Source organism: Pinus tabuliformis, chromosome 1_2 (genome assembly GCF_031772625.1).
Source record: "Pinus tabuliformis cultivar Carrire ecotype Pingquan chromosome 1_2, CPIR1, whole genome shotgun sequence".
Classification (NCBI taxonomy): Eukaryota; Viridiplantae; Streptophyta; class Pinopsida; order Pinales; family Pinaceae; genus Pinus; species Pinus tabuliformis.
Genome location: NC_142298.1, coordinates 1,010,866,700 through 1,010,938,788, shown reverse-complemented (window position 1 = coordinate 1,010,938,788; position 72,089 = coordinate 1,010,866,700). Strand labels below are relative to the sequence as shown.

The following is a 72,089-nucleotide window of genomic DNA, read 5'->3' as shown; positions in this document are numbered from 1 at the left end:
TCAAGAATTTTTCCTGCATTGCAAAGTAAAAAGCACACATCAACATACATGTCCTGATAATGAGATTCCTCAAACTGTGAACCCAAAGAAGAAAAACAATCTGACCTGGTGTTCGTGAAAATGAGTCCCAGATGCTTGGGCCTTTTCCACCTTCGTTGGCAGCTCCTTCACACTACATTAATCATAAATGCAGACAACAATGTTACGCGTTGATTTGGCATGGCAGGACCTTTACACATTGCATTTTCTTGACTGTAATTTAAATACCTTGAGAAGCAGAGAGAATATAGACTGCAACTAAGAATTACCAGTACCTGATAAGCAGAAGTTGCTATCCCAAACATGAAACCTGGAGGAAAGTAGCTCCTCCTTACTGTGTTATCACCATTAATCTCTTCCATTCTCAGCTTGGATGTATCACCAATTATAATCTTCTATAATTGCCTGCAATGGATTTACACCATTTATATATCAATGCTCAGGGTTCTGATGCAGCTTAGAGTCGCTTTAGGAAGGGTACGTGTCCTGGTGTCCATGTGAAAAAGACTGGAAGGTTTGACATCTAACTCCTCACCCATGTTGATAGCAGTTGGCAGTTAGGGAGGGTAAAGCTCACCGCGGGATCAAAATAAGCGGCATTATTAAACATTATTATTTTAACTGTTTGGATAGTCAAATGTAAGGAAGAACAACAACAACAACTCGCATGGATGTCTATAGAAGGATGTCTCTAGAGGGGCTCAGCACTCTGTTACATTGTTACATTCCAAGCATATGTAATTATTCAGCTTCAGCTTCAAAAGGCTTATTGTAGTGTAACTACCAGGTAATTTGTCAGAATTACGCCCAAGTTTTACTACTTCAAATGGGAGTTAGAAGTTTGGATTTAAGATGCTACCTTAGCTTTGATAAGCGTTCCATCTCCCAGTTTTACTATAGTTAAAGAAGAATCTGTAGACTGTTGAATGGAAACAACTTTAGCATTGAATCTGATCGTTCCTGGAGCCAATTCTTTTGCAAGGGTATCCAGAAGCATACTCCTTTGCACGCATCGAACTTCATGATTTCTACTAATAGATAGGAAAAGTACTTAGTATTACAAAGCATGCGGAAAAAAAGATGACCAAAATAGTTAATGGGATAGAAAGTAAATCATGTCATAAATCACATCATATCTATTTCATGCCCTACAAAAACTTGTAAACTCAACCACTGAGATAAAATACTGAAATTAAATAGCATTTTGAACTGTTAAAACTAGAAGGAATGAAGGCCAAGTACTATGTAATCCACACAGTCCACCAAGTGAAAAGGCTAGCTGGCCTTGAGCTGCATCTGTGGCTCCAGGAATATCAGTCACTATCCTGAGTGAGATCACCAATACAAAAACAAAAATTATTATTTATTCAACTTATTGACCATTATCTTAAAACAACTGTAAATAACCCAGTAGAATCCAACATAGTTCCATTTAATCTAACATAAGAATGTACAAATCTATCTAATCCGTAAGAATATCAGTTCTATTTAATATAACCTAAAGATAGTATAAATCTATCTAAACCTCGAAAATATCACACCTCAATGCTTAAAAGTCAATATTTAAAAAAACTGGCAAAAAAAATCTCGGTTCAATAGTTTATCACCTTAGGTAAAAACAACTAAAAAAGTAAAACAATTAAAACTAGAAATTGTCCCAAAAGGTACAAAGAGAGGCCGATAGGATTATTAAATCAGAATTGTTGAATTTTTCTAGAAGAGTTAATTGGTCTGTGGAAAACTTTGTTTTCTTGGACTGGATCATTGTGCAATTACTTTTCTTTAGATATTTTGTTTATATCTATATTACAAGGAACACACTAAATGTCTTATTTCATTTCTGCTATCCTTACTAATATCCTTTCTATGCTTTCCTTAGCAATCTCATGTAGGGAAGCCCCCCTTGAGTTGGAGTAGAGCCAACCAGAAGTTTGGATTGACTACCTTCTCTCTCCTACGTAATCTCGCGGTCTGCCTTCTACTTAAACGATTAGAGGAGATGGGTGAAAAAGTAACAAGAGAAGACAATTTCCTGGCATTTTTGTCAGATACTGCACCAAACTTCCTCTTCTTTCCAATGTTACCCAATGAGGCAAAGTGGCAACTGTTGTCATACTACCTATAGCATATGCCATCTTCCCTTATTCGGAATAGAGAATTACAATATCTTCATATTAGCTATCTCACAAACATGAATTCCATCTAGATTTAATTCATATTAGCTATCCAATTGGCCATCTAGATTTAATTCACCACTGTTGTGCATAAACAATACTTCATATGTGAGCACCAGATATTGAAGGATCTGTTAGGACATACAATTTTTTTCTTGAGCCCTCACTAATTTGATAGTTTTTCTAGAGTGAGCGTTGCCTTTTGATTTGGTAGTGCCTTTAGTTTGGATATTTTTGGCATTCACATGGAAACTTAGGAGCCTAAGTTGTGTTCCTAGATGACCCAACATGCTTCTGGAACCCTTGGAATTCACCCAGCTTCACGAAAAATGTTTAAGGCAAATCTGCCCAAATTGACAAAACTGTTTTTAATACTTTTTTCCATAAAAGACTAACTTTGGGAGCAATTTAAGAGAAGGTCGTGATGAATTTTGAAAAAATAAAACATGAATTTTTTGGGAACATGCTGATTTACAAAAACCTCTTTCATCTTTTCAACAAGTGTCATGTTTTGGAAGATTCGAATGGCTCTCTGAAGCCTATTTTTCATAAAATCCCCAGATTTAATTTTTTCTATTTTTATAAAAACACCTAACCGTGAACTGATGGTTATGGAAATATCCAAGTTTCAAAAAGCATTGGCTCTATAGCATCTACGTCAATGATAATTATTGACAAATTTCACCCATAACGTCCTAGTTTCTATATCATCAAAAGTCGTTGTTGATATCAATCAAATTTTTTTATTGACAATAATACTATGACACTAGAGCATTGCTTATGCTATAGGAATAAATTGTTGCATTCATGGACATCTGAATTGGATTGTTTAGTGATCCTGGTGGATCTTAACTGCAAACAAAAAAACATCAAACAAAGACCATCTCGAAGCCAAAGGATTTATTTTCAAGGGAATTTGTATTAGGTGTTTCAATTTGTATTTTTCAATTCATTTGGATAGGACGGTACACAATGGATAAATGTACTGCAGAAACAAATGGAAAGGTTGTCAGTTATAGCAAATTTTTTCAAAGACCCTAGTCATCGTTTATGGCTAAAGATAGTCCATAATTTATTAAGTACACTCTCCATTTTGCAAGTAGAGCCTACTATCAAATAATTGTGAGACAACATGATCATTTTCTTTTAAAACCCATTACCGTTAAATGGGAAAAACATTGTAATTATCTAACAAGTAAGAAAGTTAAGGTCAACAAGATTGTAAAGTTCATTCCTGTGTTATGGTTTTCGAGGATGGAACCTGAAGAAATTAAGTTCTCTTCTACTATTTATAATTTCACTTGATAGTGGTGATAACAGATTTTTGTTATGCCTGTCACTACTAGTCATGCTTTCAAACTATAAGTTGGAGATTTTAGGCAACTTGTATCCAATGCAAGGGATTATTAGAAAATCTCGATGATGTTTCACATACTGCTATCATAATGGTTTACATAATGAACTACAGAGAATTTCCTCAGAAGAATTGGAACGAAATAATGATAGGAATAGAGAAAGTGAGGCCTTCTTAGATAATGAATCTACAAAGGAATATAATCTCATTCCAGAAAAGTTTGCGGTTACTATTAATGATGAACGCCTATAAACATCTCGTAAGCATCATTATGAAAAATTACTCACCATCCTTGAGACTTATGTTATATATGATTCAGAAATTGGAGACTGCCAACAAACGAGTGATTTTTTGTCTCCTTTTATTGCATTAATAGGTGATGACAATGAAGCATTTTTGTGCTCTATCTACTCTATATACATGGCATGTGATGATTTTAGTTTGAATGAGGTGGCAAAGTATTCTAAGGCAGGGATCAACCAATTTTGGGGCTATTGTAGATATTCAAGAAGTAAATTTGACTATTTCAGAGGTAAATGGCAGAGTAGTCAAATAATAAGAGATTAATAATAACTGGAAGAGGTTTTGAAAGAAAGGAAACAACAATTAAAAATCAGATCCAAATTTAGTGGCATCAATCTGGTTCTTTAAGGCATTAAATCAACAGTTCCAGATTTCAATAGCATTTGAGATTGCATAAAGTCTAGTGGTTCCTGCATACTATGGTAATCACACTAGTGGTGACTACTGTATACAACCACAATCGCACTAGCGGTGCCTATTGTATACTATTTTGTTTGAAGTCTATATTTAGGTCAAAAAGCATTACAACTGGCCCAAAAATGTCAGGGACTGGGTGGGGTAAAAAAGACCCGTAGGTCAGTTAAACAACTGACCACGAACAAAAGTTCAATTACTTGACAACAAATGAATTCCATTTGGCTGACTTGCCGCACCAAGGGGTGCTCTTTCATCAAAATCAACCAAAATTTGCACCATAATATTGGCCCTAACAACTAATTCGCACCTCCAAGAGAAGTGAATCCTCGGGGTAGCCTAGCATGGGAACGTCATCATCCTTGAACCACAACCCCATTCGCATGTCTCAACTAGTGCTATCACGAGCACCTACGTCATCCCTACCGATAAACAAATGAGATCAACAACAAAAAGAGGTTCCAACAAAAATAAAATAAACCCTATTTTCTCTTTCTTCCTAGTTCCATATTTCCCTTCACTACCACTGAGCCTCCATTTCCTTGATTTCAATGTAAAAGCCAAATGCAACTGGACAATCATAGCTAAATAAACCTGATCTTAAACAAATTGAGAATAAAACTTTTGCATCCAACAAAATCTCACAAAGAAAACAAGCCTGCAAACCTTAACGAAGCTACCAAAACTTCGGCTAAAGCCAAATCAAAGGCGTTCATAATGCTCTACAGGATATAAACATTATTCTCCAAAATTACCACCAAAACCATAAACCCTCACTAAAAAACCTAGAGCTTGTAAAATTACATTCACAATCAGCTGGACAAAATCATGTCGATCATGAAAAGAAATAAACTTTCACAATACAAGCATAAATTCTTTAAAATTTCTTCTTTGAACAACTTCCAGCAACATTATAGAATCAAGCTCCGACAAGGAAGTGGAGGATAATTTTGATTCAAAGAATTCTTACCTTGAACTGAGGTAATGGGATTCGATCCCTCTGAAGTCTGCGCGCTATTGGAGTGTGGTAATGGGATTTGATCCCTCCGAAGTCTGCTCACTATTGGAGTGCGCAGAATGCTCTGGAAGAAAGAGATTTGTTCTTGAAACTGAAAAGGTAGGGTAGGATGGGAGGCATAAGACCCCCTCGGCGGAATGTGGCTCTATCTAGAACCTACGCTAAAACTTACGCTAATATAATTATGTAAGTCTTTAACCATAAAATTCATTGATATTATGTTAAGTGTGTTCTCATCGGTATGAGTGTCTTTTACATTTATTGCTTCTTTACACCTTGAGTACTATTATTTCTGATATATTTTTTTTGTTTGTTTTTCTGGTTGTTGGAGGAGTTTGGTAATACAAATTTTTTAATTTTAAGTTAATAAAAGTTTTATTTTAATGCAAAAATGAGTTTGATATAAATATTTCATTTATAATGCTAGTAATTTTATAAATTTAAAATTATTTTTCTCAAATTTCAAAGTGAATGGTAAAAATACATAGTCTTAAGGGTCAACCTAGTTAGTTGAGTTCCCATTGTTAAATTTTTTTTTCTATTAAAAGGTCACTTGTTTAATTATCTTGACGTTATTGGAGTAAGACTTCATGGTCGAGCTTATAGATTGTGATCCTTTCAAGTAGATTTGCCTGGTACAAATTGATACATATTTTATATGTTTTATAACATTGATAATATAATTATGTTGGAGTGGAAGAACATGAAGAATTGTCCATGTTCTCTTGATGGTTTCAGTGAACTCGTGGTTTTTCTACAAACAGCAAATGGATCATAGATTCAAATTCGGCTGCCATAGTTAACCCTGAGATTAGATCAGCTAAATCAATAAATCGAGTTGTCACAGCTAGCCATGAGACAAAGGATCGATACATCAGCTCAATTAATCAAGGTATCAGTCACATTAGAGATTCGGGGCACTAAGCTAGGATTTTGGATAACAGATCCTACTTTCTTTTACCAACTCGATATTTCCAGTGGTTTTTCCGACTCGAGAAGGAATCGAAAACTTAGACTTGGAGTAAATTCTATTAAATCTCAATACCATTTATGTGGGTAGTTTACTATTGAGCATATTTTGTTTTGTTCAAAGTGAAATTCGACGATTTTTACAGATGAACGAGGGATTGTTCTTTTAGGGCTTCATCAAGGTTCATGCGTTATTTTCATTGAGGATATTTAGTGAGTGGCCTCATCCCAAAATGGAAAAAAATCAATAGTAAATGTTAAAAATGGCAAGGAAATATCATATTTTGTGGAAACAAATCATTTGGGCCAAGTAAAAATTGCCTCAGAAAACACAACAGGGAAGTGGATTTGCGTAACTGCAAAACAATATCAGGGCATTTTAAGCAGAGACTTGCCCACTTTAAATGGGAACAAGGAAGAAGAAAAAATTCCTAGAGAAACTAGTAGACATATAATAAAAGTAAACAAAATCTTTGAAATGCAAATTTCATCCATGGAACAATGCCTCCCTGAAGATAACATCAAACAACTTCAAAAAATCTACAAAGTAGAGGAAGAATTTTGAAGAGAAGTGTCTCCCCTCCTCCATGATGGCACAAGTGTTGAAGATATAGTTGATGGTTTGATATTGAAGTCAAAATCCTTCCTGAACCCTTCAGCCAAAGAGGTCTCTCCTCGAGTATCTCTAAAAATATCCTATGAAGAGTCATAGAATTTAGCTTAGAAAGTATGACCCACCATGATCATATTAATAAATGACAACCACTAAACTAATGTGATAATGTATTAGAATTTCCTTGCAAAAAAAATTAACTTCTTGTTTGCCCCTTTTTTGTAGTGAAAGTAGATTTCCTGATTGTCTCCATCATATTATGCCCCAACACTAGCTAACCAACATGACAACCCATTCACAATAAATGTCATCGACAATGATGTCAAAATGCGCAAATGAATTTGTTAGTTACCCCTTGTTATGTATATCTCTTGCCAAAGAAGAGGAGTCTAATCTACTCTTCCTTGGCAAAGAACAATTGCCATTGTCCTTTCCACCTGCCAGAACGAACCTTGCAACCTTTAGCATCTTCATGACATCCAAACATACAATTGAATCCACCTCCTCTGATCACATTGCATTGAATAAATCGTCCTCATTCCACCATTTTGATCAACTATCAAAGCCTAGAAACCCTTGACCCTTGCAAAAAAACCTTTGCAAAGTCCTCTCCATTCACATCTGATTTGGAACATTGCAAAAAAGTACTACTAGCGTATAATCTTCTCCCTCATGTGGTTCATTGAACTCATAACATCCTTTCAAGTGGTGAGATAAACAACCATTAGTGTGTTCACGATTTAGAATACCCTTTTCTTTCTATTACTAAATAGTCAATACTACTTCATGCCTAGTTTAGTACATATCCCCTAGTTTTACCAAATACTTATTTTAATACCTCCAAAACCTATAACCCTCTACCCAAAATCCCCACCCTTTACAACAACATTGCTTCACGAAAGGCATTTTACATTGCTTCGTAATTTTTCCTTTGTATATGAGAAAGAAACTAAATGTTACTTCTCCCTTATCCAAGATAATGCTCTTGATTACAAATTGAACAATGTATCATGATATTTCCTTTCTCTCTTCATGTGAACTTGCTCAATTAGCGTCTAAATACCTTGTGAGATAAAAATCAATGCATGTATTGTATTTGGTATTGTGTAAATTATTCATTTTTAATGTCTTAATAATGTGTTAATTGCCTTCCAATGCATGGTCAGTCTCGAATTAAAATTTTGACATGGAAAATCCCAATTTTGCAATTTTGGGAATCAGAGGCACATTGCAGGGACAAGGTGTATCGATCTTGGTGGATAGTGGGGCAACCCAAAATTTTATTGATGCACAATTGGTGGAGTGTAGAGGCATTCATAGATTTATATATATCCTGAACAACGCGGGCGATAGAGGATTCCCATGCTTCACCTCAGTTATCTTCTTGGTTGTTGGTTCGATATGTTGAGGATATGGTTGATGGGAAAAATGATGAGTATATGGTTGATGGTTCGATATTGAAGTCAAAATCCTTACCCTTTAGCCAAAGAGGTGTCTCCTCAAGTATCTCCAATAATATCCTATGAAGAGTCATAACATTTAACTTGGAATTATGGCCCACCATGATCATCTAATAATTAATTGAAATAGCACTAGACCCCAATTTAGGGACTGGGTGGATCATATTTTGAGACTATGCTAGTGGAAACCCTAAAAAAATGACTTGAAAACCCCTTGATTTTCTATCTTGATGGAATTCATATCCCAAATTTCTTGTTGGATATGCAAGTCCTAGAAAACGTGACAAGGAAGATGAGAGGGAGTTGACAAGGACATTAGGTTGTCCTAGAACATCATGCTTGTGAGAAGAGCATCGGGGGGATTTCATCTGTGACTAATCTCGTGGTAGGGAGGAAACCACATTTCTTTCTAGAAGGTGGAGAAAATGTTTGTGCAGACTCGCAAGGCTTCAGATAAGTATTCTATGGCTCAAATGTATAACTTATAACCAGATACAAATCAAATTAGTGTTCTATGAGGATAACTGAAAGGAAACTCTAAGTGTAGATATTTATTATATAAATTTGCAGAAACTAAATCTCCTTTTATGATTGTTATTAATGCTCTATGAAATAAATTAAACTCACATTTTCTATGATGACAAACCAAATAAAGGATCTTGATAATGACTCCGATAGGAATTAAGCTATCTTCACTGATAATGAAATAGAAAAACAAAAAGGACAATAGAATTGCAGGAAAAATTAACAAGGAAGACCAGTAGGGAAACTTGGTTAGTCTTCTGGCATAGCCTGGCAGCAGCCTAGCCAGAAGACACTCCCAAAGTCTTGAATGTTAGATGGAGGGTGTGGTTGGGTATAAACCTCAGAAAAATAAATAATGTAGGCAGCATATAGTATAAGCTAGAAGAAAATACATAATAACATAGCTTGACGAACTTGTTGGAGCTGTGTTTTTCTTTTCTGTTGTTCCTTTTCTACTGTTCCTTTTTTGTTGTTCAGTTGTTTCTGCTATTCCTTTTTTGGTGTTTCTTTTCTGTTGTTCCTTTTCTGCTGTATTTTCTGTTGTATTTTCTGTTGTTTGTTTCCTGCTGTTCGTTTTTTCTACTGTTCCTTTTCTGTTGTTCCATTTTTTCTGTTGTTCCTTTTCTGTTGTTCCTTTTCTGCTGTTCCATTTTTTCTGTTGTTCCTTCGGGAAAACAAAACAGCAGAAACCAAAGGTATATTAGATGAGCTGAGATGTTGTTTAGATCCAGGAGGTCTCTTCATTATGGTATATGCTAAAATGATTCCACGCCATTGTAGATAGAGCAGCCTAGTGATCTGGCACAAGCTTTGTTGGCTTGACTATCCGCAATTTTATTACGCGATTGCAAAACATGATAGTAGCACACATCTTTCATGGTGTGTCCTAAAATTTGGCACCATCTGATAATCTGCTGAAGGAGAGCATTGGGCAGATCCCTGTTCTAAACCATTGCACTGACGACTATCGCCAAGTCTCCCAATATCATGACTATGTCTATACCAAGCTTCCCAAGTTGGATAAGACCTTGGTAAAGGGCCAAGGCTTCTGCTCTGTTATTGGAAGTGTGGCCAAGACCCCACTCGTATGAGAGTATGTTATCCCCATTAGCATTAAAAATAACTCCTCCTGCCCCTGCTGCCCCAGAATTCGACTTTGAGGCCCCATCGAAACATAGATAATGCCTATTGTTGTTTTTAAGCCAACCTGCAAATTCTTCCTCTTTTAGCCTGATCTTCCAGTTAGGGGAAACATTGTTGTTTCTATTGCTAGCAGCGTTGCCCTTCTGATTGCTGGTGTTTTGGTCTAACAAGTGTCCAATGAAAATGCGTTCTTCTATGCTGAATTCACTAACATTTATACTTCTTGGATTCTTAACTGAGATGATCTCAAGGGCAAGACTCCTTGCCTTGGTGCAAAGGCTTCTAGCAGTCAAGTCCTTATCCTTAAAAACCTTATGATTTCGTGCCAGCCAAATATTCCATAGCATATTGTGAGGAAGAATGTCCCAGAATCTCTTCACTGTGTTATTTTTCCTGTGCTGCCAGGGGTAGTTTTTTTTCCATTTGTAAAGAATTTCTCTTATGGTGTTTTAGGTGTTCAATGGGATTTGATTGTTATGAGACAAGTTCCTCCAGCAGTTGATGGAAAAAGGGCATTCAATAAAGAGATGATGCATTGATTCTTTAGCAGATAAGTAGTTAGGACAACGAGAGGGGCCATTAATTCCCCTCTTTTGAAAATTTTCAGCCATGAGGGTTTTCCCTTTGAGGAGGTTCCAGAGAAAAAACTTGATTTTTGGAAGTGCCTCAGATTTCCAAACCAATTTCCAGTGGTGCCAACTTGGCATGGAGTAGCTGATGTTGCAAATATAATGGTGAGCAGCTTGGATGGTGTAAGAGGATCCAGATGGGTCCCAACAAAACACATCAAGATCATTCTTTTTGACAGGGGCTATACTGTGCAAAAGGGATTGAAGGACAGAAAGACTTGCGTTAAGACTATTGGGTATGGCTGGGAATGCCCAACCTGACCAAAGAAGGGTGTGAGGACCCCATTGGCAGATCTGGTCCAGGTAATGAATGCCTGTTCTTTCAAAAAAGGAAAGGATAGGGTGGACTCCCCCATGTCTGTTTATTGGCTGCTGACCCATGATTATGTTTGCTCCAATATTGATGCTTGCACCTCCCTTGGGGATTTTTGAAGTATTTTGAGAAATTAGTGGAATTTCTCTCTTGCATAATTGCCAAATTTTAGAGGATTCTCTATTGGGAATATCTCGATCAAGAAGCTGCTGTCTAGGGAAATTGAGGTATTTAATTTCCAGAACATTTTCCCACCATGCTGGGAGTCCAGTAATGAGTCTCCAGAAAATTTTTCCTCCAAAGGCTAAATTGAGAAATTTAGGAGATCTAATTCCAATACCTCCTTGGTCTTGGGGCTAGATCACCTGCTTCCAATTAATCAAGTTGAATTTCTTTTTATCATTCCCCCCCCTGCCATAGGAATTGGCGAAGGACGATTTCCATTTTGTTGTGGAAGGAGGCCAGAGCTTGAAGAAGAGAAAAATGATATAGGGGGAGAGAAGATATACCTGACTTAAGAAAAGTGAGGCAACCAACTGGGTTGAGCCAAATAGATCCCCACTGCTACACTTTTCTTTTCATTTTGTCAACTACTGTGTCCCAGACTTCTGCTCTCAAAGGTCCAGCACTTACAGGCATGCCCAAGTAAGAGACGTGAGTCCAATCATACTTGCATGTGACGCCAAAGATGATGACGATATTGTGAAGCACCTGTGTTGTTGTGTTCCGGCCATATATGCAGCTTTTCAAATTATTTACCATTCCGTCAGAGTAGCTCATGTATTTGTCAAGGAGAGATTTGAAGCACTTGGGTATTGTGGTGGAGTCCCCTCCAATCAGCAGGGTGTCATCGGTAAATTGTGAATGATTTATGTTCTTGACCCCGTCCCCAAATTTTATTTCTGTGATTAAGCCAACCCTCTGGCTGAATTCGAACGCTCTACTAAAGGATTCAACCATTAGAATGAAGAGATAAGGTGAGAAGGGGCAACCTTGTCGGAGGCCTCTAGAGGATTGGAAAACTTCTCCAGGTCTGCCATTTACAAGAGGGGAGATCCATGGCCCCGAAATGCAGGCTCGAATGAGGTTGAGAAAGTGGTCATCAAATCCCATCTTCTTTAAAGCTGCCAAGAGGAAGGAGTGTCTCACTCTGTCAAATGCATTGGCCAGATCAAGCTTGAGGATAAACCCTTTCTCATTTCTGGTTTGACTCGAATGGATGGCTTCTTGCACAAGTAAAATGGAATCAGTTATTTGTCTGTTGGCTAAGAATCCCCCTTGATTTTCGGAAATGAGAGAAGGGAGCAAAGGCTTTAGGTGGGTAGCAATGATTTTTGTCAAGATTTTATAGGAGGAGTTACAGAGTGATATGGGCCTGAAATGAGCAAAGGAAGATGGCCTATTTTCTTTGGGGATGAGTGCTAGATGAGTAGCATTGGTATATCCTCCTATTTTGCCTTTTCGTTGGATCCAATTGAGCATTTTTGTCAAGTCCTTTTTAATAATTCCCCAGAATGCTCGATAAAAGAAGATGGGAAAGCCATCCGGTCCCAGGGCTTTATCAGGTTGAAGAGTCCAGATTGATCTCCTGATTTCCTCCTCATCTATCTCCTTGCTTAAAATGTCATTCATTTCCCTACTTATCCCTGTTGGTAGATGCTGCAATAAATCTGTATAATCCTCTTCTTCCTTTGTTTCAGTTAGCAGGTCCCGATAGTGATCTATAGCAGCTCTTCGAATGGCTTCCTCAATGTTTTGTCTATCACCTTCTACATCTAGGATGGAGCTAACATTATTCCTTATCTTTGTAGCTATCGTTTGCTTGTGAAAAAAAACTGAGTTCTTGTCACCCCCTTGTAACCATAATTGTCTCGACTTGAGTCTCCATTTTGTTTCCTCTTCGCTGTTAACTCGGTATAGCTGTAAGTAGAGTTCATTTTCCTGCTATTTGTTCTCTTGGGAAAGGCCATTATCCTCTATTTCTCTTTGGATACTCCCCATATTGTTCTTAATTTATTTTTTTACATTCTCTGGTTCTTGATACTTTGTTTTAACCCATCCTTTAATGGCTTGTTTTGTTTTGCGTAGTTTTGTTTCCCAAATGAAATCGGAGAGCCTTCCATGTGTTGGATCCAAGAGCTGTAAATAATTCCTGCAACTGTTGGTATATCATTCCAGAGAGAACTGTATTTGAATGGAATGGGCCCAAGTGGCCTATGATTTTCCAGCGTTAGAGTTATTGGGATGTGGTCGGAGGCAGATCACGTTAGAATGTTAGCATATCTGACGGAGAAAGCAGAGAGAAGTGTAATATTGATGAGAATTCTGTCCAACCGCTCCATGATGTTACTAGCACCCATCCTGCAGTTGTTCCAAGTGTATCTACGGTTTTTTGGAGGGACATCCATAAGATCATGCTCCTGCATGATATTTTCCAACTGTATTCTATATGGATCAGGCGTAAAACTACCTCCCCTTTTCTCATTAGCGTGGAGGATTAAATTAAAGTCACCTCCTAGAATAATGTTAGTGTTCTCTTCTACGTCTAGACTATCTTTTAGATCATGCCAACAACTATCCTTATCTCTGCAGTGATTCGGCACATAGATGTTGTAGATGATAATGGCTTGCTAATCTGCTTTATTTTCCAGTGTTGTTTTGATCCAACCTTGATTTATTGCTCCGAAATACAGTTCCATATACCTTGATTCCAAATTGTTGCTATTCCTCCTGAGGCTCCTCTTGCCTAACTAATGCTTCCTCTATACTGTCTCTGCTGATCAATGACTTTATTCATTTCCTTGTGGTTTTGTTTTGTTTATTGTAACATAATAATTCATGGCTTCTCAGAAATGATAAGATCCCTTAGGGCTGCTACCTTAGAGGGGTTCCCAAGTCCCCTGATGTTCCAAGATAATATTTTCATCATTGGATATGCAGTATGTGGGGAGGTGCTCACCCCCCTTGGTCCTTGTTGATTGATTTTTTGTCATGTTGCCCCAAGATATAAGTTTCTATAGGTGTCTACGTTCCCATTGCTATGTCCTTTTGCGCATTCTCGTCCCTGTGCTGCTTAGCAGATTTCCTGCCTGGGCCAGGTTTCTTGGAGGGTTCACTAGAACCCCCGTGATCTTTAGATGAGCTTCTGGTGATTCTGTTGAGGGGAGAATCAAGAAGAGGCTGAGAGGAAATAGTAAGAGGAAATGAGGATTCGATAGTGTCTTGTCATTGGCTTTCAGGGAGAGGGGGCTACTGGGGATTAGGAGGAGACTGGGTGGATGAGGGGTCTTCTTCCTCCAAAGATTCGAAGGGGTTTTATGTAGAGTGTAATGGCTAAGTCAAGATGGGAGGTGAGGACAAGGATGCAGCTTGGATTTCTGGGGGAGGCTTTGGTTTTGGGCTAGACTGTTTGGGGTTTGCTTTCTTTTTGTTGACATGTTCCCATGTGTCTTCACTGGCTTCAACATTTTCATTCATTTCATTTTCTTTTAGTTTACTACAACTATAGCAAAATGACCATATTCATGGCATACCTTACATTTGAACAGGATTTGTTCATAGTCGAGCTGCTGAATATGGGTCCATTGGTCCACTTTGATCTTGATTGCTTCCGGAAGGCCCTTTCTTAAGTTGACTTCAACACAGATCCTTGCACATGCGTGCATGTTGTCCTTCGGTTCGCATCTGTCGATGTACTTTGCGACACCGTTCCCAATGGCTTTGACCGATTCATCTCCCCAGCAATGAAGAGGGAGATGGGGCAAGCAAACCCAAACTGGGACTGCATTAGGTATATCCATTTCCGGGTCGAAGTCAGGGGACTATCTATTCAGATAGAGACCTCTCGAATCCATGAAGTAGGGACCATTTCTGAAGATGAGATTTCGGTCTTCTTTGGTTTCAAAGAGGAATGTGTAGTAACCCCTTCCAGAGAATCTTATTGCGATTTTTCCTTGGATGTTCGTGTTCTTGTTTCGCTCCACCCATTTCTGTACAGCTCTGGGAGAGGGCCACAGGCCAGTAAACTGTCCAACCAAACCTCTCTCTGCTAGAGACATCACTGCCTTCCTTGGGAGACTAGGGGAAGGGAGATTTCTGGGATGTCAGCCAGTTTCTTGACGAACTTTTAAGCTGTGGGTTTGTTTCAGATGGTAGGATTTTCAGAAATTAGAGAGGCAAAGATCTCAGCCTGGTCTTCATTGTCTTGCATCTGGGAGGGGTCGATCCCAGCCATGGAAAGGCCAGAAGGGAGCCAGTCGCAGCACTAGCCGGAGGAGGAGGGCAGAGCTTGACTACGGGGGTGCCGAGGAGGAAGACTGGAGGCCCAATAGCAGGGGCTACCAGGTGGGAGGCCTACGGAGGGTTGCAGGAGGCGAGGTTTTAGGGGCGCGGGAGCTTCAGTGCAAAATCTCGCAAGCAATCAAAAGGTCGACATTAGAGCTTGTACATTTTTGCGCCTTCTGGTGGTGTGAAATTTCTCCATGTCTCTGTTATCAGGTTATGAAAATCGGGGTGATTCAGCCAAAAGGCTTCAAAGTGAAAGGGCCTGCGAACATTGTCTCCCAATCTTTGCCAATGAAGCCTAATAGGCTAATGGTCCGAGCCAGAGAGTGGCAATATAGAGGCCAAGAGATCCCCACCAAGATGTATTGCATTATCAGAAATCAGGAATCTGTCTAACCGAGATGGAATTTGGTGGGCATCTGCACACTTGTTGTTCCAAGTATAAACTCCATTGTTGAATTCCATATCTATAAGCCTGTTGTTATGAATGTAGTTTTTGAAGTGCGTGCTTTCATAGTCCAACTTGATCCATCCTCCTCTTTTTTCCTCCAATCTTGTAATCATGTTGAAGTCCCCTCCTGTGATCCAAAGTGGGTGGGATCTTTCTGAGTTGATCTGAGTTAGGGTGTTCAGTGTGTCTACTTTGTTTGTTGCCTCCTGGGGGAGGTAGACATTAGTTAAGTTTCCATGAACATTTGTCCCTGTTAAATGAAACTTGGCCTGAATAAAGTGCTTACTGGCATGTAAGTTTGTAAGTGTTATAGCTCTATCATCCCAAACGATTGCTAGCCCTCCTGAGGCTCCCATGGCTTCCACTGCCACTTCTTTGCTTCCTAGCCATGCTTTGGCAAGGATCTGATCCAACGTTGTGGAATTACACTTGGTCTCTTGCAAGAAGAGAATTTGAGGCTTTTCCTATTGTAGCATGTTCTTTATTAATCGTCCCTTCCCTGGGCTATTGAGCCCTCTGATGTTCCATGAGATGAGCTTCACGATTCACGATTGGGAAGGGGATTATAGTATTTGGTGAGCTTGGAGTATCTTCCAGATTCCACCAGCATCTCCCCTATGCAGATTGTTCTCTGAAGATCGATTTTCCATCCTCGTTTCTTGTTGTCTTTGAAGATATTTCTTCCATCCCACTGACTACCAGTTTGGACGCCTAATGATCTTTGCTTCTGTGCTCTTGAGAGAATTACTTCTAAGTTCTCTAGCTGTCGCTCAGGAATTTTGTCATATTCTTTTTTCTTACAAGCTTGTTCAAGTCCCAGTATATCTAGATCTCCAATGTCGAAGCTCTCTGGTTCCTCTTCCATGTTTTGTACTATTTCCTGCTCTGCCTCTGAATCATCTACAATCGTGAGCTGCATCTGAGTGCTATCTACCTCCATACCTTAAGATTTCCTTTTCTACATGTTACTAGGAGAGGGTGTTTTGGTGTCCGCGGGTTGCTTAGAAGTGAGGGCTTTCTTTGAGCTTGATGGAGCAGAATGGGCGGAAGTCTTAGGAATGGCTTCAAGTTGTTTCTGATTATCTAAAATATGAACCTTCAACTGGAGCAGGATTTCAAAGCTGTTGCTTGTTGAAGGCAAGGATGTGCTGGTGATAGGTTTCTTTGACTGAGGTAGACGACTTTCTATGGGTCTTTTTGTGATTGGGAACTTTTTTGAACCCATCCGGGTTGGATTTTTCCATTGAAAGGGTGGTCTTGGATTTCATATTGGAGGGACAGTCTCAGAATAAATGGCCTAGGGCGTGGCATTTTCGACAGCGGAATGGTACCTGCTCGTAATCTATTGTTTGTAACCATTCATAATCATCATGGTATAGGCTTACTGCGTCCGGGAGAGCTTTGCTAAGGTGCATGTATACACAGATCCACGCATAGGAGGTGTATCGCTTCAACTTTGTCTCCTCTTCCACTTTGATGAATTCGCCTAAACCATTCCCAATGTCTTGCAAAGAGTCTTCGTCCCAATACTCCAGAGGGAGAGAATAAAGGAGCAACCACACCGGGGCCTAGCTCAGATCTTCGTTTTCCAGGTTAAAGCGTTCAATCCATCCTCTTAGGTATAGCCTTGCTACATTGAAGAAATATGGTCCTCCATCCAATACCCTGTTTCAGTCCTCCAAACAATTGAAAATGGCAGTAAATAAGCCCTTAGGCCCTAACTGCAGTGTTATATGCCCTTTTGGCTTCCATTTGGCTACGATCCAGCTGTGGAAAGCTTTCTCCATTGGCCAAAGGCCGATGAACTTTCCTATCAAAGCATGATCCCTCATAAACTGGATCTGAGTGTTGATGCACTGACTTGGGAGCTCGATTTTGGGTCTGTCAACTGCTACCAACTTGCAGGTGTTTGATGTCTCTCGTGGTTCTTCATTTGTGTTGTTATTCGTTGGCATATTTTCATTCTCTGTTGCTGTATCTTCTGGATGGTCCATCTTGACATTTTCAATCTGTCGCATGCTGTTTTCCATATCAGCGGGGGGAGGGATTATGTCCTCCCTCTGAGGGGATTCCATTGCGCGATAGTTGTTCCTTATTGTGCTGTAGCTGCCTTATGGCTGAAGGTTAATGGCAAAACGACACAATCTGTGAAGGTCTGCCAGTTGCAGAGAAGCGTCAAACCCTAAGCACTCTGCTCTCCATTTTTTTTTTTTGACATAAACGGTTAGTTTTTATTTAAAATTTGGCAAATTAGCTGCCGAGGACTTTAACACTGAAACACTGTATTTCCTTGTTACAGTTGGCAGGGAAAGAAGATTTTTCTTTTGAATAGTCCGTTGAATGAGTTACACTATGAATGTAGATAGAGGCTTGAAAAAGAACTTGATTTGGTTTCAGAATGGTGCCTTGAAATTCCGCTACTTTTGTTTTCCATGACGTAGCTCTGCTTCCTAGCTTGCAGAGAGGAGATCCAATGCGCCAGAGTGCCAGATCATCCCAAGAATAACTACGTTTTCTTTTTGAAATGTCTGGCGGAGTGCTATATAGTGTTCAAGAATGCCAATAGTGGTAAATTGACCTTGAAGAGGCCCTCGTGAACTCCCCATCACCTACCCAGACGCAGTAGTGAGTTCCAATGACGAACAGAAATAAAAAATGCTATGGTTGCATTCTGAATTTTCCCTTGTGGATGAGTCTGCGTTTCCTAACAGCAACCAGCTCAAAATGGTTTGGTCCTGAAGTCTGGAGAATCTGAATCAGTGAAATTCTCAAAGGAACAGAGGCCCAGACAACTCCAAAATTAAGGAATGCTGCAGTCCGATTCAACATCATTTACTATCAGAGATCTCCTACTCCTGAGAGAGCCTAAGTTCGCTTCCAAGTCTGCCTGTGAGGTTAACTTCCTCAGAACATGATAGAAGAAGCTTTTGTGGAACTTGGGCAACAGTAGTCTGATTTTTTTGAGGATGGGGACTAACTGCACCTAAGAAGGGATCTTTTGGGAGTTCATAGCCTGTATAATTAGTCTGGAGTCTCCAAAGACTGAGATGGAGAGGAGATTCCTCTTGATAGCCAGATTTAGACCCTGCCACAGAGTAAGAGCCTTTGCTCTGTTGTTTGTTTCATGCCCCAGACCCCAAGCAAATCACAGCTCAGTTGAGCCACCTGGGCTTAAGATAACTCCCCTGCCACCTGCCTTTCCTGGGTTACCTTTAGAGGCCCCATCGAAGAATATGCAATGATCATCCAAAGCAGATCTCCATTTGATGAATTCCTGTTCTTCCAGATGAATTTCCCAATGAGAAGGGGCTTTAGCAGAAGGAATGGATCTATTCTGATGATTTGGAAAAAGCTCTTTTAACCATTGATCTTCCTCGCTGTCCAAAATCATGCCATTTCTTATGGTGGGTTTGGTTTCTAAGGCCTCCCCCAACAGAGCTTTGATCTTAGTGATAATTCTGACCGGGTTACAACTCTCCTCCTTAAATATTCTGTTGTTCCTCTACAACCACAGTTTCCAGCATGTGAATTTGGGGATCCACATCTGGACAGTCTTGAGAAGGCTTTTTCTGGAGAGATAGAACGGGGATAACTTGGCCCAGTTTCTTAGCAGGTCCTGAATATTTCCTGGAAGCTCTATTTTGTCAGGTCCTAACATCAGGACACCCTTCCAAACTTCTTGAGCAAAGGGGCACAATAAGAACAGGTGGTTAGCAGTTTGTTCATCTGATGCACAAAGAGGGCACCTGGAGGGACCTTCCATTCCATGCTTCTGGTGGGCTCCAGTATTGTAGCAATAATGCTACAACTCCTGGAGCTCCCGATCTCTAATTTTATCAACCCGGTAGTTCGTACAAACTTGGAAGCGACGGTGCTGTATGCACAAGTACTAGCTCTTGTCGCAGCTGCCACTTGGTCAGCTGGCACAAGTCCGCTAGCGCTCAAGCCAACTTCTATATGCTCTAAGAAGAAGCTTTATGAGTGATGGACGAAAGCTATCTTGAAGGAAGCTAACCTACTTTGCAAAAAGGAAATTGAAAGCCAACAAAGCATGGAAACCCTAATAAACCCTAATTTAACTAGCTTGACCCTTACAATGCAAAAATGTGAATGAAACTTCTACCAATGATGCCATTACTTGCAGTGAGTTGAAATACATGAATCTAAGCTATTTGCATCTGAAAAGACATGTTTTTGTATTTTGTCATTAAGTGGTTGGATTTATTGTGATGGTGCTTTTGATTAGGGTTTGACTATGCAGGAGCGGTTCAAATGGAAGGAAAGCATGGGCAAGGTCAGGATGGGTAGGGGAGGTCCCAGAGGGTCTCTAGCATCAGTCCACAGAAGTCTACCACGTTCGGATGCTCAGCAACAGAGTTTGCAGGCTTCTACATGAAGTCTGCAGGGGATCCTATAGGAAACTCAGGGGTTCTACAGGAAGTCTATGAAATTCTACAGGATGGTCGACCGTGGGAGTTTTGGGAGATGGTGAAGTGATGGAGTGGTGTGGGAGGATAGGTGAGATGGAGATGGAACTGGTGATGGCTCAGGAGCAGAGAAGTCAGATGGAGAAAGAGTGCGTGCTGTGGGTTGATGGCCGGAAGGATGGGATCAATGAAAGGTCAGGTAAATGGAGTTACGTGAGTAATGGAAGAGCTGGAAGGTAAACAAGCTAAACAGAGGTCAGTTGAGTGGCTTCATGGGTGGTTGACCAGAAGAGGAAGGTAATGGAACGGTGTGGAGCAGTGTAGATGAAACAAATTGTCTATGAATGTCACCAAAACAAGAACTCTTTAACCTATGTTAACTGTGCTATTTTGAACCAATGAACATCAGTGAAATTTGTGAAAGAAACTCGTTCATGGAAGTGGAATGAAGAAGTAATGATCAAGACCAAAGTGCATGGATGGATCTACGACTAAAGTAACTGTTGCAGCTTGCATGGACGTGAAAAGAACTGCGTTTATTTTTGGTGGTTGATATGGACTGCACCCCAATCCCTAAGCAGAGATGGCAGTGGTCTCTAACAACCTTTTTCTGGAGCTCCAATGAATTATAACTATCCTCTTCTAACCTAAGCAACTGGAAACAAATTCACCACAAACTAATCCTATTCAATCTTATAAAAACTAAATCAGCAAACTGTAAATTCGAATTGCATGTCAAAGTAAAGAACGAAGTGCTGGAACGAAAGGAAAATAACATTACAACACAGAGGAGGTCTATTGCTCTCAGGTTGGGCCCTAACCTGAGAGCTATAGCTCCCTTAAAAACTCATAATGAGATCAAAATCTGCCTGCCTTTATTCATAACCAAAAATCTGATGTCATGCCAAAATTGGCTTACAAAAAGAACCAACACCGAGCTGTAGCTCGTACTTCGAAATTACAAGAGTAATACAAAAGTTCAAAAAGCTCCTATCAAAGGCTACGGCCTCAGTATTTATGCAAAATGATAATCCAACAGGTTTCCTTGATTTTTGGAGCTCGGCTGTCTAACTGAAGGTTAAACTGCTGATCCTGTAGAACAGTTGTAATTGCTGTTCCTGTAGAACAGTTGTAACTGCTGTTCCTGTATAACGGTTGGCTGCCTCTAAGCTTGGTGGGGAGATTGGTTGGAGCTCGGAGCTATGGTGGGAATCACGAGGAAGGTCCCTAAGACTGTGGACATCCTCTCCTAAAAACCAGCAGTGCCACCTTACTGTCTCCTTGTCTCCTTTCTCGTGGTCTTTGCTCCCTTTTAATGCCAAAAACCTGAAAGCATCATGTATTAGTCACGTAGATAAAATGCCTACCCTTCTTCCTACAAACAACACGAATAAACCAAGAAATGAATGCATAAGAAATAAAAGATGAATGGTTTGAGCAAAGCAAGTAGGCCAAATGAGCCCAAATTGTACCAAAAATTGGGGCTCATCATCACCCCCCAGCTAAACTATTTGCTCATCCTTGAGCAACTTTGCTCTGGCTCCTCGTCTTTGGCCGAGAACTAGAGCTGGGAGCATGCTCTTCCTTTCCTATTTTTGGTGGCCCTGCCTTTTCTGCCCCTGGTGGTGACGAGGGTGGCGCTTCTTCCCCCTTTTCCATTTCCTTGAGCCGGGCTTCGGAAGGCGATTGGCCTATTTTCCGTGTCCAGGAAGTTATTTTTGGGCTTCCCCTCTCGGGGGTGGCTGATGTTTTAGAGGGGGTTCTTGCACTGGGTGAAGTAGGGACATCCCCTAAAATGGTTTGGCTGCTGGGTGGAGGCTGTGGCTTGCCCGTGTTTATCCTCTTGCTTCTCCTGGCTTCAGATGGTAGAGGGGTCTCCCTCTCTCTCTTCTCCTTTGGCTTTGGAGGTGTACTGAGGGCGGCCAGCGCCGCTGCTGCCTCCTTTTTGAGAATACCAGCCTTCTCTTTCTTGTGTTTTGCTCTCTCAGAGCTCCTTGTAGAGGGCCCCTCCTTTTCAGATTTCGGGCTTCCTGTAGAAGCCCCTACTTTGCCCACTTCCGGGCCTCTTGTAGAAGACCCTTTCTCTGTCTTCAGGCTTCCTGTAGGAACCTGTTTCTCAATGATTTTCGAGCTTCCTGTAGAAGCCCCTTTCTCCAACTTCGGGCTTCCTGTAGAAGCCCTTGTCTCTGTTTTCAGACTTCCTGTAGAAGCCTGTTTCTTAATGATTTTCGGGCTTCCTGTAGAAGCCTATTTCTGCTTTCCTGTAGACACAGGTGTCTCCACCTTTTCTTGCTTACCTGCCTGAGTTTTGCTTTTTGCTTTGGTTGCAGGTAATGTTGAGGTACTTGGGCTGACGTGGACCACCTCAGCTTTGTCCATTTTGCTCTTCAGCCTCTTTTCTCTTGCTGACAAGATAGGTGTGCCACCTTTTTCTTTGTCCTCCTTTTCCTCATGCTTCTTCTTTTGCTCTTTCTTCTGCACTGTGGTCGGGGTCTTATGGCCTTTTTCTCTCTGTCCCTCGGCCACTGCTTCTTGTTCCTCACTGCTGGAGGAACCCGTTTCTTCGATCAACATCTTAATGTCTCCATCTTTTGTCAAATTATGGAAGGATTCCCATGAGAGGGGAACCTTATATGAATGCAGCGCATCCTCCACAAGGAGCTTGATCAACCCATGGTGGGCTATCTGATCTGGTATGCCCTCTCTTAGCTTGGTGGCACACTCCATTAGAGACTGCAATAGGAAATAAGGGATGCTAAGTTTTTGTTCTACAGGAAGATCAATCCGGTGCCTCAATTCAGTGAGCAACCGAAAGTGATATGCATACACGATGCTAAAACGGCCTTCACAAGTGATATATTTCATGATTTGCAAACTGACTTCATTCCATGGTGGCAATAGACTCGTTCTTCGCACCCCATTTTTGTCCTCCGAGAATTCCTCCTCAGGTGGAAAGAATTCTTTCTTTGCCTGCTGGCTCAACTTTCTTTCGTCCTTATCCCATGGCAAACCCATAGGAAGTTCTGTGATCTGACTGATATGTTGCAGGGTGAGCTTGAGGCTTAGACCTCTGAAGTTCACTGTGGCCAGTGTCTGGGATTTCGGCCTCAGAGCCTGCAAGAATTCTTCGGCCACTTCATCATCATAACCCTGCAGCTTATCACAAAAAGACATCCACTGTGCTTGTGTAAAGAGCTCTACCACTTCCTGGTTTTCCCTTAATTTGGTTGAATCAGTGGGTTCCCGTCTTATAAACCCACCCGGCATGATGAACACGGTTGTTTTAACTAAAGGTGGCAAATGCGAAAGAGATTTGGTCTATTGAGGCAGAGCATGCACATAATCCACAAAATTCAACACAGTCTAATTATACTGACATCCTGTAGAGCGACAATATAGGCACAGCAAACAACAATTTCACCGATATCTTTATGACCAGACTGTGGACGATGATCTTGCCACTCTTACTAACCAGTTGCATGAAGAGTTCAGGGTTACCTCTTTAATTGGCCACCCTTTTCGTGAGGCACCCGCTTCCCTGTAGAAGACTGCGTTCCTGTAGAGACTGCGTTCCTGTAGAAACTGCGTTCCAGTAGGAGCAGTGCGCAAATTTCGGGGAGGACTGTAATTGGCCTGCATTCGAGGTGTGCTTCACCGGCGTTCTAGTAGCCAAAAGCTTGGCGTATCAAAGTGTAGAGGAGATCAGAATAGCCACTCGAGTTTGAAGTGGTGGTTGATAGATGCATGCGCATAATCTAGCCGATTAGATTTTGAATCGGCGCAATCCGTGGCGCGGGGGGTGAGCTGTCCCCACCGGACCGTTGGGCGACGTCATCCATCATTCGCCTGCATATTCACTTGCTGCCGCATCCATTCCCACAGATCTGTCGCCGCCTCTTTCTGTTAACTCATTACTTCCGACGGGAGTGTTCTCACGTGCGTGCTGCTCATTCTCTTTGTCGTGGCCGCCACCCAAACATCCAACTATACCATAACTAGTCGACGTGGCCAGTCGACTGGCCATACGGCCGCCCAACCATTCACTTTTATGCTGTGCAAACAATTCAAAGTAAAATTCATGCGATTTGATGGAAGGAAGGGTCGAGACACTTACCTGTGTGGCTGCACACGATTTTTCCAGTTTTTGGACGATGGTGAGTGGATCTACCTGCTGCATGTGAACTTACACAGACCCGGAGGCTCATGGTTACAGGCTGCCGACGATGGAGTGGATGCTTTGGTTGCCTACGCCCGCGTTTCATTGTAGATGGCGGTGCTGTGAATGGTACCCACTCTAGCAGGTTTAACTGTTACAGGATTCCCGCGGGGTGTCTCATAACAGTTCTTCCTCCTTGGGTTCATGCTGCACGACGGAGGATCTGGCCTTTCGATCACGCTCCCGGAGCTTCTGATGCCTGTGGTATGAGATCTTAGCATTTGTTTATCTTTGAAAATGGCTTTTCCAGCGAGAACTCATCGACCTGCTTTGTTGGTGCAGGGGACTTGGTTGCATGTCGACAAGGATGGTGGAGCAAGGTAACAGCGATGTGCACGGGTGCCAACAGAGGCTTGCATGCGTCCAAACCAATCCGTAGTCGCTAGATCTCCTTTTAAAATGAATTCTGGGCCGTCCCAAACTTCTACAGGAAGTTTCCTGTAGAACACAGAGCTTCCTGTAGAAAGTCTGCACTTTCCTGTAGAAAATCCGCGTCTTCCTGTAGAAAGACTGCATCTTCCTGTAGAAGATTCAAACCATGATAAAATTGCACATACCTTGAAAAAACATGGGTATCCTTGGAGGAGGTGCTGGTGAGGTCCCTTGACAGCATCATACGGACCCTTGGCTTTGAGTTGAAGGGCTGCCTCTCCTCCATAGAACATCTTCAACCTGCATGCAATTTTACCATATTTTGCTTATTGTTTTTTCCTTTTTGTTTTCTTTTTTCTTTTTTTTTGAAAGATAACAGGGGCTCCTCAAAGAGGTTTTCACACGTGCCATCTACCCTGAGCGCCTCAGAGAGGTTTTCACTCAAGGATCTTTTTCAAACCTTTTCCTTTTTTCTTTTTTCTCTCTCTCTCTTTTTTTTTTTTTTTTTTTTTTTTTTTTATATCCTTCAGGGTATGCCAAAAGCAGAGGCAGAACCCTTCTCTATGACCAATACAGATTTCTCCATAGTTTTGATGAACTCTTGTCTTGAGAGAGGTCTCCTATAGATCTTCAATCGATGCCCATTGACAAGCATGGGAATGGCTTCCTCATCAATGGTTCGAATAAGGACAGATCCATTGTCATGGCATCTTTCCACTACATATGGTCCTAGCCATCTGGTTCTCAGCTTCCCCTTGAAATCTTTGTATCTGGAGTCATACAACAAAGCCCAATTTCCCGGCTGAAATTGCTTTTCATGGAGATGTTGGTCATGCCACACCTTTCTCTGAAGTTGAACTACTTCTGAGTGAAGGAGAGCCTGCATTTGGTGCTCATCCAGGCCATTCAGCTGCAATAGCCTTTCTTGTTGTGCATGGCTGAGATCTAGGTCCAGCTGAGCTGCCATCCTCAAAGTGTTGTATTCAAACTCAATGGACAACAAAGCTTTCTTCCCATAGACCAGCTCATACGGTGTGAAGCCGGTGGTGGTCTTCCAAGTGGTGTTGTAAGCCCATGTGGCTTCAACCAGGCGATCTACCCAGTCCTTTCTGCTGCTGCTCACCACCTTAGTCAAGATCCCTTCTAATGCTCTATTCGTGACTTCCACCTGCCCATTTGCTTGAGGGTGATAAGGGGTGGAAGTCCTATGCTTGATCTTGTGATGAGCTAGTAGATCTTCAACCAGGTTGGAGGTGAACTGGCTCCCTTGATCGGTGACCAGCTCTCTTGGATAGCCAATCTTATAGAAGATGTTTTCTCTTAGGAACTCGGCCACCTTTTCTTCTGTTGTTGCTTTGATTGCTTTGGTCTCTGCCCACTTTGTCAAATAGTCAGTACACACAATGATGTAAGACCTTTGCCTCGAAGAGGGGTTGATTGGTCCCACAAAGTCCATGCCCCACTTCTCAAATGGCTCAAGAGTCACTTGAGGTTGGAGAGGCATCTCATCCCTTTGGGTCGGTTTCCCCATTCTTTGGCATTGGTCACACTGACTGACATATCTTCTGACATCTTGATGAAGTGTGGGCCAGTAGTAGCCTGCCTGCACGATTTTGAAGGCAGTTCTCTTTGCTGCAAAATGTCCTCCACAAGGCCCATCATGACAAGTGAGGAGGATATCAAAGACTTCCTCCTCCCTTACACAACGCCTTAAGATCTGATCGGGGCCAAGCTTGAACAGATTGCCCCCGATCCAAGTAAATGAGGCACTTTTTCTGATGATTCTGCTCTTCTCTCTGGAAGATAGGTGTGGAGGGAACTCTGCTGAAACAAGATAGTTTGCTATATCAGCAAACCATGGAGAGAGTACTGAAATAGCAAACAGATGTTCATCGGGCATCTGGTCATCCACTGTTCCATCCTCATCTGCAGACAAATCCAATCTCGATAAAAAGTCAGCAACAACATTTTCTCTACCTGGTTTGTCAACAATGGTCAAATCAAACTGCTGCAATAAAAGTAACCACCTAATAATACGAGCATTCACATCTGGTTTATTCATTAAATATCTAATTGCAGCATGGTCAGTATGTATAAAGGTCTAGTAACCAGTAATATAATGTCGGAACTTGTTCAGTGCATGGACCACAGCCAAGAATTCTTTCTCGGTTACAGTGTAATTCAGCTCAGCTTTGGACAAGTTTTTGCTAACAAAGTAAATGGCATATGGAAGTTTTTGTTCAACTTGTCCTAAAGCTGCACCTATGGCTTTGTTCAAGGCATCAGTGTGGATGTGGAAAGGTAGGGCCCAGTTTGGACCTCTCAGGATTGGGGTTGACACCAACTTGTCCTTCAATTCATTTAAAGCCCTCTGACAATCGTCAGTCCATTTAAACTCCACATCTTTTGCCAACAGGCCAAACAATGGCGAGGCTAGCTTGATGAAATCTTTAATGAATCTCCGGTAGTATCCTGCTAATCCCAAGAAACTCCGGACATCCCTTACCTTTTGAGGAGGTGGAACCCTCTTGATGAGAGTAATTTTGTTAGGATCCACCTGCAACCCTTGGCAAGAAATGGTATGGCCTAGCACGGTCCCTTCAGTCATTAGGAATTTACATTTTTCAGGACTAAGGGACAAGTTCATCTCGGTGCATTTGGTTAGGACTTTTCCCAAGTTGGACAATGCTTCCTGGAAGTTGGCCCCATAAGGAGTAAAATCATCCATATAGATTTCTACTACATCATGGGCCAGCTCCGAGAAGATGCTCAAGACAGCTCTCTAGAAGGTAGCAGGAGCATTGCATAGCCCAAAGGGAAGGACTCGGTAGGCAAAGGTACCCCAAGGACAAGTGAAGGTGGTCTTATCTTGGTCTTCTGGGCTGATTTGGATTTGGTTGTACCCGCTAAACCCATCCAGGAAAGAGAAGAACTTCTTTCCTGCCAGTCCATCCAACACTTGATCTATGAAAGGTAGAGGGAAATGGTCTTTCTTGGTAGCTTTGTTCAGTTCTCGGTAGTCCACACAGATTCTCCATTTCCCATTTTTCTTGGGAACCAACACTAGAGGGGACACCCATTCACTATCTGAGATGGGGTAGATGAACCCAGCATCCAACAGTTTTTGCAATTCTTCCTTGACAATGTCCTTAAGGGCTGGATTCATTCTCCTCTGAGGTTGCCTTACCGGTTTACAATCCTCTTTGATGTATATATGATGGGTACAGACCGAAGGATGGACTCCTTTCATGTCCTTATAGCTCCAAGCAAAAGCATCTAGGTGGTTGGCCAACAGACTACACAACTCCTTTTCCTGGGAAGGAGATAGAGAGGAGCTGATCTTCAATGCTTTCTCAGGGCCGAACTCCACATTCTTGACTCTGGGAGTAACAGGGTTGGTTGTACAAAGATCCACTAAGGTGCTAGCTTGGGCGTCCTCCACCAATTTCTCTAAGGGTAGTGCACTGGAAGGTGGATTCTGGATCAAGGTCTCGATCAAGTCATCCTCGGTTCGGGGGTCTCTTCTAGTGGTATCTAAGGTGCACAGAGGTGCTGAGTACACCTCGTCTTCCTCTCCTTCTTCCAACCAGAGTGGTAAGTCATGCTCTAAGGAGGGTTGGGCAGGAGGGTATAGGACTAGTTGCTTGGACATGGGACCATTTTTGATGGTCATGTTTCCTGCACGACAACTTATGTAAGCATCTGCAGTAGCTAACCAAGGCCTTCCCAAAATGAGAGGATATCCAGTAAGCTTTGCCTTTGGTTGTAGAACCAGGAAGTCTGCAGGGTATTCCCAAGAGTCAATAGAGACCAAGACATCCTCCACAATCCCTTCGGGAGTCACGGTGGAGAGATTTGCTAATTGCAGTATTGTCGAGGTCTTCCTCAAGGAACCCTGAAGATTGAGTTTAAGCATGGTATCCTTGGTCATCACATTAATGGCAGCCCCCAGATCAATCAAGATGTGAGGTATAATGGTGCCATTGATGTGGACATCTAGTACAGGACTTCCAGGATCTAGGTACTTTGGGCAGATGACTTGTCCTAACATAAGGTCAGACAGTTGTCCTATGACATTGATAGTTGAAGCATCTTTCTTCCATCTGCCTGGGTGTTTGAAACACTTCTCCTTAACCAGTTTATTGTATATTGGCACATCCTTGATGGCTTGGAGAAGTGGTATTTTTAGACGCAACTGCTTGAGCTCACCCAGAAGCTCATCCTCCTCTGGGTTGGGTTGTGTGGTGGCTGTTAGTCTCTCAGGAAAGGGTGGAATAGCCTTTGGTTCACTTTCCTGTTTATCTTCCTCATCCTCTGGGGGAGGAGGTTGGCGATCTGGTAGAGTCTTTCCAGATTGAAGATTGATCTCCTGGATCTCCATAGCATGGGTAGGGCATGAGGTCTCCCCAGTGTATACCTGCTGGGCCTGTCTATTTTTCGGGTTCAGGTTCGGTTGAGCAGGCATTTGAGGTTGCCTTGGAGGAGCAGGAGGTAATGGCTGAGGTTGAACTGGTGGTGGAGGCAAGATGGCAGGAGGAGTGTTGTACTGGGGCCTCCACCCTGACTGAGGTGCATTCCATTGAGGCTGTGGCTGGGCATGCGAGTGGTATGAATGAGAAGTAGGTTGAGTGGGGTACTGAGGTGGATAAGACCATGGAGGAGGCATGGACCATGAAGGATGAGCAGGGGGACCCCAGGAAGGCATAGGAGTCGATTGGTTGGGGTTGTAATAAGCTTGAGATGCCCCTTGCATCCCCTGCTGATAAGGTCTAGATCCTTGTGGCCTCCTTTGGTTGAGGTAATAGAGAGGTTCAGTGGGAGCTTCTGTCCCTTGGTACATGGCTTTAAACCCAGGTAAGGTTGGACACTGATTTGTGGGATGGTCCTCCTCACAAACGAAACACACTTCAACCGAATGCAATGGACATTCGTTCTTAGGGTGTCTCCTTGTGCACCTAGGGCAGAAGACAGCCAAGGCTCTCTCAGCTTCTTCTTTCTTTTGCTGAATCTTGAATGTGTCAAGCTGCATGGAAATGGTCTGTCTCACCTCACTCTTAAGATCTTCTAATTGATTTGCAAGCTCATGTTTGGAGAAAGGGACACTAGTTGAGAGGAGGTTTCCTCTACCTCGTTTCCGAGCTGCCCTGGAGTGGTTTCTAAACACAGTCTTGATGTCCTCATAAGGTAGTTGGTAAATGTCCCCCCCAGCTAACATGTGAAGGGTATCTAAGAGGTCTTCAGGGACTCCTCGGAGCAGGACCAACTTGAGGGATTCAGGGTCAAGTGTGCACCTGGCCCGCTTATAGCTTAGTTGGAACCTCTCCTCATAATCCTCTAAGGACTCATCATTTCCCATGGTCATCCGAAAGATTTCCCCCTTTGTTTCCTTGGACCTACAGTAATCCCGGTACTTGGTATTGAAAGCTTGCTGCATCTGAGCCCAAGTGGTGATAATATTCCCAGGTAGGCCCAAGAACCAGCGTAATGATGCATCCTTAAGAGTGGAAGGGAAAAGTTTCAGCTTTTGCTCATCTTCAGTATAGTCATAGGTTCTACAAAGGACAGCAAACTCAAACAGGAAGGTATCCGGATCTTCAGTAGTCAGCCCATGGAAGTGAGGTAAGGCGGAGGGGCTAATGTTCTTCATTTTCATTTATCCATTGGTCTCTCGGATGGGGAAGGCACCTTCTATTCTCTCATCTTCTCTTTTATTGTCAGCCATAGCTTCAGATGGAGTGGTCTCTAACTCTTCTTCTACTATAGGATCTTTTTATATCTCAGGATGTTCAACTATAGGTTCTTCTGGGTCACTGCCACCAAAGAAGAGAGAAGGGTGACTTAGTGATGTGGTAGGGGTGTTTGGTAGGAATTTTCCTGATCTATCTCGGTTCCTACGAGGCATGAAATGGAAAATACTTTCTTTTTCTTTTGATTGTTTTTTCTTTTTTTCTTTGGTACCTGCAAAACTGAAATAGACTGATCTACAACTAACTATGAAAGATGTAGAATTAAACTGTAAGCATGAAAGAACTAATCTACTTTGCTCAAATGAAATTGCAAGAATGGAAATGCTAGTCTATGCTTGCAGAAAGGAAATGCTATTCTATGAAAGCAGGAAATGCTAATCTATGAAAGCAAGAAATGCTAATCTATAAAAGCAGGAAATGTCTATGCTACTTTTGCAGAATGGAAATGAAATAAACTACTTAGCAGAAGGAAAGAGTAAGAAAGTAGAAGAAAAGCAACAATTACTAATACTCTGACGCTTCCCCGGCAACAGCGCCAAAAATATGGTGGGCTCCAGTATTGTAGCAATAATGCTACAACTCCTGGAGCTCCCGATCTCTAATTTTATCAACCCGGTAGTTCGTACAAACTTGGAAGCGACGGTGCTGTATGCACAAGTACTAGCTCTTGTCGCAGCTGTCACTTGGTCAGCTGGCACAAGTCCGCTAGGGCTCAAGCCAACTTCTATATGCTCTCAGAAGAAGCTTTATGAGTGATGGATGAAAGCTATCTTGAAGGAAGCTAACCTACTTTGCAAAAAGGAAATTGAAAGCCAACAAAGCATGGAAACCCTAATAAACCCTAATTTAACTAGCTTGACCCTTACAATGAAAAAATGTGAATGAAACTTCTACCAATGATGCCATTACTTGCAGTGAGTTGAAATACATGAATCTAAGCTATTTGGATCTGAAAAGACATGTTTTTGTATTTTGTCATTAAGTGGTTGGATTTATTGTGATGGTGCTTTTGATTAGGGTTTGACTGTGCAGGAGCGGTTCAAATGGAAGGAAAGCATGGGCAAGGTCAGGATGGCTAGGGGAGGTCCCAGAGGGTCTCTAGCATCAGTCCACAGAAGTCTACCACGTTCGAATGCTCAGCAACCGAGTTTGCAGGCTTCTACAGGAAGTCTGCAGGGGATCCTACAGGAAACTCAGGGGTTCTACAGGAAGTCTATGAAATTCTACAGGATGGTCGACCGTGGGAGTTTTGGGAGATGGTGAAGTGATGGAGTGGTGCGGGAGGATAGGTGAGATGGAGATGGAACTGGTGATGGCTCAGGAGCAGAGAAGTCAGATGGAGAAAGAGCGCATGCTGTGGGTTGATGGCTGGAAGGATGGGATCAATGAAAGGTCAGGTAAATGGAGTTACGTGAGTAATGGAAGAGCTGGAAGGTAAACGAGCTGAACAGAGGTCGGTTGAGTGGCTTCAGGGGTGGTTAACCAGAAGAGGAAGGTAATGGAACGGTGTGGAGCAGTGTAGATGAAACAAATTGTCTATGAATGTCACCAAAACGAGAACTCTTTAACCTATGTTAACTGTGCTATTTTGAACCAATGAACAGCAGTGACATTTGTGAAAGAAACTCGTGCATGGAAGTGGAATGAAGAAGTAATGATCAAGACCAAAGTGCATGGATGGATCTACGACTAAAGTAATTGTTGCAGCTTGCATGGACGTGAAAAGAACTGCGTTTCTTTTTGGTGGTTGATATGGAATGCACCCCAATCCCTAAGCAGAGATGGCAGTGGTCTCTAACAACCTTTTTCTGGAGCTCCAATGAATTATAACTATCCTCTTCTAACCTAAGCAACTAGAAACAAATTCACCAAAAACTAATCCTATTCAATCTTATAAAAACAAAATTAACAAACTGTAAATTTGAATTGCATGTCAAAGTAAAGAACGAAGTGCTGGAACGAAAGGAAAATAACATTACAACACAGAGGAGGTCTATTGCTCTCAGGTTGGGCCCTAACCTAAGAGCTATAGCTCCCTTAGAAACTCAGAATGAGATCAAAATCTGCCTGCCTTTATTCATAACCAAAAATCTGATGTCATGCCAAAACTGGCTTACAAAAAGAACCAACACCGAGTTGTAGCTCGTACTTCGAAATTACAAGAGTAATACAAAAGTTCAAAAAGCTCCTATCAAAGGCTACGACCTCAGTATTTATGCAAAATGATAATCCAACAGGTTTCCTTGATTTTTGGAGCTCGGCTGTCCAACTGAAGGTTAAACTGCTGATCCTGTAGAACAGTTGTAACTGTTGTTCCTGTAGAACAGTTGTAACTGCTGTTCCTGTAGAACAGTTGGCTGCCTCTAAGCTCGGTGGGGAGATTGGTTGGAGCTCGGAGCTATGGTGGGAATCATGAGGAAGGTCCCCAAGACTGTGGACATCCTCTCCTAAAAACCAGCAGTGCCACCTTACTGTCTCCTTGTCTCCTTTCTCGTGGTCTTTGCTCCCTTTTAATGCCAAAAACCTGAAAGCATCATGTATTAGTCACGTAGATAGAATGCCTACCCTTCTTCCTACAAACAACACGAATAAACCAAGAAATGAATGCATAAGCAATAAAAGATGAATGGTTTGAGCAAAGCAAGTAGGCCAAATGAGCCCAAATTGTACCAAAAATTGGGGCTCATTAGCTTCCTTAGGTTATCTCTAGTGAGGATACTTTTATGTGCCAGAGTCCAGCAAAAGAAGTCAATTTTGGGGAGAGCAGGAAAAGACCAAATAAATTTCCATTGAGTTGGCTCTGGGGGGACACTAGGGATAGCCATCATACTTTTGTAACCTTTTACTACTGAGTAAGAGCCTGAAAGAGAACCCCACCCTCTTTTGTCCTGAGAAGAGGCCTTTAAGGGAGATTTTCCTTGGAACAAATCCAACAATAAATTGGCTTCACCATTTAGCCAATGAGAGACCTCCCCCAAATTCCAACCATCCCATAGACTTTCTGCATCATTTTTCCAATTGGAGATGTCCTAAAGGGTTTCCAGATTGCTGGCCTGAAGCCAAGCTCTGATATTTTCCAGTTCTGCCATCTGATTCAAGGGTTGATCTCCAAGAATCGAATCTTCCCAAATTTTTATTTTTTTCCCATTACTTGGGATCCAATAAAGCTTATGACTGAAAAATTTCAAAGCTATGAGAAAAATTTGAAAACTGGTGATCCTTTCGAAATTCTAGGAGGTTGGTCCAAGCACCTCAAATGCTGCCCATGAAAATAATTTTTCCACAGAACTCTCTTTCTCCAACTAGGATTCCCAGAAACAATGTTCCAAAGGAACTTGGAGCCCAGAGCAAGATTTTGGGCTGCCAGATCTCGCATTTGGAGACCTCCTTCCAAGAATGGCTTCTTAATAGTGTCCCAATTAACTAAATGAAGCCTTCTTTCATTATTTTTCCCTCCCTCCCACAGAAATCTTCTCAGGAGACCATCCACTTCACTAATAAAGGTTTTAGGGGCTAGTAGAATGGAGTTCTGATAAACTGGGAGACTTATGAGAACAGATTTCATAAGGATTACCTTCCCAGCATTATTCAACCATGACACTCCCCAAGCTTGTATTCTGAGTTTTAGCTTGTCTAGCAAGGTCATCCAGTGAGCTACCTTAGGATTTGATTTGAAGATTGGGATCCCAAGATACTTAAGTGACTCCCAGGTCAGGATTCTTTCCATTTCTAATAGCCTTGTTATGTCTTTCAAATCTTTGATCGAGAAATTCCAGCCATAGATCGTGCTTTTTAGATGGTTAATCTTGCTTCCCGAAACCTCCCTATAAATGTTTAGCTCCTTCTTGAAGGTTCTAGCAGAATTTATGCTAGCTCCTCCAAGCAATAATGTATCATAAGAAAACTGGGCATGATTTATGTCTTTAACATTGTGAGCCATTTTCAGGCCTGGCAGAGTTTGGATTTGTTGATAGTAGTCTAGCTGGAAGCTGAGCATCGAAGCTTGAATGGTGTAAAGAAGCGGGGACAAAGGGCAACCTTGTCTTAGCCCCCTCGAGGCCTGGAAAAATTTCGTTGAACAACCATTAACTAGAGGCACTATCCAAGGGGAGGCAATGCAGGCTTTCACCCAAGTTATGAGAACTTTTGAGAAGCCAAATTTCTCCATCACAGAAAACAGGAAATCATGTCTCACCCTGTCAAAGGCATTTGTCAAATCTAGCTTAATCACCATGCCTTTCTCTTTTCGATGACAACTTGAATGAATTGCTTCTTGCACCAGCACAATATTGTCAAGAATCTTTCTCCCTTTTATGAATCCTCCTTGGTTTTCAGGGATGATGACCGACAGAATTTTCTTAATACGGTTGGCTATGATTTTTGTAATCAACTTATAATTTGTATTACACAAAGAGATGGGCCTGAATCTGCGAAAATCGGTGGCACCTTTGTCTTTCGGAATCAAGGCAAGGAAGGCCGAGTTGGTACTGCCTCCAATCTTGGTGCAGGTATGAGATTTACAGATCATTCTCAGAAGGTATTTTTTAATTGTAGGCTAGCAAGTCAGGTAGAACCTTGCAGTGAACCCATCAGGGCCCGAGGCTTTATCCAAATCCATGTAATCCAAAGCTTCTTTAATCTCATTCACACTGATCAGAGCAGTCAGCATAATATTATCAGAATCTTGAACACAGTGAGGAATAAGATCAATCGGATAGGCTTGAGAATCGATAGGAGGTTCTTCCAAGGAAAAGTAAAGATCTTTGAAGAAGGAGTGGGCTACTCGCTTTATGCCTTCAGAATCTTTAACCATAGTGTTTTGATAGTGAATTTCATTTACTGTTTTCAAGTTCTTGCGTGCTTCAGCTTGCTTATGGAAGTAGCTTGTATTTTTGTCTCCGACCTGTAACCAAATATTTCTGGACTTCTGTCTCAAGAACTCTTCTTCATCCCTACTTGCTCTATGGAGATCTTTTTGCAGCTCTACTTCTTTTTGAAGAAGGATTTGAGTTACATTCTCCATTGTTAATTGATGGCCTGTTAAAGTGTCATGCATCTCCTTTCTTTTGGCGGTGGGCGTTTTCAACCTTTTAGCCCACTCCTTGAGCTCCCTTTTAAGTCTCCTCATTTTTTCTTCCCACACAAAGAGAGGGGATCCTTCATGAACTTCCCGGTTCTAGGCCTCAGAGACCACCTCCTGGAATCCTTCTTAATGAATCCATAGAGAATAATTTAAAGGGAACGGGACCAAGATTTCCATCCAAGGAGAGCTCAAGCAGAATGGGTTTATGGTCAGAGCTGTAGTTCGGCAGAATTTTAGAGGTGGCCATTAGACCACAAGTCAAGAAGGAGGATTGGACAAGAAATCTGTCCAGATGAGCAGCAATGTGGCCGGGGCCTATCCTTTTTTTTTGATCAGGTGAATTTCCCAGTTGTGGGCTTGATATCCTCCAATTCCCAATCTAAAATGAGGTCTTCAACCCATTATCTAGCTGGTTCCCTAACCATCAAGCCCCCCTTTTTCTGTTCTGCAGCTAGCGTAACATTCAGATCACCTGCAATAATAATATTTTCTGGGTTGTGCAAGAAAATATAGGACTGGAGTGAGTCCCAACAATTTTTTTCTCAGATGGTAAGACCAGAGCATAAAGATTGAACATACTTACTTGGTGGCCAGATTCTTTATGGAGGAGCTTAGTGAATAGCCAATGGGGGAAACATTCTCCGTGAATCAGATTATATTTGTAGCTATCCAAAAAGGAGGCAATCCCTCAAGAGGCGCCTCTAGCGCTGACTACTCTCCCTTGGCCTTTATGCCAGAATGCTTTGCTTGCTTGGAGGAGTAGAAGGTCCTCCAGTTTTGTCTCCTGGATGAGAAGGATTTCAGGCGAGTACATCCTTACAATGTCTTTCAGAGCTTCTTCTTTCAACCTGCTGCCTAACCCTCTACAATTCCAGGAGACGTATTTCATTATTTACTGGCTTGGAAGGTTGTGGCTCCTTTTGGAGCCTGACCATGCTTGCGCCTAGATCTGGTATTCATCATTCCTTTGAGAGTTTTCTGAGAGCCTTGGAGAACATCCAGATAAGTTTGTTCCTCTCTCTGTTTCTTCTTGGACTTTCGACCCCTGGCCGACTTGATAGGAGTGACTTGTGAGCTGTCTGAATCTGAGACTCCATCTTCTGAATCTCCCTTAGAATCGGAGCCCAGACTGATGCGCTCCTCGTTTTCTTCTTTTTCCCCTTGTTCATCCTCTGATGGAGGAAGAGTTGACTTTGCCTCTGCTTCTTTCACTTTCTTCAATGGGTCTTCTAGTTCCTCTTGGGTTCCAATGGCATCTGTCTTTGCCCTAGAGGAAGAACCCTCTTTTGGAACTTCTTTGGCTTTTGGTTTAGGCCAAGGCTTCACCAATGGCCCTGAATTTTTCTTATCAATTGGTTTTGGGACTTCCTTTCCCTTTTTTATTTCTTTCCATCCTTCTTCATCCACTTTGTCCCCAGTTGGAGCTTTTGGGCAATTTCGTTGGAAGTGTCCATGTTCGTGACAGGTTCTGCATTTGAAAGGCAATTGCTCGTAATCCAATTTTTGATAGTGATGCCATTCTCTGACTGTAAGTTTTACCGCTTCGGGCAATCCAGCTTCTAGATCAACTTCCACATAGATTCTTGCATAGGTATATTGGCCCTTGTTATCTTCTTTGTCAATGAAACAGCGTAGGCCATTTCCAATCTTCTGCAAGGTGTGATAGCTACAGGAATGGATCGAAAGATTGGGAAGCCAAACCCAGACTAGGACCTCTTTAGGGGTATCGATTGAGGGATCGAAGCTGGGGGTCCACTTATTAAGATACAGACCCTGATTTCCCATAAAATACGGACCGTTTCTGAAAACCAAATCTCGATCTTCTTTGGAGGTGAACTAGAAAATGAAATACCCTCTTCCGACAACATAGCAGATCACATTGCTTTCCAGTTGGGGCCTCCAGTTGCGTTGGATCCAGTCATCTGTTATTTTTGTAGAGGGCCAGCATCCCATAAATTGTCCTACCAACCCTCTATCAACCAGGGCTAGGGTGCTTTTTATCGGTTGGTCTTCTGGCAGGGTGATCTCAGGAATTTCCTCTAGTTTTTTGATGAATTTCGGGACTTCTGGAATCAAATGTTTCTTCCCTTTCTACGAGAGAAATCTTCTGAATGCTTCTTCTGAAGAGATTGGTGGGGTGGGAGAAGGCTCCCCACCCCCAGGCGCACTCATGGCGGCGGCTACGCTCCTCTGCGATCGCAAAACCCAGACGCGGATGCTGTGCCAGTAGCAGCACTGGCTGGAGGAGGGAGGTAGAGCCCGATTGCGGGGATGCCGGGAAGGATTGAGAGCCCAGCAGTAGGGGCTGCCAGGCAGGGGGCCTGCGGAGGGCCGCAAGGGCTGAGGAAGCAGGGGCGTGGGAGCTCCAGTTTAGAACATGCGCACAGATCACCTTGAAACTCAACGCTGCCCTCCATTTTCATTCAAAGTGAAATATCGTATTAAACATAGGTTTGATCTAAAGTGGTCATTGTATTAAATATAAAGTTTTGTCTTAAAATATTTTTGTCTCAAAATGCTTTTGTCTTAAATATAAAGTTTTGTCTTAAAATAATTTTGTCTTAAATTGTTTTTGTCTTAAAATAATTTTGTCTTAAACTATTTTTGTCTTAAATATAAAGTTGTCTTTAAATTTTTGTCTCAAACTACTTTTGTCTTAAATATAAAGTTTTGTCTCAAAATATTTTCGTCTTAAATTATTTTTGTCTTAAATATAAAGTTTCGTCTTAAAATATTTTTGTCTCAAACTACTTTTGTTTTAAAATATTTTTGTCTTAAACTATTTTTGTCTTAAATATAAAGTTTTGTCTTAAAATATTTTTGTCTCAACCTATTTTGTCTTAAAGTCTATATTGAAGACAAATCAATTGATATTAATTTTTAATGTAAAATAACTAAAATAAAAAATGAGTTTTTGAGACAAAAGATTTCTTTTGTCTTAAATAAAATGTCTCAAAAGCGCCCTTGGTGTAGTAGTGATCACTCCTTGAAATTACAAAAATTCTAAACCTATTTAAACTCAGGATATGAGTATTCAACCCAAGGTGGATACCAAGGGTGAAGCAAATGCCTCCTCCACACTAGACAACCTGAAACCATGTTTCCCCCACTAGCCATCTCCATTCATGCATGAAAAAAATGTGAACTTCCCAACCCATCACATAAGTAGTGGCTAAATCCCACAGAGAAAACAAACCCTCCACAGCTCAGTTGTGTACCCTGCATTGGAAAACAAATGTTACAGAACGTTCACACGCATGTGTACGCTCAGTTATTTCTTAAATAGGGGACAAAGTTACATGAACCAATAGTGGTAGAATGCCCACAAAGTTATTCATATTAACCTTATACAACATCTTCTTCCAAGTCCTGCAAGGCTTCTGGATGTGGTGGAGTTCATCGATGGTCAAATCCGTGGAAGCTTAATCTAAGATGACCACTACTCCATTGTGGACAACCTCTAACTTGCCATATCTCTTGTTTTGCATGTTGCTCAATCTTCTTAAACTTTCGGCCAAAAGATAATAGGAAACTAAGACTTTGGAGAGGGCATTTTTGGTCTCGGAAGGTGGTAGAGCCATAGAATCCAAGCATGCTAATAACACCATACCAGTCTACTTTGGTTGTTGGACATGTTACCTGCAATAAACAAAGAAAAAAAGGAGTAAGCTCAATTTATTTACGATAACATGGGAAACTAAACTATAGTTATATGAAGACAGCGCAAGACCCACAACCTAAAAGCAAGTGGTTGTTGTTTTCCAACTCATCACTTGAAGGCTTGAAGTAAAAGCAAGTGGTCATTGTTTTCCAACTCGTCACTTGAAGTCTATTCTTGATTTTTTTTACCAGCTTGTAGCTGGATGTACTAGTGGGAAGATCCGTATGGAGCTTTGGATGATAGTGTTTTATTGACTTTATATATATATATATATATATATATATATATATATATATATATATATATATATATAATAGGTTTTAAATTATAAAATAATTAATTTTTGAATAAATTAAGTAAGGATGGATTTTAGATTTTTGTAATTTATATTGCAATTGAGAATATTTTTCGGATTAATCACGTTATTAAAATTTGGTGGACTCAACTAATGTGGTTCACCTTTATGACAAATATTTGAGGATGAACCATATTAATTGGTTCATGAGGACAAAAATTGTGAAGAATCCGAAGACATTCATATCTATAAATTAAAAAAAAATTAAAATTACAAAATAAATTACAAATTGCTATTTATAAATTAATATAGATTATATAAAATAAAATAAAATAAAATATAAGAGAGATTAAAAAAAGAAAAGATGTTATTTTTCTATGTTGCAATGTTATTATTATTTTTAAAGTTAATTTATTTAATATGATTTAATTAACTGTGTAGTATTTTAATTTAAAATGTAAATGTAAATTAACTAATTTATAAATTAAGATAAATTTACAAATTAATATTATTTATATCACTGTGTGTATATTTAGTGTATTTTAGCAATCAGATTATTGTACAGGGGTTGATTTCTTGTTTCACAAATAAGGAGGTCTCACATACCAATTTTATGTATTTGGCTGGTAAAAGACACTTTCAAAAAAAATGTATCAACAAGTAAGCCAAAAACTCAAGTTTTCATCTATGTAAAAATTTATAAATGTGCATTAAGGATTTAATATATTATTATTATTATTATTATTATTATTATTATTATTATTATGTGGTCAATAAAAGTGTAGATATATACTCTTACCAAATTTTTGTGTATCTTAGATTGTTAATCAATTACTTCCCATTATAATTCGAAAAAGCCTTTGCATAAAAAAAAGATAGGTATAAGATGTAAATGTAGGAGTAAAATTGTAAATGTGTAAACATCTCAATTTATTAGTTCATCCCAAATTATTATTGGATTCTATTTGCCTATTAGGCACTATTAATTTAGCATTGACCAATACAAATTATAATGTTTTGTGCAATTTTTTTAGAAAAAAATTTCTAACTTAAATGGTAAGCCCTAAAATATCCTACAACACTTATTTTAGATGAAGTACTAATTTTACATTCAATACATATAATAAAATTAGCCATCATCAAAATTTAACTTCTTAAATATTCCCTCCCCTACTTTTAAAATATGCAACATTTATTTTTAAATAAAATGTTAATTTTACATCCAATACATCTACCTATTAAAAATAAATGGATTAAGAAAATTTGACATTTCAGATATTTTCTTCCCTGCATTTTAAGATATGCTACTTCATATTAGGAAAATGTCTGCAACAAAAGTACTATATTATGATATCACTGACTTGTAAGCGCACACCCCAAACATCATTTGAGTAAAGTTATCGAATTAAAACCAAATTATTTATAAGCAATCTGCGAAGGGCTCTTCCAGTTTTCCTCTCCCACACTGAGACTAGCTCACTCTGGCTGATTACGTTGCCTGGTGGCTTGTAAATCACAAGCTTACTCATGGTTCTGAAATCACTTGCCACTCTGATCGTGAAAGCTGCAATGTCATCTTCTAAATTGAAAACAGCTGCACCACATAAAAACACTGTCAGTTTTAATTTGTGACTGATATAATCAGACCGTAGTGTGACTTCTGTCCAGGTATAGTTTTGGTTGGAAAAGAGTAAAGAACAAGTCAAGCCACTAAAACGTTTGTTAAACTACAGTAAACTTTACATATAATATAATACTTATAAACTATCAAATTGTAAACTGAAATATTTGATTACACTAGATCCATCTCAGCCATAAAGTCATCAAGCCGCAAGAGGCAACTTAAAATTTATATGGGGGAAGGGGGTTGGGGGTGTGCTTCCACGCTACCATTGAAAGATTATATACCATTATAGTAAGGAAAGAAAATAAAGAGAAATGATTCTCCATGGTTGTTATCATGATGATGAAAAAAAAATTGAATGTTGTGGATTTAATAATTTGATAATATTTTTAATATAAATATAATTTAACCAATAAAATTGAAGATTTACTAAAATGATAGGTTTTTTATTTTAATGTTACAAATTCTGTTCACACCTAATCCTCAGCGGTTGGGTAAACTGGAACGTGAACAGTCATCAAGAAGATGAACTGATCCGTCTCATTTATGTATATAAACAATAGTTATCTAATGAAATAATCAATCAGTTTTCTTCTGCCCATTCTGGAGTTACCCTGGCCTGACATGGTATCAGAGCACAGGTCCCAGATTCCTTGTAACTCCTCTGTTCATAACGCATCTGGCCATAACGCCTCTGCCTAAAACGTTTGCCTGGCCATAACGCCTCTGCCTGAACGTTTGTCTGGCCATGCCTGAACGTTTGACTCTATGCGCATCCGTTAAAAGTCATTGATTCTCTGCACATTGATTGCCTCTGTCCACACCTGATGCACCGGCTCTGAAATCCTTCCGTTGAGGAGATTTCAAACGAAACCCTTCTGTTGAGGAGATTTCAAACGAAACGGCGTATCAGATTCAAATCTTTTCGCAAGACACCTTCTACCAATCCGCTCTGCGCCTCGGCTCTGGTCTTCACACTCATGGGTTTTGAATAGCACAGAGTCCAATCAAGGGTGACTGTGTATGATTTGCCTTCGCATTTATGGTCATAGTCTCCGCGTCCATGAAGCATTCAAGAACCAGTTTCGATAAACTGTAACCCTGAGCTTGTGATCGACTGTATCCATGTCCGAACCACCCAAGAGCATGTTGAAATTCGTATTGGAAAGCAGAGAGTTGGAGATGGTCACATCGGTGGAACCCTGAATTACTGTGACGAGGCCCAGTTTCCCATTGAAGGAGGTCAAGTGATCGATCCACACCTTGGTCACCCCCTTGTATATATGAACTGTATCGCTTTCTGCAACGTCGCCTACGTAGAAGTTGTGGAGAATTACGCTGTGGACCGAGCTTATCACAATGCCCTTTCATTTATGGTCATAGATCTCGCGGCGTCCGTGGAAGGTTAGGATCGAGTTAGGAGCGACTGACTGCTGGAGGGTAACATTTGTAATAATCGCGCTCCCGCTGAGAATCAAAATCCCTCGTTGTGACCTGCATGCGAATGTTGCCAACCTCACCTCTATGTTATATCCATTGGTAACCTTCAGTAGGTTCTGACGGTGTTTTCGCTTTCTGCTGTAAAAATAGTGGGGTTTAGGCTTGTTTTTGGAGCCAACGACTTGTGCTCAATGCCAAACTCTTGGAAGGCACATAGCGATTCAATCCATCGAAGGTTACAACTATTCGAAGGCCTGAAAGCTCCTGTCAGAGAACTATTGGCACCGTCCGAGTGGTATATGTTTCCATAAAATTTGATATTAAACCGCATGTATATGCCTTGTTGATGATTGACCAGCATATATATATTGACCAGCTGTTTGAATAAGTTTTTGAATGCGCTGTAAGCTGTTTGAATAAGTTTTTGAATGCATTTTGGACGCTGTTTCAATAAGTTTTGGAAGCTGTTTGAATATTTTGTGGAGGATATTTTATAAAATTTTGGAGACATTTGAAGAAAACTTAGTGCATAAATATTTTGAAATCTGTTACCCTTTTGAGTACAATTTCACTGTATATCAGCAGAAAGTTTTTTATCAGCAGAAGTTCTTTCTATCAGCAAAAGTTTTTTTTTTAGCAGAAGTATTTTTTACAAAATGCATTCAATCATCTCTATGGTAGGAATAGTTCTCACTGGCAAGGAGAACTATCATGAGTGGTCCCGGATGGTAAAACACACCCTCATCTACAATGAGTTGTGGAAAGGAGTGTGTGTCGGAGAAGAAGACAAAGACCCTGTGCAACCTACATCAGACAAAGAACTTGTCATTTGGGAAAACAAGAACAGCAAAGCCTATGCATTGATTGCAGCATCTGTAAATGAAGAAGTAAGTCGTCATATTTCATCTTATTCCACTGCCTTTGAAGCTTTACAAAAGCTGAAAGAACTCTATGATTCACATTCTGCACTTGAAGTTGTTCAGCTCATGATTAAACTCTTCACTCTTGAACTGAAAAATAATGATCCTTTTGCTCTTACATCTAAAGTAAAGTCTATAATGCATGATATTAAATCCACTAAGGTTGAGCTGGATATCCCTCTTATTGCCTTTCTCAAAGCACTCTATCCTACCTACTCCAATTATCTTGAGTCATTACAAGCAAATGGAAATCTTAAAGATATAACCTTTGCCTCTCTTGTGAAAAAGTTTGTTGAAAGAGAGAAAGCCTTTGGAAAGAAGACAGTCCCTGAATCTTCTGAAGAGACTGTTTGCCTTGCTCATAAAGAAAAGCATCCTGCTCAAGATTCTACAAGAGGAAGAGGTGGACGAAGAGGAAGAGGAAGATACTTCAGAGGCAGGGGGGGCAGACATTCTCAAGGAGAAAAGGCAGATCTGCATTGCATTCGCTACAAACGAAATGGATCACATGATGCTTCTACATGCAAGCTTCCATGGGACAAAATTGAGTAGAGAAGAAATCAGCAGAAAGGTAAAACTGATGATACAGACAAAGGTAAAGCACCTGAATCCGCTCACTATATTGAGGCACAATGTAACATTGGAGTAAATGAAGATTCGTTTAATGCTTCACTTACTTCTTCGAAAAATGATTGGCTGCTTGATTCAGGAGCAACCTGTCATATGACTCATAGGAAAGATTTTTTTGAAGATTTCACTGACAATGTTGATGGAGAAGTATACTTTGCAGATCAGTCAAAAATCAAGCCATCAGGGCTTGGCACAATCAGGCTTAAACTGCCTGGCCTTCCAGACTTTCTTCTGGATCATGTTCTATATCTCCCACAGCTCAAGAGAAACTTGCTGTCCTTGGTCCACATCCGCCAGCAAGGTCACTCCATTCATATGTTTGATGGAAAGCTTGAGGTAAGAAAGGCATCTGACCACTCACTTCTCATGAGGGGAATAGAAGAAGAAAGACCTCTTAAACTGCAAGGAACCCCTGCTCATGCACAACATTTCTCATATATTTCTCATCATGAAGAAGGTACACTTCCATCAAGTTTATTATGGCATGCTAGATTTGGACATTTAAACTATGTCAGTCTTCGCTTATTAAAGAAAAATGGTGTTGCTGGTTTGCCTACAATTCCTAGAAAACATAAGCAATGTGATGCTTGCATTCTTGATCCAGATTTAAACAGGAACGCAACAAATTATAGAGATAACCATATACACAAAGATGCAGCGGAAATAATACTTCATTTCATTAATGGAAAAATACTGAAATATGCTTACAACCAGAAATGGAAATAAACCAGCTAGGGCGATGATAGCTTATCTCTGAGAAGAGATGTGATGGCTACATGCACCACTGATCCGGATCTTGGGGGGAGGCCTCCAAGATCTAAAATATTGAAATGGATCTCGGGGGGAGAGACCCTCAAGATCTGAAAAATTGAAATGGATCTTGGGAGGAGAGAACCCCAAGATCTGAAAACTTGAATTGACAGAAGAAAAATAAGAGAGGAGAATGCCCAATAAACAAAACCATAAAGAAACTTTTTATTAAAACCGATAATAACTGTAAAGGCTGCATTGTGGCGGACAATCTGTCCTTTTAAAAAATGTGACTTGTTTCTTATAGTATTTTTCAGTTACAATACCACGGGTCAATTCCATGGGTGAATGAATACCATGGGTGGATTTTACAATACCACGAGCGGATGCCATTTACAATACCATGGGTAAATTCCATGGGTTGATGAATAATATGGGTGGATGAGTACCACGGGTGGATTTTACAATACCACGGGTGGATGCCATCTACATTACCATGGGTAAATTCCATGGGTTGATGAATAATATGGGTGGATGAGTACCATGGGTTGATGCCATTTCCCATTTGGATCATTCCTCCCTCCTTAAGAAGCAATGGTCCCCATTGCGTAAAGTTCCCTCCTGCGAAGCCTCTGTGGAATATGAATACCCACTGAAGGTAAGGGTTTTATGTGGTTAACCCAAAACCATGATAAATGAATATCCGAGGATAGAGATACCCTGTAATGCTTGTGACCAACTGTGATTCTGACAGTGTGCGGCCTAGCAAATGGACTTCGATAAACTGTGGGTTTGTGAATGACCCATAACCATGAAGAACGAAGATCCATGGGTCCATGGGTCCAACATGGGTCCATGGACCCATGTTGCCTCCCAAAGTGGTAGTACTCGGATAGATCTTTCTAACGAGCTATTGTACGCGTCAAACGAAGATCATATGGCAAAGTTATGACCCCGGGAAGTTGATGTACCAATTTACCACCAAACGGGGCCCACAGTTTGGCGTTTCATCTCCTAGAGCTAGGTTTTGGAATGTTAAGGGTTTTCCATTGTTTCTCAACAATAAATAGGCCTTCGAGCCTCATTGTAACACAGTTCAGAGGCATGTAGCCATCACATCTCTTCTCAAAGATAAGCTATCATCGCCCTAGCTGGTTTATTTCCATTTCTGGTTGTAAGCATATTTCAGTATTTTTCCATTAATGAAATGAAGTATTATTTCCGCTGCATCTTTGTGTATATGGTTATCTCTATAATTTGTTGCGTTCCTGTTTAAATCCGGATCACCTAACCCTAGGAGATGAAACCCCAAACTGTGGGCCCCGTTTGGTGGTAAATTGGTACATCAACTTCCCGGTGTCATAACTTTGGCATATGATCTCCGTTTGACGCGTACAATAGCTCGTTAGAAAGATCTATCTGAGTACTACCACTTTGGGAGGCAACATGGGTCCATGGACCCATGTTGCCCCAGATTCCCAAAAAAACGTCGTTTAGGGCCTCAAAACGGCTCCGGAAGTTCAGGACCCGAAAAACTGCTAAAAATAGTAAACTGTGCTACAATTAAGGAAACTGAAAATGCTGAGAAAGACAATGGTGGGGGTCCAGGTAGACTTGGTAGGTGGCCACCAATATCCACCTGGATTATTCCTCCCCCCTTAGGAAGCAATGGTCCCCATTGCGTTGAGCTCCTCCATGAGATGAGGAAACTTCTGTTGAACTTGTTCCCTAGTGAGCCACTTGCCCTGCTGAAGGAGTTGGCCTGCTTTGACAACTCGATACAGTTGGATATTCTGTTGGCGAGTGTTCTTGATCTGTGTGTCCATGATCCGATCAGTGGCAGCTTGTTCCATGCAATCTGGATTTAATTCTGTGGGTTTGAGCTGTTCTGCAATGTCGGATGCGTCTAGCAATGGTGGAAAGTATGGCCGAAGGCGGTCCACATTGAACACTGGGTGCAGGCCAAGGAATGGGGGAATGCTGAGCTCAAATGCATTGTCTCCCATAGCCTTAGTAATGGTGTAAGGACCATATCGGAGTGGTCTCAATTTCCGATAGGCTCCAGTGAGGCGTTCCTTTTGCAAATGCAACCAGACTTTGTCGCCCACCTGAAACTTGTGTGGCACCCGGTGTTGATCATGTCGCTGCTTGTACTTGGCATTTGATTTCTCAAGAATGTCATGGACCTGCTGGCGAATATGTTTGATGCGCTCAATGAAGCTGGTGGCCTTATCTGTTTCGGACTGGACATGAGCTGAATTCATGTGAGTAGCTGCAAGGGGCATGGCCACATCAATGGGGCATAGTGGCTGGAATCCCAAGCCCACCTGAAATGGGCTATGGCCAGTGGAGCTGTGAAGAGCTCGGTTGTAGCTGTGCTGAACATAGGGGAGGCTCTCATCCCATGTGCGTGGATGCTTTGAGTTATACATGCGCAGAATGTGCACAATCATCCTGTTGACAACCTCTGTCTGGCCATCAGTTTGAGGATGGAAGGCTGTGGACTTCGTGAGTTTGGTGTCCAGCATTGACCAGAGACTGGACCAAAATGTGCTGAGAAACCGACTGTCCCGATCTGAGATGATAGACTATGGGATCCCAAAGTGCACCCACACTTGTTCAAAGAAGAGTTTAGCAGTGGCTTCTGCTGTGATAGTCTTCTTGCAGGCCATCATAATGGCCATCTTCGAGAACCTGTCGACGACCACAAAAACACAGTCATTTCCATGCTTAGTGGAAGGAAGGCCTGACATGTAATCCATGGAGATGGATTCCCAAGGTCGACTAGGGGTAGGCAACGGGGTATAGAGGCCGTGCTTCTTAATGGTCGGTTTCGCAATGGCACAGGCAGTACATGATCGGATGTACTTCCCAACATCCTGTCGAAGATTTGGCCAATAGAAATAATTTTGCAGTACTGCCACTGTTTTCTCGACCCCGAAATGCCCAGCAGCTCGACTGTAGTGTGCTTCCCAAATCATCTTGGCACGCTCACTTGAAGGAACACAAAGGTGACCGAGGTGGCATAATAGTGCGTCCTGGAGGTGAAAATCTGCAACATGTCGACCCTCCAAGAGTGTCTGGTATGTGTGGCCGAATTCTGGGTCGCTTTTGTAGAGAAGTCGCCAATCAGAAGTCTCGTGCCCACAAGAGTTGAGCACGATGGTTAGCGCCATGATCGATGGCCGACTGAGGCAATCTGCAACATTATTGGTGCTGCCCTTTTTATACTTGATATTCAAGTGAAACTGTTGCAGGTATGTAGACCACTTTTGATGGCGATCATTCTGCAATTTCCCTTGGGTCTGTATGAACTGCAGAGGTCGGTGGTCTGTATGGATAACCGTTTCCTTCCCCAAAATGTAATGCTTCCATTGTCGGCAGGCCTGTACAATGGAATACATCTCTTTATCATAAGTGGGGTACTTCCGGACTGTGTCTGAAAGTGTTTCACTCTGATATGCCACTGGATGTCCATGTTGAGTAAGGACTGCCCCAATAGCATAGTCAGAGGCATTTGTCTCGACCTCAAATGGTTGTTGTAAATCTAGTAACGCGAGCAATGGTGCCGTGCAGAGGCGATCCTTCAACTCCCTGAATGCCTTCTGTTGAGATTCAGACCAAAAGAATTTTGCTTTCGCCCCGCCCTTGGTGACTTGACTCAAGGGCCAAGAAATATGAAAAAACCCCAACACAAACCTGCGGTAGAAGTTGGCAAGACCTACAAAGCTGCGGAGCTCTGTTAGAGTGGTTGGAGAGGGCCAATCCCGAATGACTTGGATCTTGGCTGGATCGACATGCACCCCCTGTTCATCAATGATGTATCCCAGATACTGAACCTGGGTCATGCCAAAAGTGCATTTCTCCAAATTGGCACATAGCTTGTGTTGCCGCAGTGTTTGGAGAACCTATCGGATGTGGTGGAGGTGTTCTTCCCAACTCTGGCTGAAGATCAGAATGTCATCCAAGTATACTACTACAAAGGAGTTGGTGAATGGCCGCAAGATGTCATCCATTAGCCTCATAAAGGTTGCAGGAGCATTCGTCAATCCGAAAGGCATGACCAACCATTCGAAGAGGCCCTCCTTGGATTTGAAGGCAGTCTTCCACACATCGGAGGGTTCGATTGGTACTTGGTGATATCCTGACTTCAGATCGATCTTGCTGAAATATTTCGCCCCCTTTAGTTGGTCTAGGAGGTTATCAATCCGTGGGATCGGGTACCTATTACGGACAGTGATCTTGTTCAGCGCCCGATAGTCAATACAGAGTCTCCACGTCCCATCCTTCTTCTGTACCAACACGATCAGGCTCCCACAGGGTGATGAACTCGGACGAATGTGACCTTTCTGCAAGAGCTCCTGAATCTGCCTCTTGATTTCATTGTTCTCCAGAACGGAGCGCCGATAAATTGGTCCATTGGGTAGAGGCGCACCTGGGGTCAGATCGATGGAGTGCTTGACTTGACAGTGCAGAGGAACCCCTGCCAGGGAGGTGAAGATGTCCTCGTACTCCTCCACAACCTTGTCCATCTGTAGTTGTCGTGCAGAGGGACCCCGTTTGGAGGCCGCGGCCACTGTCTTCTTCTTTCCTTGAGGGCGTATCATCAAGAAAACAAATTTCCTGGTTTTGGAAATGATCTTACTGCATTGTTTTGTAGTAATCAAAGAGATGGCGGCAGGTGGTGCTACCTCTGGTATCCTGAACAACTTATTTCCCAATGTAACAATAACAGCACGAGGCCTTGATTCATACACAGCATGTCGCTTCCACAAGTATGGTTGTCCTAGTAATACATCACAAACTTCAAGGGGAGCAATGTCACACAATACCTCATCCGTGAAGGGCTTGATGTTGTATGGAAGGCGACACTACTGGCTCACGCGAAGATCTCGTCCTTGGTGAAGCCACCCAATGGTGTATGGTTGTGGATGTGCTGTGGTCGGTAAGCCCAACCGCTTCACGACCTCTGCCGAAATGAGGTTCTTTTGACTCCCGCTATCAACAATGAACTGTATCGGGGAGCCCTTTACCCACATCTGGGAGTGGAAGAGATGCTCCTCCTCCTCTGGATCTTCGGGTTCATTTTTCTGGATCTTTGCAGTAGCAACAGTGGCACTGGGATCCGCATCAATGATCTGCTTCCCTTTTTCATACCCCTTATCGGGTTCTGACTCAGAGTCGGAACATGCATCTGATTCTGAAACCTTTAGCTCAGCCACCAGTGACTGCTTGGCCCGACACTCACTTGTGTTGTGAGTGGAGCTCTTATGGAACTCGCACCATTTTCCAGTGTCCTTTCTCGGCTTCGCGACGCTGTTCTTTGCTTGCAGCTTCGGCTGAGTGTCTTGGGCTGTCCCGCCTTGTCTTTGTCCTTTGTTCTGTGGTTTAGGGGCACCTTTCCCCTGCTTCGGATTCGCAGACCCAAAGTCTCGCTTCTTTTGTTTAAACTTCTGCTCGACCTTGACGGCATATCGGTATGCTACGCCGAGCGAGGGGATGTTTAGGAATTGTATTTCTTCTTGGATGTACTTGTGCAGGCAGCCACGGTATTTGAGTATCAACTGTTGCTCCGAATCCTTGATACCCAACTTTGTGCGAAGGGTATGGAAAAGATTGGTGAACTCCGGCACGTCTTGGTCCCTTCCCTGCCGCAGCGTGGTCCAATTTATGTATTCATCCTCATAGCTTCCGACAGGGTAGTACTGCTCCTTGATGGCATCCCGGAACGAATCCCAGGTGGGTGCGGCTGAAAATAGTGAGCCAGTACTTTCATCCTTCTGCTCGCAGTAGGTTTCCCACCAGTCCTTGACGTGGGGGGCTGCTTTGAGAAGGGCAAAAACAATCTTTTCCCGACTCGAAAATTCATGAACAGAAAAATAACCCTCTAGTAGATTTAACCATTTATCTACGACGTCTGCATCTATCTGACCCTCGAATATGGGGATTTCAAAATTAACTTGTACCTTAAAGGGTGTGGCGTTTCCAGAGTAGCTGCTGGAAGCCGATGCGTTGCTTCTGGGTAGCCGATGAAGGATCTGGGCAAAGTTTTCCATCATCGCGTTCCGTTGTCGCTCGAGGGCTTCTTCGAGCAAGATTTTGATGGGATCTCCTGCCCCCTCGTCTTTCTTCTTGTCCGCCATGGGAGGCCGTCAGGATTTGCGAGGCTGGTCTTGCAAAGGTTCAACCAGTTCAAGCCCTAACTCATATCCCGACCTTGTTGGGGACATGCAAAGAAAAACAGAGAAAAAGCAGACCGCTCTGATACCACTGATCCGGATTTAAACAGGAACGCAACAAATTACAGAGATAACCATATACACAAAGATGCAGCGGAAATAATACTTCATTTCATTAATGGAAAAATATTGAAATATGCTTACAACCAGAAATGGAAATAAACCAGCTAGGGCGATGATAGCTTATCTCTGAGAAGAGATGTGATGGCTACATGCCTCTGAACTGTGTTACAATGAGGCTCGAAGGCCTATTTATTGTTGAGAAATAATGGAAAACCCTTAACATTCCAAAACCTAACCCTAGGAGATGAAACGCCAAACTGTGGGCCCCGTTTGGTGGTAAATTGGTACATCAACTTCCCGGGGTCATAACTTTGGCATATGATCTCCGTTTGACGCGTACAATAGCTCGTTAGAAAGATCTATCCGAGTACTACCACTTTGGGAGGCAACATGGGTCCATGGACCCATGTTGCCCCAGATTCCCAAAAAAACGTCGTTTAGGGCCTTAAAACGGCTCCAGAAGTTCAGGACCCGAAAAACTGCTAAAAATAGTAAACTGTGCTACAATTAAGGAAACTGAAAATGCTGAGAAAGACAATGGTGGGGGTCCAGGTGGACTTGGTAGGTGGCCACCAATATCCACCTGGATCAATTCTAGGAAAGCATAACAAACAGTCTTTTCATGATTCACATTCAAGAGCACATAGGAAGCTTGAACTCATTCATTCAGATTTATGTGGTCCAATGCCTGTTCCTTCTGCAAATGGAAATAAATATATCATGGCATTTATTGATGATTACACCAGAATGTGTTGGGTTTATTTATTGAAGAACAAATCTGATGCTTTTCAAACATTCAAGAATTTTCATAAGTGGATTGAAAATTATGCACAATCTCATATGGGGTCTATTCGCACTGATAATGGAAAAGAATATACATCAAATGAATTTGAAAACTATCTTCGCCAACATGGGATCAAACATCAAACAACTGTACCTTATAATCCCCAACAGAATGGTGTAGCAGAAAGAATGAATAGAACAATCTTGAATATGGTACGATCCATGCTTTTCTTCAAAAATGTAAAGATAATGTTTTGGGCTGATGCTGTTCTATGTGCTGCATATATAAAGAATAAATGTCCATCTAGTGCTATAAGAAACAAGACTCCTTATGGATTGTGGTATGGACATGTTCCTTCGGTAAAACACCTCAGGATTTTTGGTTCCACCTATTATGCTTTAATACCAAAGGTACATAGAAACAAACTTGGTGCTAGAAGTCATAAGTGTATCTTCCTGGGGTATTCAAACACCTCTAAAGCATACCGTCTCTATGATGAAGTAAATAAAAAGTTTGTTGTATCTAGAGATGTCATTTTTCTTGAATCATCCAAATCTGACAGTGTTGTTGAGCGGCAACTTGATCGCTTGGATAGATTCACAAAAATGAAATCATTTCAAGAGTTTGATAATCAGATTCCACATCTTGAAGGGCGGATTCCTATACTAGATCAACATGTGGAATCTTCTTCTGAAGAACAATCTCCCTTGCATGAAACTCCAACACCGGATGATCCTTTAAGTGATGTAATTGATAGAATTGGGAGACTCAATCTTGATTCAGTCCCAACTCAATCAACAGAACCGCCTAGACCATCTCAGAAAGGTCCCCAAAAGTGGCTGACAAAGACACTTGAAAGTGTTCATCCTGATGAAATCGGAAAAACAGGAACCAAAAATACAAACCGACAAGATGGAGGTGATGTAGATAACTCTAATTCACCTGTTGATATGGATGTTACTTATGATTGTGAATTGAACTTGTCTACAGATTTTGAACCAACTTCCTTCAAAGAAGCTGCTTCTCATGATGAATGGAAAGAAGTGATGCAGAAGGAGTATGATGCCCTCATAAAGAATGTGTTGTGGGGAAAAGTATCCGATGCGGATGACCCTATCCCTACTCTAAAGGTGACAGTCTTTAGCAACAACTGAAAGTAAAGCTTTGATGTTTTCCTTTATGAAAGTACAGAGAGGGGAAGAAATGATTAACTAACCTGGTGTCCTTCGCTTAGTTGATCTTGATCCTCTCTCTTTGTCTCTTGTTCCCAGCTCCTTGCTCTCTTTGCCGGTCCAGCTACACACAGATCCTGCACAAAACAAGAGAGGAAACTACAAGATACATGTACTCATAACTGATGCATGGATTAGAGTGAATCAAATATACATGTAAATACAATACATCAATGCAATACAAGTATATAGGAGAACATGCAAAACTTTATTGATAGAAGTAACAGGGTTCTGAGAAGGTTACAACCAATGATGGCTCCAATCCAGCAGCACCTCCCCAGCAGCAAGAACTCTCCTCTTCACCTCTAGTAAAACAATCACCCAATAGCTCTAACTGTAATCCAACAGCACCTCCTTGCTTTACACAAAATTCCAGCCTCCTTAGACCTCATAGAAGAGCTCTATATATAGAGAGAAGAAGAGAGGATGAGTCAGCTTGAGACTGACATAAAGCTGCCTTGTGTCCTCTCCCTCTTCAGTTAATCTTCAGTTCTTGAGTCCACTTGGAGATCCTTGCTTACACATGGTGATCAAGTACCTCTTACTCATCACAGGGCGAATCTCATGAACCAAGTGTCAGTTTGGAAGCTTCCTGGGCAATTGACACCTTGCAGAATGACTGTGCCACTTGGCCAATCTCGCCCAGCGCAGGTAGCCTTCATTGCTTTTGACTTTCAGCGCAGGTACAAGGAAGAGCAGTTGACATTCAGCGCAGTTGCTCAGTGGAGCAGCTGAAATGATCCAAAATTAGCCTGTTTTGAAGTGTTTTCAGGTGGAGAACTGATTGGAAGTGCTGTTGTTTGATGACCTTGTTCTTTTAGGGGTAAGAACAACATGTTTAGGGACTGAGGATCCCTGTAATTATTGACATTTCATGCTCCATGCTGCGAGGCACAAAAATGTCTATAACAGAATGGCACTTGGAAGCTGGTTGATCCTCCATTTGGAACCAAACCAATTGGCTGCAAGTGGGTCTACAAGAACAAATACAAAGCTGATGACTCACTTGACAAGCACAAAGCTAGGCTTGTGGCAAAAGGTTTTGCACAGAAGGAAGGGGTCGATTATGAGGAAACTTTTGCCCCCACAGGAAAATGGGCCACCATCCAGACACTCTTTGCACTAGCTGCTCAGAACGGTTGGAAAGTCCATCAAATGGATGTAAAAACTGCATTCTTGAATGGAGATCTAAAAGAGAATGTTTTTATGTCCCAACCTGAAGGATTTGCTGTGAAAGGACATGAACATAAAGTATGCAAACTTGTGAAGTCCTTGTATGGCCTCAAACAAGCACCACGAGCTTGGTATGAAAAACTAACTGAGCATCTTCTGAAACTCAACTTCAATCATTTTGATCTTGATGATGCAACTTTATTTGTCAAGAAAGTTGGCAAAACAGTTGTATATCTTGTGGTATATGTAGATGATCTTTTTAATGACAGGGAAAAATGAAAGCTATATTGCATCCATAAAGAAAGAATTAGGAAAAAGTTTTGAAATGACTGATTTGGGCTATGTTCATTACTATCTTGGCATTGAAGTAACCCAACATCCAAAATCCATATTTCTTTCTCAAAAGAAATACATTGGAGATTTGTTAAATAGATTTGGCATGACAGAGTGCAATCCTCTTTCTACTCCAATTGAACAAAACTTGAAGCTCACATCTATTGAAGGAATGGAATTTGAGGATGCAACAAAGTATAGAAAGCTTGTAGGAAGTCTCATCTACCTCACTACTACCAAACGAGACATTTCATTTGCTGTTGGAATCCTCTCCAGGTTTATGCAAAAGCCTTGTGAGGGACATTGGTCTGTTGCAAAAAGAGTTCTAAGGTACTTGAAGGGAACTCAAGACCTTGGAATCAAGTATACACAGTTGGACGACTTCAGCTTGATTGGATACTCTGATTCAGACTTCGATGGAGACAAAGAAACTGGGGTATCTACTTCAGGATATGCTATGAATCTTGGATCAGGAACTGTCTCCTGGAGATCACGCAAACAATCAGTTCCAGCAGATTCCACAACAGAAGAAGAATACGTGGCAGCAGCTGAAGCAACGAAAGAAATTGTGTGGCTCAGGAAAATTCTTGAAGATTTGCAGGTAAAACAAGTACAATCAACTCCACGCATGATTGATAACACCTCTGCAATAAAGTTGGCCAAGAACCCAAAGTTCCATGATCGTACTAAGCACATCAATACTAAATATCATCTGATCCGACATCATGTTGAGGCCAAAACAATCCATCTCCGTCATTGTTCCACAAATGAGCAAATTGTAGACATCTTCACCAAAGCGCTTGGAAGAGAAAAGCTTGAAAGATTCAGAACGATGCTTGGACTCACCAACATCCCTTCAGATTAAGGGGGGGAATGTTCACACCTAATCCTCAGCGGTTGGGTAAACTGGAACGTGAACAGTCATCAAGAAGATGAACTGATCCGTCTCATTTATGTATATAAACAATAGTTATCTAATGAAATAATCAATCAGTTTTCTTCTGCCCATTCTGGAGTTACCTTGGCCTGACAAATTCTCATAATTATATTTAGTGTTGGCTAAATCTTATTGTTGGTGAGACATGTTAAACAAATAATTTCTAGGTTAAGTTGGTGAGATATGTTAAACAAGTAATTTTTAGGTAATTCTTATTTTATTAAAATATGGAGGCTTGGTTTACAAATGGGTGAAATAGGGGTAAATCTCAGAAAAAAAAAAATAGAAAACGTGAAAATTGAAGAACTATCAGTAGAAGATTGTTCTGGACACATTAATCTAATAAGTTTTTCTAGCATATCCACTCCAAATTTTCCTTCTTCCCTTTATATATATATATATATATATATATATATATATAGATATATATATATATATATATATATATATATATAGATATATATATATATATATATATATATATATAGATATATATATATATATATATATATATATATATATATATATATATATATATATATATATATATATATATTTATTTATTTATTTATATGGCAGTATCTACCCTGGATAGCTTATACCCAGTATGTATTCTCTCTACCTTTTTCTTTAACACCAATGGTTGAAAGATGTTTTTTTTTAACCACATGGTGAATCGGTAACTTCGAGTCGTAATTTATGGGAGACCCAGGATCAATCATCGTCCTAATCTATGGGAGACCCAGGATCAATCCTCGTAGCTGCCACTATAACACCAAGAGTCATCCAACTACCTACAAGTCGATATACTAAGATCCTATGGTTTAGCAAAGTGTGAGACTCTCAATCCTCGTCCTAATTTATGGGAGACCCAGGATCAGTCCTCGTAACTGCCACTATAACACAAGAGTATGGGAGACCCAGGATCAATCCTCGTCCTAGTCTATGGGAGACCCAGGATCAATCCTCGTAGCTGTCACTATAACACCAAGAGTACATCCAACTACCTGCAAGTCGATATACTACAATCCTATGGTTTTAGCAAAGCGTGAGACTCTCAATCCTCGTCCTAATCTATGGGAGACCTAGGATCAATCCTCATAACTGCCACTATAACACAAGAGTACATCCAACTACCTGAAAGTCGATAGAATAAGATCCTATGGTTTTAGCAAAGTGTGAGACTCTCAGTCCTCGTCCTAATCTATGGGAGACCCAGGATTAATCCTCGTAACTGCCACTATAACACAAGAGTACATCCAACTACCTGCAAGTCGATATACTAAGATCCTATGGTTTTAGCAAAGTGTGAGACTCACTACCTGCAAGTCGATATACTAAGATCCTATGATCTACTAAGATCCTATGGTTTTAGCAAAGCGTGAGACTCTTGTGCCGCTATAACACAAGAGTACATCCAACTACCTATAAGTCGATATACTAAGATCATATGGTTTTAGCAAAGCCTGAGACTCATTGCCTGCAAGTCGATATACTAAGAAGACTCTTGTGCCACGTGCCACCAAGGCAGGGGTGGATCCTATGGTTTTAGCAAAACATGAGATTCTCGTGCCGCGTGCCTCCAAGTCAGGGGTGGTGAATCGTGTCGCTAAGGCGGGGGTGGAGAATCTGCTTCTCGAGCATACACCACAGCAAGCCATTGTACTCAATGAGATTTGAACTATGGTCTCCCAGGCTTCACCCAAGTAGACTTACCATCAAACCACACATCACTGTACACAAATGGTTGAAAGATGTTGATGGTCATTAAATGAACATTGCAAGGACATACCTTTCGTGATACCATCCGATAGATCACAACTTCCTCTAGATCTAGTTTTTGACGGGGATGAAGAAAATAATCAACAAAGCTGCGAATTTTCTTTTTAGTGTCACAGACTTTCTGAAACGGAGGGAGAGTGGCCTCTACTCAGTCAACCTCGTTGCCAAACTCTGACAGTACAAATCTCTACTTTTGTAAATGAAAGGACAAACCAAAGTACATGAATCAATATATTGTTGAAAATACGATACAAATCTCTACTTCCGTAAATGAAAGGAAAACCCAAAATACATGAATCAATATTTCGCTCTAATATTTAGAGGGCGGCACTATTCAAGGAATATGAAGTGGTGTATAATATATATACCTTGATGTTTCTAACTTCTTGAATGGCCCTTATGATATTAAATTGCTCCAAATGCTGAGGAATGGAAACTGCAGATATTACTATGTTTACTTGCTTGATTGCATCCACAAGGCTATTGTGATCATCTAAAGATCCTTGTTAAATCGCCGCAAGGAAAACAAACTATTAGCATTCTACTACATCTCATAATAAACAACATGTTAATGCAAATGTGGCAATAATCAAAGAATATCGCATGAACATACGGGGGGCCAAGAAAAACAATGAATCACTTACTATAAGAATATGAATGCCATTATCTTTTAATTCTTGAAGCAATTTTTCCTTCGAGGAATCAAGAACTACAGCTATAGCGGGACGAACAAGTAGAAACATTGGATAGCCTTGTGACACACTAACTTTGGCCAAGTATTTTCCGAGATATCCGGTGCCTCCAACTATCAAAACTCTACTCATCATGAAAATTTTATTCACGATCATAACAGATCTCTCTCCCTGATCTTGTAGCTTTGGGCACAAACCGAGCTACAGTGAAAGGCAGAGATGTCTAGAAAGAGGGGTATGGATAAGAAGTCACATATGATGAGTATATGTAGCTAAAGATATTCATAGGAAGCTCACCTGTCATGCGTTGGACATGAGCTTGTGGATGGAGTGAGAAACTTTCGAGAGAATTATCCCTATATTTTTGGATAAATGGAAATATGGCAAAGAGATTGAGAGATGAAAAGGCCCTAGCATAACTCTTCTAAGTTCTGGTTTTTTTTTCCATAATAGTGATTGTCAATATTGTTGGAACTTGGTAGAAATTTGTTCGAACATTTGACTTATAAATGTATTAGAATATAAAATTGAGTTATAAATGTAATAGAATACAAATCTGAGTTGTGGAGTTTTTAGTAAAATAATATAATGTATATTGTAATGTCCCCAGAAAGCTGTAAATATTTTATTTTACCACAGTAAGAATAAACTGAATAATTATTGTTATTACTTGTTTGAGTAGGATAATATTGTTAATTATTGAAAATGAGAAATGATTTGAGTATTAGCAAATCTTATAACTTCTCATGGAAGAAAGTTGGAAAAAGGAAATTGCCAGAAAAAAAATCCTAACTACCTCCCCTAACTGCGAAATGCTTCAAAGAAAAGGAAGTGGGGGGAGGAAAAACCATGCTGAAAGGTCAGGTGGTAAGGGGAGAATTGCTAAGTCTGGTGATGACCAGATAGCATAAGCACTATGTGCGAGCAACTTGCAGAAGACTGAGGTCTTGTGAGCAAGCTTAGGGGGAGATTTGGTCCCGAAAGACAAATCTCACGGACGGGAGGATGACAAGCAGCAAAAAACAAAGGTGACCTCTTCCATTGGAGTTCTTTCCTTTGAATCCCAACTCAGGTAAGTGGTACCTCTGGGAATTAATTTGTTGCGCAAATTAAATTATGTGTCTTTTACTGAGATTGGAAAAGATGTGGTTGGAGCTCTTAATGATGAAAGGATACTTGAAATGTTAAAAGTAGGATAATTATTGTACTTATATCTACAGAGGAACAAGAATGGTAGAGTTGGAACCAACTGGTCACCTTAAGTACCAGTAATCTTTTACAGTAGAGTAAATATCTGTTTGGAACTAGAGAACCTCTATATTCAGGGTCATACAAGCTGTGGAATTAAGATCTGTACAAGTATTTTTTTGTTTGGTAAATTATTTATAGTAGAATTAATGTTGTAATGAATCTGGTAAGCATTCTCTTAGTTGACTGTGTGAATTTTAGAATTACAAATTAGAAATTTAACCAAGAGACCATAGACATTCTAATTTCGTAAAGGGAAAAAGTTAAATTGATTTTAACACAGAGTTGCATGACTACCGGAAAACAATAAAATAAGTGGAACCCTAACTCGTGATTTCCACAACAAGTTTACCCACATCAATATTGTACAGAAACCGTGAACAAGAATATCATGTATAATGTATAGGATAACAAGCTTAAATCATTCACACTTTGAAACAGGAGTTCAAATTACATTTCATATGGAACCAGTACCCCAAACCCCAAATGACTTCGAATTCCAAGAAGTCTGTCAAACTAGATTAACAGGTCTTAACCAAAGAAAATGGAACTCTTTCCCAATAATTTAAATATGGAAAATTTCGTCGGCACAGCCATGGCCTCAAGACTCGCAGCCGGGTAAGCAAATCCTTGAAGCAATAGAGGAAATGTTCATGCATACAATTCGTAAACTACTATGGGCTTTCGCCTAAAAAATTATAAAAAAACATGGGGCAATAAGATCCCATTTATCTTCAAATCTGTAAAAGAAACCAGTAAAACTCTTGAGAGCTGAAACTCTAACCCCAAAACAACCAGAGGATTCCTTCTCTGTCGAAAAAGTGCCATGTCAAAGATAATTCTTACCCGGAAACCCTCGGGCATTGGTGACATGCAAGGAAACCACCATACATTAACAGCTTGTAGACACCAGACCCATAGCTATGACTCGTATAGAAAAAGTGCATCGTGAACAAAGTTAGCAACCGAGCTAGTATAGCAGGAAAACCATTAATCAATTGTATAAAAAAAACATATCAAAACGCATATGCAAGCACACATACCCGGGATACACTCTATGGAGGGAAAGCCATATCCATGTTCTTGAAAATCTTCCATCCTGAATGAAGCCCTGGATCAACAGACAACGCTAGCCCGCAAGAGGAGAAGAGAAAATGAAACAAACATTGAAGAAAGGAAGAGTAAAATGAGGTGAAGCACCCGAGAGCGAGGTTGTGCAAATCTCGAAAAAGAACTCAGTTGTAGGATCGTGCACCTAGGTCTTCCACCGTCGATGTGACGAGGGACCCCAGATGTCTTGCTACGGAGTGGTAGGCCTACCTGTGCCACATACCAGGGCGAAGCAGGAATTTATTGCCATAACCAAAATCAACACTACGGTTAAGTTCAACAAGTTGTTAACTAGTATGAACTTGACATATTGAATGCATAAGCATTGAGACCGACAACAAGTGGGGTGGTTGCAATTCCCAAAGACGAGTAATATTAATGAAGCCATTAGGGTAATATTAATGAAGCCATTAAGCTATGGCACTTAAATCTAAAACCGATAACCCAGAGTAAAAACATAGATCATATCATTTATTCAATTGTACTTACACCTTGAATATTAATGTTATAATACTATGGCATTTGAAACCTTGTTGTATGTATTTCAAAAAAAAATGTTATGTTTATTTTTTTGCTATATGTATGTATGACGTGGAGATATGACAAGTGGTATTAGAGGCCAGGTTACCAAACTGTGGCCTTTAGCAAATATACTAAGCGAGAACAATCAATTATTATTCTTCTTTTTGTTTTCTACCTATTGTTAACCCACTAACTTGTTAAGAATAGGAAACCAGACGATAGCAGATTATGAGGAGAATGAACAATGTTCCGCACAGGAATGTGGCTGGCCCAGGACTTACAACATTCCCTAAGAATAATCCTAAAATATGTGTGCAATTAGGGGAGGAGGCCCGCAACATCAATCCTACGATATTAGAGACAGTCGAGGAACTAAAGAATGAGATGGCTCGCCTACTGGAGGACAATGCAATATTAACTATGGAACAGGAAAAAATCATGAAAATCATGTCTGACAAGTAGAATCAGCGCCAGACGAACCCCAAAGTGTCAGAAGAACAAGGCTACCACACGAACTAGGAAGAAACAGAAGGAGGGGAAGAGAATTGAGAGGAAAAGTCGGATAATGCCTCTGAACACCCAACATCAAAAAGGCAACGGATAGAATTACAAGGGGAGTTTCGGAAAATAAAACTGTCACTTTTTGATGGAGAGGTGGAGGAGGCAGTCGAAGCTTGGTTGATTAACATGAATAAATATTTCCAATTATATGAATGTAATCACAACCTCAAAGCACGGCTAGAAATTTTCCAATTTCAAGGAAAGGCAACTTTGTGGTGGGAGGCAGTCAAGATTGTATGAGGGGTAAGTGAACAAAATATAACTTGGGAAAGGTTCCAAAAATATTTGAAGGCAACATATTTGACTAAACAATTTTAAGACGAGAAAGCAAGGGAATTCCATGATCTGCAGCTTGGACAACAAACAATGGATGAGTTTATCACCCGATTTACCTCTTTACTCCGATATGTACCTTACATTCGGGAGGAAAAGGCTAAGGTACAACGGTTTTCTAGCAGTTTACCCTTGGCGATGAGGGACGAATCGAGTTTGATAACCCAAAAACGATGGATGAGGTTATACGAAAGGCCAGGATATGCTATCAGCAAAGCAAGCAGAAGGGCGAGATTTTGGGAAAGAGGTGCGCTGATAAGAAAGGTAATAAGATTGTTGTGGGCACCAAGGGAAATCATGGTAGTGTTAGCAAAGGATTTTCAAAATGGCAAAAAAACAGGAACCTGCATAAAAACTAGCTCAGATTGAAGCCACTCACTGAATCCAGATTCAGTGAGAAATCTAGTAAAATTGATAACGAAGGGACAATGAGACCTCTAGTACAATGTTGGGGTTGTGGAGGGCCACATTACGTTAAGAACTATCCTCATCAAAAGGGTACTGAACACGTTTCACAGATCCATGAAGCATCTACAGTAGGTGACGTGGCCCAGAGTATACCAAAAATTAATGCTGCTCTCAAAGATCATCAAGCGGAATACCAGCCGACTATGGTGGAGTTTTAAGGTAAGATATTTGATCATATTGTATCTGTTTTAATTGATCCTGGAGCTACATTAAGCTATGTTAGTCCTAAGGTTGTGGAAAAATGTAAATTACAAACTCTCAAGTTTACAAACCCTTGGCTAGTATAGCTGGCAACCGGGGCAAAGAGGCGTGTGTTAGCCAAGGTCAATAACTACCCTTTGAAGATAGTAGGTCAGCCTTTGATGGCAAATTTAAACATACTTTCCCTTGGTTTGTGTGACGTTTTGATAGGCATGGACTGGTTGGAAAGACGTTGTTCCATTATAAACTGTAAAACAAAAACTATCTGCTACAAAAATGAACTAGGAAAAAAGTAAGAGATGTAAGGTATTCTGAGGCCAATATAGATTTGGCCAATAATCGCCTCTCAATTGGAAAAGTGTATTAGGAAAAGATGTCAGGTTTATGCCATTCAAGTTGGTTATGCCAACTCAAAAGAAAAGACTTCCACCTTGGAAAGTATTCCAGTGGTTCAAGAATTTGCAGACGTGTTCCCTGAAGAGATACGAAGACTTCCACCCAAAAGAGACATAGACTTCACTATCGAATTGGTGCCAAGAGCAACCCCAGTGTCCCGGGCTCCTTATCGGATGAGCACACCAGAATTAACAGAACTGAAAATGCAATTTCAGGAGCTATTGGATAAAAATTACATCTGCCCCAGTGTGTCGCCCTGGGGAGCCCCCGTGTTGTTCGTCAAAAAGAAGGATGGAACCCTTCGCATGTGCATGGACTATCGTCAATTGAATAAATTGACAATTATGAATAAGTACCCTTTACCCCATATTGATGAACTTTTTGACCAAATAAAAGGGGCAACCGTGTTCTCAAAGATTGATTTGCGATCGGGATACCACCAGATCAGAATCAAAGAGGAAGACATAGACAAAACTGCCTTTAGAACTCGCTATGGACACTACGAGTTCGTGGTATTACCCTTTGGGTTAACCAATGCCCCCGCGACCTTTATGTGCTTAATGAACAACATATTTCATCAATATTTAGATAAGTTTGTGTTAATTTTTATTGACGATATACTGATATATTCCTAGAATATTGAGGAACACAAGGAAAGACTAGTATTGCAAACTCTCCGGGAACATCAATTATACGCCAAATATAGCAAGTGTGACTTCTTTAAGGAAAAAATTCAGTACTTGGGACACATTATCACTAAATATGGAATCGATGTGGACCCCAAGAAAATAAGGACCATAATGGAATGGCCAGTGCCGAAGGACATGGTGGATATAAGATCCTTCATGGGATTAGCGGGTTACTATAGGCGATTTGTGGAAGGATTATCGAGAGTGTTTTATCCTATCACTTACCTAAAAAAAAAAGGAAAAAATTTTAAATGGACCGCAGAATGCCAAAAAAGTTTTGAACAGCTCAAGCATCTGCTCACCACCATGCCTATATTAAGCATAGCAGATCCAGAAAAGGACTATGTGGTGTGCACAGATGCGAGTAAGGAAGGAGTAGGAGGAGTATTAATGCAAGAAGGTAAGGTTATCGCCTATGAATCCAGGAAATTAAAGGAGCATGAGCAGAAATATTCCGCTTACAATTTGGAGCTGGCAGCTGTCATTTACGCTTTAAAGATTTGGTGTCACTATCTGCTGGGAAAAAAATTATGTTGATGACAGACCATCACAGCTTGACTAGTTACTTCAATCAACCTACCTTAAATGCTAGGCAGGCACGGTGGGTGGATTTCCTAAGAGGATTTGATTTCGAGAATAAACATTTGAAGGGGAAAGAAAACTGGGTAGCTGATGCTTTAAGTTGAAAGGTCCATTGTCTCTACGAAATTGCTTGCAGCGAGGGGTGAACTACTCTCAATGAAATGATTAAAAAGGCAGCAGAGAAAGATCAGAATTATCAGAAAATAGGATAGCAAGTTCAAAATCCAACCAGTCATGAATATCATCAAGGATATGCGATGGATGTCGCCGGCATGCTAAGTTACAAAAAGAGGATATATGTACCCAACCAGAGTAATATTAAAAGTTTGATTTTAGATGAATTTCATAAGAGTCCCTATGCAGGACATCCAGGATACCAAAAGCTGATTACAACACCCCTGAAGGAGTACTACTGGTCGGGCATGAAGAAAGAGGTAGCAGAATATTTGACACGTTGCTTGGAATGCCAACAAGTCAAAGTAGAGCATCAGCACTCTGCTAGGTTATTGCATCCGCTACCAATTCTAGAGTGGAAGTGGGAGACCATCTCTATGGATTTCATAACAGGATTACCCAAATCCAAGAGAAACAACGACTCCATCATGGTGGTGGTAGTAACACAAATTAGTCAAATCAACCCATTTTATACCAGTACAGTCCACTTTCAAATTGGCACAGATTGCCAATATTTTTATGCAAAACATTTTTAGGCTGCACTGGTTACCAAAAACTATAATTTCTAACCGTGATGTTAAATTTACATCAGCCTTTTGGAGAACTCTGTTTGAGGGATTTGGGACTCAATTAAATTACAGTACCACTTATCATCCTCAGACCGATGGACAAACAGAATGGGTGAATCAAGTTGTAGAAGATATGCTAAGATCATATGTGATGCAGCGACCATCCAAGTGGGAAGACTATCTGCACTTGGTCGAGTTTGCATACAACAATGGCTATCATACATCCCTATAGATGAGCCCGTTTGAAGTGTTGTATGGACAAAAATTCCGCACACCCTCCAGTTGGGGGGGACCAGAGGACAGGCTGATGTTGGGCCCCGAAATGCTAAAAGAGATGGAAGAAATGGTCAAGAAGGTATGATCCAATTTAAAGGCAGCCCAAGATAGGCAAAAGAACTTCGCCGACCGAAAGAGAAATTTTAGAGAATACCAAGTAGGAGATCATGTGTATGTGAGAATTCGAGCTAAAAGGAGTACATTACAATGGAGTGGGTGCGCCAAGCTGGCACCCTGGTTTTGTGGACCATTTCAAATCTTAGCGAGAGTTGGGCCGGTGGCATACCAGCTCGCCCTGCCAAGTCATATTCGGGTCCACAATGTCTTCCATGTGTCAGTATTAAAAAAATATGTTTATGATCCTAAGCACATAGTCAGTTGGCATGACATACAGGTAAGAAAGTATCTTAGGTAGGCCAATCAATTTTGTTGTTAAAGGAAAAACTGACTTAAGTATTTTGTGTTTTAGGTCGAGCTGGAAGGAGAATTCTTGGTCGAGCCGTTGAATATACTCGATCGGAGAGAAGTAATGCTACGGAAATGAGCCATCACCCAGGTTAAAGTGAAATGGTAGCACTTTGGGTCAGATGAGGCCACCTAGGAAGATGAACAACTCATGAGAGAAGCTTATCCAGGGTTGTTTGTGGCCAGAAAACATTGAGACGATGTTTGATTTTAGGAGGGGGAGATGTAATGTCCCTAGAAAGCTGTAAATATTTTATTTTACCATAGTAAGAACAAACTGAATAATTATTGTTATTACTTGTTTGAGTTGAATAATATTGTTAATTATTGAAAATGAGAAATGATTTGAGTATTAGCAGATCTTGTAACTTCTCATGGAAGGAAGTTGGAAAAAGGCAGTTGCTGGAAGAAAACCCTAACTACCTCCCCTAACTGTGAAATGCTTCCAAAGAAAAGGAATTGGGGGGAGGAAAAACTGTGCTGAAGGGTCAAGCGATAAGGGGAGCATTGCTAACTCTGGTGATGACCACATAGCATAAACACTGTGTGCGAGCAACTTGCAGAAGACTAAGCTCTTGTGAGCAAGCTTGAGGGGAGATTTGGTCCCAAAAGACAAATCTCATGGACGGGAGAATGACAAGCAACAGAAAACAAAGGTGACCTCTTCCATTGGAGTTCTTTCCTTTGAATCCCAACTTAGGTAAGTGGTACCTCTGGGAATTAACCTATTGTGCAAATTAAATTATGTGTCTTTTACTGAGATTGGAAAAGATGTGGTTGGAGCTCTTAATGTTGAAAGGATACTTGAAATGTTAGCAGTAGGATAATTATTGTACTTATATCTACAGAGAAACAAGAATGGTAGAGTTGGAACCAATTGGTCACCTTAAGTACCAGTATTCTTTTATAATAGAGTCAATATCTGTTTGGAATTGGAGAACCTCTATATTCGGGGTCATACAAGCTGTGGAATTAAGATCTGTACAAGTCTTTTATTTTTTGGTAAATTATTTATAGTAGAATTACTGTTGTAATGAATCTGGTAAGCATTCTCTTAGTTGACTGTGTGAATTTTAGAACTACAAATTAGAAATTTAACCAAGAGACCATAGAATTGAAAGAAAGATTTGCAAAGAAAAGAAAAATTACAAATAACGCTAGAAAGCTTAAGAGGAAAGAAGTTGTTTTCGCAGGTTAGGTAACCCAGGGTTAGGCCCCAGAGAGCCGAAGCATGATGCAATTAAGAAGGGCCAATGTAGCGGGGAGTTATAAGGGTATTTACCCTAAAGTCGCTCTAGGCTAGCATACTAAAGGAGCTGACTAATAAATACATTTAAACTCTGTAAGATCTTTTAAAACCTACGTGGAAATGAAACCCTTTAGGGTTATCACCGACAGAGTCATCCTCGAACAAGTTAACTAAGACTACCAGATATTTAATAAATAAATAAAAGAACTATAGACATTTTGATTTTGAAAAGGGCAAAAGCTAAATTGATTTTAAGAAAGAGTCGCATGACTACCAGAAAACAATAAAATAAGTGGAACCCTAACTCGTGATTTCCACAACAATTTTACCCACATCAATATTGTATAGAAACCGTGAACAAGAATATCATGTATAATGTACAGGATAGCAAGCTTAAATCATTCACACATTGAAACAGGAGTTCAAATTACATTTCATATGGAACCAGTACCCAAAACCCCAAATGACTTCGAATTCCAAGAAGTCTGTCAAACTAGATTAATAGGTCTTAACCAGAGAAAATGAAACTCTTTCGCAATAATTTAAATATGGAAAATTTCACCGATGCGGCCATGGCCTCAAGACTCACAACCAGGTAAGCAAATCCTCAAAGGGATAGAGGAAATGTTCGTGCATACAATTCATAAACTACTATGGGCTTTCACCTGAAAAAATATAAACAAAACGTGGGGCAATAAGATCTCGTTTATCTTCAAATCCAGAAAAGAAACCAGTAAAACTCTTAAGAGCTAAAACTCTAACCCCAAAACAATAGAAATTGCTCAGGTGGGCTTTGTTCGCCATGGTTATTTTTGGAGCATTGCTACTATGATCTCTTGGAATGGGCCACAACATCCACATGCAAATTATTTGCCTCTGATTTTTCAGTGTATTTTAGAGACTTAAAGGTTCGATTGTGTTACTCTTATCCAATAGTTATGATGTGTTTTTGTTTTGTTTTGTTTTTAATGTCAGGGTATTTCATTGTTTTTGAGTTTCTTGTACATAGATTACCAGTGGCAGTCATTTCGACCAACGTTAGCTTAATTAAATTTTTAAGATCTTGACACTATAGCAATTTTTATTATATGTTCCAAGTCATCGATTTAATAAGTTTATGTAAAACCCGAACATGGTGTTTATTTTTTAGCAGGTTACTCCTTATTATTACTGTGTTTACTGTGGCGACCTTCGGTGGGTTAAGTATGTGTTTTTCTATTTCGAAAGTTTGTTTTAAAACCTAAATTGTATTTGATTTAAACACTAACTTTACTTAACTTGTATTCAATTTAAATCTTAAATTGTGGTTTTCTATGTTTTTAATAGGATGTGTCTTGTTATCAGTGTAATTGTGGCATCCATATATGAATTATCATTTTGCAAGTTTTCTATAAATACTATAGTTTTATTAGATTTTAACATAATGTATATTTTTGTTACTTTGGGAATAGAAGTTCACCACTGAGAGTATTTTTACATTTTTAAATTTAAAATTGTTTTTTTTATTTATAACAAGATGTAATTAAGTTTGTGGATTTTTTTGGGTATATCAATCACATTTATTAATATGGTTGTGCTAATAGTTAAACAACCATATTTCTGTTGGCCTTTGTGTTATCACTCAGGTTGTCCCTTGGCTCCTTAAGGGATACGGCCGAGGTAACCACAAACCAATCTTTGGATTACAGGTCCTAGCCTACCTGCAATCAGAGAGGGCTCTCTCTTTATAATTTAGCTTTGTTTTGATATGATTTTGGGCTAGTTATGGTGTACATGGGTTTTGTTTTGAGTTTGGTGGGATGGATGGTGTTTTAAAATAGAGTTGGGATGAAAAGTGAGAAGTTCAGACCATTGGGCATGTAGTCAAGGATTATGGGCTGCTGGGTGTGTTTTCTTTGGCAAAGAAGGATTACAGAGCAAGATAGCTAGACAAGGAACAATTTCAAGCTAGAATAAGGGTGAAATGGTGGTCAGGGAATGAAAGGCAACTAAGTAGCTCTCATTATGCTAACAGAGGGAAGGTGAGTGAACATTATATAGGAGCAATCAAGGATTCCTAAACAACATTCATATATGAAGGAACTAGTACAAATATGAGCAAATAAGTATTCATATTCAGGACTAATTAAGAGGAAAACATAGATAAATCACAGAAATTGAGAACAGAGTACAGCTAAGTAACCCCTGAACTATTCTTTCTTCCTGCAACTTAGATCATGACACATAGATGATATTACAAACATAGAGACTGAAAACAGGGGAGAAAGACTTATTGATCCATGTAGAAGCACTAGAATTTTGTAATCTACTCTTCAGCCACCAAATCCACACCAGACAGTCATAGGCGATGCATTCCAGCTATCTTTGTTCATAAAAGTTCTCAAAATATACAGCGCAAGTCTAGAATGAGTTTTTCAACTAATAACCAACCAACCAACTAATACATTGCTTAGGGTGGTATTTATAGGAAAAATATCTAAAAAACAGATCTGAAGGAAGATATGGGGAAATAACTGTGATTAACCTATCTTGTCTTGAAATAAATGCAAAAAATATCCATCTAAGCTGCGCTGGAGGCATCTGCATCAAAAATGAGGCTTTGAGGTGTCCTTTGAGCTCTATGTTGTTCATTCTGCAATAACTATGCTTTGGAACTTGAAGCGCTCCTCTTAGGTGGCACTGATTCTCATTAATCTCGATTTGATAAGCTTTTAATGGATTTTACTGCTACACTGATACTTTTTGACTTGTTGGGGTCTTCTTTAATATTCCTTTGATGTGGCTTTAATTCTCCACTGATCTTCTTTAACTGATACTCTTTGCCGCTACTCTGATACTCTTTAATACTGAATCGGGGCCTTTTCTCTCTACTGATACACTTTTCCGCTACAAAATCGCCCTTGCCTGCCACTTTATGGCGAGATTTGACTGCTGCTGTGCCTTCCGTGGCCTTTAGAACTGTATCGGCGCTTGGCCGATCAAAATACTATAAAAAATATAGAAATGCTGCAAAAATGGCGGAGGACTTGTGAACTGATAGGTTGCTGAACAGAAACCATGGAAAAATGCCTTTTTCCCCATATAAAGCAGAAAATCACTTTACAAAGGAAAATTGATGAAAAAATGGAGCGGGAGCGATACTGTAGCGGGAATTAAATCCAGGTCGTTGGATCGCGTGAAGGCAAATCCAACGACTGGCGCTAAATCGACGTTGGCGGATCGGCGGATCCCAAAACATAAGACCTCCGAAATATGATGAAGCCCGCAGACCCGAAATGCATTATAGGCCCACTTTTTATTGAAATCAGGTCCGACCCATCGGTAATAAGATATCAGTAGATTTTAACAAAATGGATAAGTGGACCCGAACTCTTTATATGCTGCACTCTATAGAATTTCAGCTTCGGCCAGTTGGAGCTATATATGGGGGTGATGCGATTAAATATGGGCCGTTGATCTGAGGGCCCGAATGGGTGGCCACAATTAAGTCGGCATTTCGCTATCGGCGAGGGCATGGGGGCAGGGCTTTATACATATGCGATCGCCAAAATGATCTGAGCCGTTGGTGTGGGGATGCGATTGGACGGCAGCGATAAGGCATGCGAAATATGGAGATGCGGGTTTTTCGGCGATAAATGCATGTGTTTTATTATGTAATGGAGAATTGCAGTAAACCTACATTTTGCGATAAAACTTAAGGTTTGTGGTAAAACATGAATATGCGGTAAAAAGGGAAAATGTGATAAGGAGGGCTCCCGATAGCGATATCGCTTCGGATGCGATAGCGATATTGCATCGGAGGAATGGGGAAGGGGCATATAACATTGCGATTGCCGACTACAAAATCGTATTGGCGAAATGATATTGGGGAGTTATAAAAGGGGGCCGATGAATGAATGCTGCGACCTCCGACAGCGATATCGCATCGGAGGGGAGGAAAGCTCATCGGAGGAGGAATTATTCAATCGGAAGAGGGTCAATGCAATCAGAGGGAGATTCCCTTGATCGGAGAGGGGTTTTGGAAGCAAAAATGAGGGATCTTTACATCGGAGGAAGGGTATAGTGCATTTAAAAGGGTTTTTAATGCATCGGAAGGGGTCCGATGGCATTTGAAGGGGGTTTTATGCCTTTAAAAGGTGAAAACAAGGTTAAATGGAGGGTTTTTATACATCAGAGGAGGGAGTTTATGCAACGGAAGAAGTCCAAATGCATTTGGAAGATGGTTAGGGAGGAAAAAGAGGGTTCTTGCCAAGTTTCGGGCAAACTTAGCAATTCCCAAGCATACTTATGGTTATTTTTCAACCAGAGGGAGGGGATATATAAATAGGGAAATTTTATACATATTTTAGTAAGGGGAAAGGAGAATTCATGGGATTTATATAGTAATGTTAGAAATTAATATGAAATTGGTGAAGAAAGCACTAAGTATAGAAATCATAGGCTACAAAGGGGAAATAAGACTTATAGAAGGAATATGAGCACTCCTAAGTAAAGCAGATCTTTACTTAGGCAAATAATATGAAACATGATGAATTTAAGAGATATCAAGCAGATCTTAACCTCTTTAGGGAAATTAGTGAGTGATTTGGGGAAGAGGAAGAAGGGGAAGTTAGACATGCCTCGCTTGAGCTGATCCAAATGGAATTTTGCCTTATACTTGTGATCTGAATAGATTTAACACTTGAAAACATGAAATGGATCACAATTCATCATTCTGCCACCACAAAACTACCTACCTAGCCTACTCACCTAACATTTTTTCTTCTTTTTGTTTGGGTGCACTTGAACTAGCAAACCCATCTTTTCATCTTTTCTTTTGGCTGTCCTCCTATCTAACTCTACCGTTTTTTCTGCCAGGGGCTCAGATTAAGCAGTTGAGCGCCCTTGTTTCTCTACCTATCTAATAATCTACCAAGATTAAACAGTTTGGACAGATCTTTATTCGCTATCTCTAAAACAAGAAATTTAAACCTAGGGAAGCCAAGATTAAGCTATTTGGCTTTTCCTTCACTATGAAACTCTTAAAAAAATGGAATAGTTCTTCAAAAATGGAATATAGTAGTGGCATTTGAGCTAGCACACTTTCCTGGCCTTTTGTTTGGGGTTCATTTCATTTATTTTTCTCTTTGGCCAATTGATTCTTCTTTTTACCCTTTG

The 72,089-nt window shown here is 40.7% G+C and overlaps 1 pseudogene; it reads right to left on the bottom strand.

The window, feature by feature from the left end:
• Positions 1–40,887: 40,887 nt before the first annotated feature.
• On the bottom strand, positions 40,888–58,224 carry LOC149209531 (isoeugenol synthase 1-like; annotated as a pseudogene).
• Between the last annotated feature and the right edge of the window lie 13,865 nt (positions 58,225–72,089).